Genomic DNA, 60948 nt, shown 5'->3' on the forward strand with positions numbered 1-60948 from the left:
TACGTTAGGTAGTTGTTGGGTTTTTTCCCCCACATGGTGAGCACTGTAGCTTATTAAGTGCTACTCCAAAATGAGAATTACACTGTCATTTGCACTAGCCAACATCAGAGGCAGGCGGTCATTGTTCTCACTTAGCGAGCATGCTTCCATTCCACCAAGGTGTCTGAAGGATGACCTACAGTAAAATGTATCTGTTGGGTCCACAAAACTGTCATCAAGTTAAACGGAAAATAAAGCAGGATAAAGGAAGGAAAAAAACCCTCCAACTTTCAGACTTCAGGTACAATACATGTAAAGAACATAAGATCTTCTCCTTCATCTAAGAGATGGATGGACACAGCACATAGTTCTTAAAAACTGTGGAATGCACTTGGTTTTTCTGCAGACAGAAACAAGGCAAAACAAGGAGCTGGAGATACAGAAACAATGTCAATTTTCTAACCAAGTCAGTCTCAGTAGAAGTGTTCTGAGAAAGCCCAAGCATGTAAGAAGGAAAGCAGACCTTCAGTAATTACTGTCTTAGAGACAGTAAGTCCTCAATTTGAAGATCCGGAACTCGTACAAACCACTTAGTTTCTTCTGAATGGCGGCAGGCCGTCAAACCAGTCTGAAAAATTACTGAATGCACAGAACTCCTTCCTGCAGTTTATTCATAAGTTTCAGACATTTCAACCTGCATGAATAATTACAAAAACCTCAAGAGCTGGCTTTCACAGGCTAAATTTCTTTAACATATTTCACTGTCGAGTCATTAACTATCAATATATGCCCTATGTGCTGTCAGAAAAATGTATGTGCTATTAAACCTTGCTTAGCAAGCCTTGGAAACCAAAACACAGAAACAGAAAATACTATCTCAATGGCTCAGGCAGAAGTGTCATCTTCAAGTCATATATATTATTTAATGTGAGATTTTCAACTCAGATACATGACCATCTGTAGCTGTACCAAACTCTGATGTCAACTGTATTTCCTGCATCTAGACAAACCATGGCCTCGTTTTACCTCTCCACCCCTTCACACCAGCGCAACCATAGCAGCTGGTGGCATCTCTTGCAGCCACAATAGTTCTTTTGGCAATACGAAGTTTTAAACCTTCACTGCAGCATGAAATGACCCATTACTGAAAAATCCAACAGGTATTTTGAGGGTATCAATGCAAAACCCACGTCCCTTTTGAATCCACATTTGAAGGCCACATAAGTGAAAAGAAAAGACAAGGTAAAACTGCACAAAATGGAGAGAAAAAAACCCTGGTATACTGCAGAGGCCATTTGTCTGTATAGTTACCAGGCCCACAGAGTGAATCCCATGGCAGAGCAGTGACAAAGGCCAAGAAAGCATTCTTCTCCTTTATCACAGAGACCATTGCGTCTCTACCGCAAGAGCACAGGATAATTCAGGTTGGAAGGGGCCACAGGAGGTCTCTGGTCCAACCTCTTGCTCCAGGTAAGGTCAACTATGAAGTCAAACCAGGTTAATCAGGTTATCGAGTCTGGACTTAACTTCCAAGGATGGAGGCTGAGCAGCCTCCCAGGGTGATCTCGTCTACTGCTTGACTGTCCTTACAGTGAGAAAAAAACCACCCAAAACCTTTTCCCTCTATCCAGTCTGAACATCTCGTTCCACCTCTCACCTTTTGTGTTTTGTCCTTCCAACACACACCACGGTGATGAGCCTGGCTCTGTCTTTCTAATGACCTCCTCAGACCCCGGAAAGCTCCAAACGTGCCTCTCTGAAGCCGTCTCTTCTCTAGGCTGAACAAGCCCAGTTCCTTCAGCCTCTCCTCCCAGGTCACGCAACCCAGATCACCAACCATCGCAGTGACTTAAACTAATCTTTAGATGTTAGAAGGAACCCAGGCCCCATGTCATGAAAATAACTCTCAAGTCCTCACTGGGCCCGCTGTAGCCAGGTTCTTACAAGGTGAATTTATTTTTAAAGCTAAAAATAAACATTTACACTGTTTCAAACATTTTCTATTTACATTTATTCCAAATTACACTGAAAAGTGCAATAGTGCCTGACTACCTGGAAACCTATGAGAGGCAGAAAAAAAACCACCGAGAAACTTCCAGGCAAGCAAGTCCTTGCTCGGATCTGAAGAAGCAATCTTCAACACTAAAAGCATACAAGTTGAGAAGAACTGCTCTGACTTTAACTCATTATAATACATCACCTGAGAGAAAAAGTAGATCATAACTGTGAACATTGAAGAGTGTTAAAAAGGAGAACAGCAATTAGGTTGTCAACTCACCAAAAATATTCAGAGTGGTAATTTATTGCCTGTGAAAGGCTTATCTGAGGGTCAAGAAAAATTTAAGTTCAAAGTTAAGTTTAATTATGCTTATTTGAACAGCTCAGGCTGCAAAAATGCTTTTTCACTGTAATACTATTTAAGTTACAAAGAGCAGAATAATCATGCTAAAGAAACATATTAAGAGATACATGCAATTTGCAGCATTATAAAATGCTAAAGGTGTTGGTAACAAAATCAGACTCTCTTCTCTTCCAATAGCTAGGAACAGACTGAAAGCAATGAGCAAGCTACCACACCAACAGCTGACCTCTAAAAAAGATCCCACAAGCAAAGTCCAATCACACTTCATGTCAGAAAGAACAAAAAACATGCCTGGATCCTTTATAGCCAGACTTCACAAGTGATGTCACGGTGAATCTAGCTGACATCACAAAAAGAGATACTTCTGCCTCCTTTTCAAAACTTTGAGAAGTTTCTTTTTATGAAGTAAAACATCTGATGTTCTCGTTCACCATCAAGCCCTTTATCTTTGTCTCCTATAGCATGAGTAAGCAGGCTACTTCCAGGCAGTACTTCCACAGCTGGCACGGGAAGGTAGAATGCCTTTTACATATTTAAGATGAAATAAAAATCCCATACACCATATTTAAAGCACAAACCTTTTGTGTTTGCAGAGCACGTGTTATTGCGTTTCCCAAGCCCTTGTGGCATTAATAGAAATAAGGTACCCTCTGCATTAGGTAATTTTACTACTTCAGCTCAGGTACTTCACATAAAGCAAATGTTACAAGTCAGAAATGAAAAAAAAGTAGCATATTTTCACATGACAGGAAGAAGAAAACCATGAGGCAGCCCAACTACTTTGCAATGTAGATAAAATATTTATAAAGAACTCCAAAAAACATTAACAAAAATTATGAAAGTATTTAGACAGTTCTATCATGTAAATTAAACAGTACTTTATGGCACTTGGGGGTGTGAATTATTAGGACATCTCAAAAAAAAAAAAACCAAACCAAATCACTCAGGCTATCTTTGCATCCACTAGTTTATCTGAAGTAAATCACCATGGAGAAAAAGATCTTGTTTATAGGGCCTACAAACATCAGGGACAGTGGTGCACGCCAGCGTTTCCCCTCAAAGGAAGAACAGACCTTCCTCTCTCCAAAAGCTACTGTAAGGCAAGTAGAATGGCAGTGTCAGGGCAAAAAAACCCCAGAAACAGGACAGAAGCAATGTCAGCATCAGACAAGTCTGGCAAAGGAATGATACTTCTCCTCTGAAAGGAACTGCTTTGATTCTCTCATCTTCTGCATGTTTAAGGCAGTTACACACAGTAAACTTGTCACGATCATGAACTGTATGCTTGGCAATTTCGTAAAGCAAAATAAATAGTGTTTGGTGTCCAAGGAGAGAGTTTGCCAACAGAGGTGGTGCAGGCACCTCCCGAAAGGGAACGTGAAGAAAGCCATCAAGTTTTAGCCCTGAGAAAAACTTGTACCTTTTCAATGACTGAAAGGTGATAAAGTAATTCATTCACAAGGAGGTCCTATCACCTAAAGAGCTGCTTCAGCAGCAAGTTACATACAAACAAATTACTAGTTGTGTATTAACAGCAAGTTAATGAGAAAACTGTTTGGGTTTACACGAATACATGCCTGACGGGAAGCTGTCTAGTTCTCCATGATACTTCACTGCCACACGTGTGAAGTGTCAGTTCTAAGACGTGATCCAGCTAGAACACCAACAAAGAACATACCAAAAACTTCAGAGAAAATTTCTAATACCATTCAGTAACTGCTTTATACAATACTAACAATACCAATTGTGCCTACCATTCCAAAATCCTGGTTGTCAACGATCCAACTTCTCACAATGCCAGTCCCCAAAGCCTTTATCACAATGTCACTAAATTTTTGTGACGAAGTCGATCAAACTTCATACGGCCAGGGAGAAGTTACTCTCTCCTCCTCTTCATTAGCACTGCACTTACCAGCTCATCTCCTCTCATGATGAGGGGCAATGCCAAGACCAGGACCCCTTCCTAGGAAACTTCCCAGTACAAACTTCTTTGGAAAGCGGCACTGGGACCACCTCATCCTTCACCCCCCTTCTCTGCAGCAGAGGACCCCCTTAATCCAACAACCTTCTTCTGCCGTGATACACCTTGCCATCAAGCCACTACAGAGAGGCAGGTGTACAGTTTCACCAACTTGCTAGAGAAAAAGGAAAGACAAGTGAATGGAAAAAATTCAAGGAACGATTAGAATGATGAAAAGGAAGTCGTTATGAGAATAGCAGAGGGAATGCTTGTAGCTTTGAAGAAATGCATCACAGAAAGATCATCCATTAAAATAGTTTGAAGGCTTAAAGGACGTTGGCAGAATGGTTACTGGAGGCAGTATTGACATCTCAGTGGTGATTTAAGACAGACAACAGACTAAGAGAGACATCAGAATCTAGATATATACACTGCTGGAAAAGGAAAAAACAATGAATGAATTGAAACAAAGGGGTGCCGTGGTAAAAACGACAAGTTAAAAGAGCTTTCCATTGGTAAGATGAAAGGACAGAAGCAGAACAAACAGCACTTTTCAAGGCCAGAAGGTTTGTTGCGGTAATCAAATGGGTAAGAGTCTAAGCATGTTTGCGTGAACAGACAAGAAAAGCTATTGTTCAAACATGCTAAGCAAAAACAATCTGCAAGAATGACTGAAACCTCTTTCTAGGTACTTGTGTCTACTGTGTGTCAAAGAATAATTAGCTTCACACCTCACAATGAAGTATTTTCGAGACAACACTGTTGTACAGATCAATCAAGATTAAGGAATATTAAGAGCTTTGTTTTAACCACGCTTGGTTTGTGAACATGAACATTTAGCTATCAAATACTTCAAATAAGAGAAGATGAATATGAAGCAGAAGATCAAAGAATTATTAGTACCAAAATAGTCCCTTCATATATTCGAATGAAAATACCTGGGCACAAGGAAATAAAACATTCACCTACAGTACTAGAAAAATAAACCAGATTGATGTGTTTAAGAATGAGGAGAAAACAATCAAAGTCACCTGAGAACACCATTGCCATGTCAGAGACGGCAAACAAGGCAAGGAGAAAGACTACGGAATCCACCGACTTTCAGCAGAAGGATGCCAGTTCCAGAAAGTACGTGTATTTGCACTGGTATACAAAACCCAGAGACCTCAAAAATGGAACCAGAGGAAAGAAAACTACCACCAGGCAGTGCAGCCAACGATATCAGAATGAGCAGAAGCGACAATAATTCAGAAGAAGCTGATCTTGCTTCATCTTACAAAAGATTGTATCATGGTCTTATTGCGAGAACAAAGAGAACAGTAAAGGGTGAGGATGACAAATCTGGAAGGAGATGCGAGCACAAACTAGAGATTAGCAGGTGAGGGAAACCACTGGAGTCAGGAAAGGGTCTGAAGAGAAAAAAAGAGAGAAAAAGGAAGATCAGATGAAAAAGTAAGGATGGCACCACGCTTCTTTTTTCTTTTCTCCCCACAGACAGTCTACACAATTCTGCAGAAATAGAGAGGTAGGGATAGAAACACATCAGCATCAAACAATGTAATAAACAGCGGTAACTTGGACTTCACCATTGAGCTTGATGTTTCCCGCTAGAAGGGGGAAGTGAGGGGCTTGCATGACTTAAGATAGCCATTCCCAAACTTCTGGTTCTAAAAGAACACAATAAACGATCAAAATTTATTATAAGGTCATTATAATGACAGTATGCAAATTAGTTTCTCACAAATAGTCATTATGCATTTGACTATTTACTGCCATTCTTGAGACCACTCACCATGCCTCTCTGGGCACTGACAGCTCATCCTGAGTTTGGGAGCCAACAGCCCAAGACATGCCGCATCACAGGATTTGTCAAATAACTTAACTGTAATTATGTGGTTCGCTGCTTGTAGGCTTCACCTTCAAAAGCTACCCCTACAACAGATATTTGCTTCCCGTTGTTTAGCGTTAACATCAGGACTGTAATTGCCACTGGTACAGAGTTCAAATGTAAGAAGCAATCATTGAAAGACGGGGCCTCACACGCTTTCATTTGCCTCCTCCTGGGCATTTCCCCCTCTCTTTCATTAGCTGAGAAGAATGAAGAGAAAAAACAGAGACAGCAGGGGCAAACTTGGTTTTGCAGAGACTTTGAGGGAAGTCAGTCATTCCCAAAGGCAAACTGTTGATGCCCGCTGTCACCTAAACAACATTGTACACACCTTGGCACAGAATACCCAAATCCTACAGTAGTGCAGCTCACATCTTCCTAACCCTCTTCAGAGAAAAATGAAACCACTATTTCTTTACTTCAGAGGTTTTCGGCTTAAAAAGGTAATATAGATATTATTATACCTCACCTAGTTTTACATAACCGCCTCTATTACTAGGCTGATTAACACGAGTGGGAATTAAGGATTTACAACAGTCCTGAAGTTGTGGACAATGACCCCAGAAAGCAGCCGGACGGGGAGGGACACGGGGCGGCTGGGAACTCCCGGGGGGTCGCACCGCGCTCCGGCAGCGGCGGGGCTCGCCCGGGGCGCGCCGGCAGCAGGGACCCGCCGGCAGCAGGGACCCGCCGCCGCCCCCGGCAGCCGCCGCGCCGCAAGCCCGGTGCCACGGTCCGGCGGGAGCCGCCTGCCAGCGCGGCCCCAGGCCGCTGCCCGCCGCCAGCCCCGGCGGCGGCCCGGCCCGCGGGGCAGAGCGGGGCCGGCGGGGAGCGCGGCGGCCCGGCCGGGCGCTCCCTTTGTCCGGCCGCTCGCCCCGGAGGGGCCGGGGCACGGAGAGGCGGCGCTGCCGAGGGCGGGCCCGCGCCCGGGCGCGCCTCTGAGAGCGGATCGCAGGGCCGGGCTCGGGCCGGGGCGGCGGCGGCGGCGCAGGGCCGGGGCGGCGGCGGGCCCGCGGCCGGCACCGCTGCGCACCGCCAGCGCCCGCCTACCTTCGTTCGCGAGGTCCGCCATTTTACTTCCTCAATCGCGCCCACAATGCATCGCGCAGCCGGACGCCTTCCACTGACCGCGGGCCCCGCCGGGCCGCGCATGCGCCGCTTTACGGCCGCTCCGTGGCGGCGCCGCGCATGCGCGGGCGGCGGGGCCGGGCCGCGGGCGGGGCCGGGGCCGGGGCTCGGCCGCCTGGGGCGGGCGCGGGGCGGCCCTCGGGGGGCGGCCCCGGCTCGGCGGGGCGGGGAGGCTGCGCCCCGGGTCTCCGCCTGGCTGCGGTGCCCCTGAGGCGATGGGGAGCCCCGCCGCCCTGCGGCCCGCGCCCCGCGCAGGCCCCCGGCACCTGCGGCCGGCAGAGTGGGGCCTGGGACAGCGGCCGCCCCTGGGCCTCGCCGTTCCCGGCTTGGCCCTGCCCTCGCCCTGCCGCCGCAGCCTCCCGTGGCTGCAGGGCCCAGAAGTTCACTCCATGCGTTAACCGGCTCCTTGGTTCCCACTTAGGCTTTCGTTAGTGCCTCGCAGTAACAGTCCTGCGGGGTTTACTGCACAGTAATCCTCCATTCAGCTAACTACTCCGTGACTGTATAAGCCTTGACCATATCTTTCCTAGCCTTTTCTCCAGACTGAAGAATTCAAACCCTTTCAGTTTATGGAAGGCTGCTGCTCCATCTCAAAGACCGGTATTTTCCATTCTCTGTGACTTGTAACTCTACCATCTCCGGAACTGCGCACGCTGCTCAATACGTAGGTGCACCAAGGCTTTATATGGCCACGAAATGATACTGGATAGTGTATGCAGTATAGAGACAGTATAGTCCATAGCCACACTGGTGCTCTCGTCATTCTCTTGATGGTGCCCTGTGTTGTGTTGGCTGCTTTGGTCAGTGCCTCTCAGCTCCCCTGGCTGCATCGACTGGGTCTCTACTCATTAGCAAGGGAGCCAACAGCAGCCAGCTCGGAGTGAGACACTGAGAGGTACACGGCTTTAGTCTTAGCCCTAATGATTGCTTCGAGGCGGTGGCACAGTGTAAGAACAGCGTGCATAGTGCCTGATCACGTGAGTACGTCCCTCGCGAGACGTCACACTAACGCAGAGCAGAACCGGAGAGCCAGGCTCCTGATGCCTCTTGCAAGTACCATGGATCTAAACCATCTGGTTTACCTGCTAGGAGAAATTTCCATCAGGAATACAACAGCAGGACTGGCAAAAGTTAGTAAGAATAAATGAATGGCGCTGATTTAGAAAAAATACAGGATACCTATCTTTAAATGAAGGTCCGTTGTCAGCATTTGGTAGAACTTTTCTGTAGATCAAACAATACTGTTTGGAGCTGTATGATTACTAGCACAAGCTGCATTATCTGTTGAATGAGCAACACAGTGGGCACGCGAAATCCAGGTGGTTTCTAAAGGGTGTTAGGGACAAATCCCTACCACACTTGCTGGATGGGCCATCTAGTTCAGCTGGACGCCCTCCTGGGCCTGGTACTCGTGACCAAGGAAGGACTGCTTGGGGATATGATAATCAATGGCAGTGTTGGCTGTAGCAACCATGAAATTGTGGCGTTAAAGATCCTGAGAGGAGTGAGAAAGGCAAATGGCAGACTACAGTCCCTTCAGGAAAATTGGCTTTGGGTTATTCAGGAATAGGTGAGCTGAGATTCTGTGGGAGGCAGCTCTGAAAGACAAGCTCAAGAGAGTTGGCAGCTCCTTAAGGGCATCTTCCTCCAAGCACAAGAGCAGACTGTCCCAGCAATCAGGGAAATAAGTAGATGTTGGGAGACAAACTCAACTAAACACAGAACTTGGGAATGAACAAAAGAATATGTATACAGGAGACGGAAGCAAGGACAGACTACTAAAGACAAATATAGAAATACTTTTTCACCGTGCAGGGATGGTGTTAGGAAAGCCAAAGCTCCACTAGAGTTGAAACTGGGAAGGGACATCGAATGCTGTCTCTGTCTCCACCGAGGAGGTCTCCCAGGCCTCTGTGCTTAGAGGCAGGGTTCAGACAGAGACAGGATCAAGCCAAGAATCTCTTGAGAACTCTCAGCCCACACAAGTCCATGGGACCCAGTGGGCTGTGTCAGAGGGGGCTGAAAGCTGGCTGGTGTCACCGAGCAGACACTCTCCATCATCTTTAAAAGGTTGTGGAGATCAGGGAAGGCCACATGCACATTCAAGGGGGCACTTTAAGCAACAGAAGACTCCTTAACCTCTCACTCAGCAGGCTACCAAGGCAGAAGAAAAATACCATTAAGAACATTGCTTTTCACCCAAGATGGGTCCTGCCATCCTTCCCTGGCTTAAATAAGCTTGCCACTATTCGACGTGCTACACGGTCCTGAGCAAGTCGTCCCCAGGGTCTCTGAGGGCAGGGCTCTGGCCGTGGTATCCTCAGATACCTGGAGGACACATAGCAAGGCTTCAGAAACGTTTGGGTTAGGCCTTGAGCAGCAACCTCTCCCTTCTGGAGCTGAGAATGGGAAGGAGATGTGGAAAATTATTGTTTGTCTAGAAAAAGTCCCAGATCCACAAGGCTGTTGAACTCATTGACTTCCGTGGGGATTAAGCATCTAAATTCTGGAGAGGATCCAAGACTTAAAATAAAAGGGACATGGCAGAGAAAATCGTTCAAGGAAATTAATAATAATTAATATTAATTAATTATTCTGTGTTTGGTGCAGAGTCTGAATACAAAGTATTTGAATGCAAAGCCTGATGCATGATGCCTGTAAGGAGGCTAAAAGGCAGGTTGGACAGTTAACTCTTCAGTGAGCACCGCTGCTCCCTGAAGAGGAAAAAACCAGGAATTTCATCATGATGGGTAAAGCCGCAGCTGCACTCAGAGACTAAATACAACTTTTCAGAGACTAGGTGCAACTTTCGACAACTAACAACAGCCAAGAAAATATCCCGCAAGCACCTAAGAGAACAGGAGGGTGGATGGTCCGAGACCATATACTGACAGTGCAGGTACTGGCATCTGAGATCGGGCGGAGCAAGGAGAAGGCAGCTGGCAGACAGGCCTTTAGGTCAGGTCTCTGAATACCTGTTGTCACAGGGAGCCGGCGAAGAACACCAGCACTGCTAAATCAGAATTAGCCCCGGGCAATGTTACTGAAACTCTGGTCATTGGGCTGCAGCATTTTTTATTTGATCCCAGCTGACTTAAAGCTGATTTTGTCATCTCCTCTGATCATGGGCTTAGACTTTGAAGAGCTTTGTAAGATTTTTTTGTTTCGTGCATGTCCATTGGCAGCTTCCAGGGCTTCGACGCTTGTGCTGGCAGCTGTGTGATGTCCAAATGGCAGCCTGAGGGTATGTGTGGGTCTAGACCTCGTCTGTGCCCCTTCCCTGGAGAACTGGATCACATTTGGTGCAGACAATTTGCAGAGAATTTAGCTGAAAACTAATGTGCCTCTAACCACACGAGAACCATAATTTTCAGGGATATGCAATGTGGCTGACTTAGCTCCAGTTTTTATGGAATTAAGTTCCTGTCCCAAAGCAGACGTGGCCTACAAACTGAGCCAAACACTAACACTGAAAAGGTGTGAGAGTAATTACCCATTATGTGAGTATCTACAAAACAATAATTACATTTAGAATTTAAGCCCTTATTCTGATACAGATATCCATTACGGAAAATTTCACTTCAGAGCATTAAAGCCTGTTAAACCTATAGGAAACTGTGAACATGCTTTTATCATGGAAATGTCGGGCAACTTTAATTATAGGAATTACTGTACAGTGCTTCTCTAATGAATACGTGGTACTAGCATAGTGGGTGGTGTGACCTAGTTAAGGGAAGTGATTTAGCAAGAACGTACCTCAGAAAGTTACACTCGCTAGACCTTAAGAGCCAGCAGGTCACAGTGTGTTCTCTATTCATGTTCTAATTAGAGCCCATACTTTCCCAGCATCATTAACATAAGAGAGGAAAAGAAACAGTTTTATCCTAACAGAGTTTGGAGGCCAGATTCTGATTTAATTTACTTTCAAGTAAGTCTATAATAATACCAGGGTAAATGTGATTCTGGCACTTTATTATTTCAATAAAAAGTAAACTCCACCCACACCAACTTTACAGTTCCTGTGACTTTTAGAAATTAATTACAAGAGTTATCTGTACCCTGTGAGCTTGTCAACTTGCTGATATAACTAGAATCTATTTTGGGTGCATGCCATTAAGATACTATAAATGCCATACTTTCTGATTAGTACTATTGTTAGGTCAGCATTTCTAAAGGGACATGGCCTAAAAGTCACTATGACTTTGACAAATTAAATATTTTTCCATGGCTGAGCTCTCAAAAAAAAAAAAAAAAAAAAACCCACCCTGTTTGAAGGCTTTCTGCTTCTGAGACTTTGTAATTTGGATGAGCTCAGACCCTGAAGGATTTACAGTGTTGTGTTCCATAGCATGACAGTAATACCGTCACTGGGCGTTTTGATCCATAGGTGTAAGCATTCATCAGCAGGGAAAGAAACAGAGGCTCTAGAGTGAAGACAGCACCACAGGTAATCATGATCTCATTTCCAACTCTATCGCTCTACAGGTGCCCTGGACAAGAAGGTAGTCACTAGACGTTCACACCATGTTGGTCAGTGGATATACCACCTTGTCTGCTGGTGGTGGTGGACCTGGCTCAAGCAGAAAGATGTACCAGAGGCTTCCACAGGTCCCCTCTACCAGCACTTCTATGATTTTCAGTGATACAGTGGCCATTATGGATTGGGAAGCGTATCCAGGACTCTGTGTAAGTCAGGTTCTGCTGGAACTGATCCAGTTGAAAACCTCTTTTTTTAACTTGTCTCTGCGCTGATGGGTTATTTCTCAGAGGAGTCATTCCTTACGGCAGAAGGGAGCTGGCAGGGACAAGCAGCCTCAGGAAGGATTGGGCTTCCTTTTTCAACAGCAGCATGGGCTTATGCCAGACTCAGTTGACCAATGTCACAGGCTTTCCCAGCTGCCAGACCATTTCTGTGGGGCTTCCAGACCCACTTCAGAATGATGTTTTTTTAGAATCGTGGTCCTTCTTGTGATTGCTGAGACCTCCTGTGGCATCGTGACCCTCAGCCAGAAACTGCTGTGTTAATGACACTGGGTTATTGAACAGCTGCCAAGCCACAGATTTACAAACATTTGCTTGCTGGAAATTACAACAATAAAGAAAACGCATTTGTTGGCCAGATTTCAAGGCACATACAACTGTGAAGGCAGTGGTTCATCACTGGAAACTGAGAGTTGCGCATAAGCTGTTGTGAGGGTCTTGAACAACATGACAGTGATGTTGGTTACCACCATTAATGTTTTCAGAGGTTCTAACTCAGGCAGGTGATTTCTTATGAAACATTTATTTCCCACTTAGAGGGGACTGAGCTGTACGTTTTTCCCTGAGGAAGGAAAGCCATCAGTCTTTCTCCAGCTGTAAGGAAAGAGGTCATCTCCTGACAGTTTTGAGGAAGCCCGTGTGAGGAACCAACCACCTACACAGCCTACACCTTGTCTTTTCTCTGGCATCTGGTACAGTTTCAGAAGGCTTTCAGGCTGTTACTAAGTTCAGTTCCTTCTAATATCCTCATGTGCAAGGATTCACAATTATTTCAGTGGGAAAATCTGCAAGGTTAAATACTTGCTACGGTGAAAAGATCAATAGGTCCTATCGGTGGATTGATTCACGAGTGAAGCTACTCACATGCTCAACACACTGCAGAACTGAACCTGGCTTATAAAAATAAGGGAATATTATGGGGCTTACTCAGCATTTCCAGGAACCGTATGCAAGTTAAACTGCAGACCCTGTAACAGCATGGGGCAATGCGCCACGGACACGAAGGGGAATGTGTGTTTGAATGTGTCAAGCAGCCCAGCTGAGTGAAACTCTGGAATGTAAATGACTTCCTGCTGGCACACAGCCCTGCTCATCCGGGCATCGCTTTTGGGTCAGCTCAGAAGAGCAGCGTGGTCTCCGTGGGTCATTGCATAGCCCTCTCCCGCGGCTGTGGTGTGATCACCAGCACGCACTAGATGGTGGTCTAGGATAACAAGAAGGAGGCTTCCTAGGCCTTGAGAACAGAGGTCCAAGTGTTGCTTGCCATGAGGGGCTGAAGGGGTGTGCCAAAACACAGGACCTGTGGGCGCAATCCTAAAAACGCCACGGTGGGGATCATTGAAGCCACCTTCTTGGAAAAGCTGATGTTTTCTCTTGGAGGAAGCAAGCTGGGTCACTCCAAGTTGTGGCTCGCTTCCAGCACAGTGCATGCGTGCAAGGGCAACTAAGCCCCCTCACAAACACAAAGAAATGCCTTAGAAGCATTCATAGTCTGTAGTTTACATCTCTAATTCACTTGAAACGTGAATGCTGCTCCCGAGCTTTGACCCTCCAGGCACACTGGTCCAGGCCTCGAGTCAATGCGCTGGTGGTCCTCATAGCTCTGTATGGGTTCTACATGATGATGGAGCCTGAAAGTGTGAGCAAGGCTTTCAGTAATTAGGGCTCTTCAGGGGCTGAACGAAAAGGCTTAGAAATCTCACTCACCTCGCTGCATTGCTGGGAGAGCCAGGCAGTTTGGGCCTGTGTTTGGCACAACCTAAGAGCTGAAGCGCGAACAGCATTCCCTCTGCAGCCAGCACAGTGTGCACGCACAAAGGGAGTTTTACAGCCGTTCTCTGACAGGACTGGAGAGCGTTTTTTTTCTAGGACTTTGTTTTCTTGAAGTGTTTTCCCAAGGCGGTGGAGCAGTACTGACATATGGGCCAGTGGGGTGGTGAATCTCCATCCTTGGAGAGTTTCAAATTCAACTGGACCAAATTCAACTGAGGAACCTGATGTAACTTTGAAGCCAGCCTTGCTTCAAGCAGCAAGGTAAAGTACAAAATCTCCTGCCCTACCTATATCTTTCTATGAATCTGTGATATATTTGATCTCTTCCATTCTTAAAAGACTGTCTGAAATGAGCTGTGCAGGTAGAAGAGGAAGAGGACGTGGACAGCTACAACTGCAACTGCCTGTCCATCTGAATAGGATCAACGTGCAAAAACATGTAAGACCACATTTGTGGTGTTTGAGCCCAGAGTTCACTCCCAAGGGTGCATGCACACAGCCCCAGCCTCCAGAGACCAGCAGCTGATTTTTACCGGAGCATTCTTCCTTCTGAACATAACCACTAGATGGGGAAGCAAGCACTGGATTTTTCACAATTTCTTACTGAAATATTTCACTTCCTCGCTTTTGGCTGTGCTCGCACAATTTGCTGTGCTCTTGCCTCTCTGTTTAGCATCTCTCAATGGCTACCTGCTCTGGTACCCTGTGCTGTAGCGCCAGACCGCAGGATATCAGCCCATCTAAGTGTAGAGGCGTTGCACCAGACCACAAAAGAAAGGCCATAATTCTGGAGGTGTATAGTGCACGGGTTCAGGTCTGCAAAGGCTGTATAGCAGGAGGGTGGCTTTTCCAGGGAAATGATTTAATACACAAGTTTGCAGATGCACCTGCAAACAGTCAATACGTTTGGTCTCTTCTGTCTTCTTTACCTCTATGACATTTTAAAGGTTCTCTAGCAGTCTGGAACACTTTTGCCTGTAACAAAAGCAGTCGAGGCCTGTCTTGGCTTCAAAACTTAGCACTGAAAAGATATCATCAAAAACAATTGGGAAAATTAGAAATATAGACTGTGGACATTCAAAGCTGTAGTGTATATTAAGGAGGAAATGAAAGCTTTGGGGTGTGGTGCCGATGTGTCTCATCATCAGTGTCTGTCCCTAAGGATGTTGCTAGTTGGGGTTATCAGCCACCGTGACTTTTGCCACAATAATTTTGTGATTAGGCAGCTAGAACGCTTTCTTGGGAAATCACTGATTATGCAAATTCCAATTTTTATTCTAAATGGCACCTTCCTAGACTTGAGATGTCAGGGAAGAAGCTGAAGTAAGCAGAGCATGAAGTGCACCGATAAAGGCATCTGGCTAAGGACCTCTCCAGAGGGGCCCTGCGTGTTCAGCTCTGACTCCAGCTGAGGATGGGTATCTGGTCCCCTGGCCGTGCTGAGCAGAGCACTTTACCTTTGTTAACCAGGACACCATACCGATGTTAACCACCAGCTACAGCGACCCTGACCCCTCTCAGGACCCCTCCTGCGCAGCTGCAAGTCAGCACAGGCTTCCCACGTGTTTCTGCCTTCCCAGCGTTAACACACTCCTCCCTGGTTCGCACCCCTATGCAGTTTAGCTCCTGGGAGGCATTAGGTATGGACACAGCAACCTTCTGCTCAGCCAAAGTGGATGTGCTGGGCTCGTGCTCTCAGACCAGAGAGCGTGAAGGGCCAGGGCACTGGAGGTGCTGAGGGCAGGGTGTGGGGAGGATCCCAAGGTACCGGGATGGCAGCACGCCTGCCCTCATTTCTCAAATCGATGTTCTTTATGGCCACAGGAGAGGGCAGGTGCAGAGGGGCCAACTTGTCAGAAGTCTCCCTCGACATTGCTCCTGCCACCGCTTACACCAGCACATCTTACGAGGATTATAGGAGGCACTGCCCAAGAGACATCACACTGGAGAAGTTATGGGAAAACATCAGCGTACCAGAGCTGTGCAGGAAAAGCAGACGGTCAATAATGCTAGATTCCTGCAGTGACACATGATGAGCAACAAACTCCTACCTCACTGACAAGCTGGGACTCCCTCTGTCATCCTACCCCTAAAACTTCACTCTGGGCTCAATAAGGGGCATAGCAGCAACACACCACCTGGGATAATGCAGGCACCTCACATTGACCAGGGTGGATGACGCCAAATATTCCTGGTCAAAACACTCCCTGCGCTCCTGGGCCAGGCAGTGGAAACTTAAGAAACCAGTGACACTGCATTTGCCAGCTCTGTGGTGGCAAAACCACCAAAAACCACCAAAAACCAGTGCTGTTCAGGGAGCTGAACTGGACGGCCCTCTGCAACCTGCCCCTGCGAGATAGTAAGCATAGGGGTCATTGCAGAGAGACCCCGAGCACCAAAGAGGCCCTCAGCTCTACCAGAGCTTTCTAAAAGGCTTTAAAAGATGGAATAGGCTTCCCTAGAGGATGGCAGGGTTAGACCCCAGCAGCTGCTTGCACCTGAGTGCAAGCACACCTTTTTGCACTCCTGTCTGGGACCCAGAGCGAGGAGAGTGTTTGTAACTACAGGGACTGATTCTGGAGCAAAGATGCCCTTATCTCAGCAGCTCAGTAAATATCACAGTTACCCACGTTATTAAAGTGACACGCTTTACATATCAGTGCCCATAGCTGCAGCCCTCCTTCCTCCCAAAGCCGCACGTGCAGATGGGTGTCACTTCACGTGATGGAGATGCTGTCTCGCCTGTTTATCTGAGTCTGTTTTCTTCGGCATCACATCTGCTGGGTGCCATCTCGGATTAAAGGAAGGTCACTCACCCTTTTTCCAAGCTAAGCGCTACCATGCAGACTCTTGCTGATGAAGCGCCAGGGTGGATGACACACGTGCTCAGTTGCAAGGTTTATGTGGGGGAGGCAACTGCCTCTGTACAAGAAAAAGAGTTTCCTGAAAGATGAAAACATGGATTATGATGTAAACGAACCCAAAGAGAACACATTTTTGCTCATCTTTTTTAACTAAAAGCTTTCAGAACTTTTAAAGTTCAGTATAAACATGACCATGTACTATCAGCCTCCTTCCTCAGTCTTGCAAAACAACCTTACACTGAGTTTCACAGCAATATTCTGTACAAATCCAGTATCAGCCTACAGTAGTCAAACTTTTCTTGTTTTAAACCAGTAGAAGTGAGCATCGTTTACAAAGGGTCTTCAGATCATCGCTGCCATTCTGCTGATGAGGATGGTGAGGGACAAATGGGTCCTTCAGGGTCCCAGCAGATCAGAGCCGCACCAAGTGTGTTTACGAACACCGATGCAGAGCTGGTCCATGCTACTGATGCTTGTTTAACTCTAGAGCCAGAAAGGAAACGACTCAAGGAAAATCAGGCGTGTGAGACGCAGGGCAATGGTGGGCCTTGCCCAGTACTGTTCTCTGCGAAGTAGCGTTGCTGACTGCCTTACACCTCACTGGCCTCAAATAATTAGAAGTACAAAGCTGCTGAATAACCGAGCCATCCCTTCCTCACTAATAGTGTGACCCTGATGGAGGTAGGAGGGCTGTAACGAAGGCAGGCTATGAAAAGTGCAGAGTAACAGTGGCAGGTCGCCTTACCAGCTTTCACCCAGCGGAGGTCAGGTCTGTGGAAACTGGTTCCTGCAAATTAGCTGAGAAGCAATTAAGATTGGTGATCTCCCACCACCTCTCTAGAGTTACAACAAATTCATTCCACCTGCCCTTCACAGCCGCCGTTTTCCTGGTGCCTCTGTGATACAAAGTGTAGTAAAGGTCAGCCAAATTAGTGTATAAGGGATACCAAAAATTCCTGGCGTTCTTTACTTGTCCTGCTGAGAGTACTGCAGGAGATTTTGAGAATTAGCGCATTCCTGTGTCTTGCTGGTTTATTACAGGATCGTCACTGTGGTCTGTAAGAGGCACTACTGCAAAAAAAGGATCCTAAGGAGATCGGAAATGCTGCCAGTAAGCAAACTAAAGCAAGATTTCAGTTCTAATCGCCAGTCCTAAGAGGTTTTGCTTTGAGTACTGCATCCCCGTTTGGATGCTACGGACTTCAGAAAAGACATGGAACAACTGGAGAGTCCAGAGAAGGCAAGAGCTGGAAAACATCACCCACGAGGAAAGGCAGAAGAATTTTGAATTGTTCAGTCAAACTGGGATGGTCTCAGTGGCTTCCCCAGTAGTAAGTCCGTAGTGTACAAATCTGTGATTGCATTTCTTCATCTGTGCTTGTTCGGTGTTGCTGAATCAGCGCTGTGTCCTGCAGGCACCTGCCAGCCCTGCCTCAATTTTCTCTTCTGGCTCTTCTTTAACACATAGTGTCTACACAAACTGGATTGGACCCAACAAGGGTCCCAGAGCATTCACCACATGGAATAGCATGTTAGACAGATCACACCTCTAAAACATGGCTTTCAACCCCGCCAAGATGGAGCAGAGATCTGAATCCAGATCTTCTATAGCTCTTGTGAATGCATTCATTGCAGGGTGAGTGGGCACTTCTAAACTTTGCTTTGTATGAAGTAGATTTATAACTGCCTATGAACAAAACAGTAAGATATTCATTATTTTGGCAGGGAAAAACAGAAAAATCATTTCTCTGTAAAGCTGTTTCTCCAAAGCATATTACAATAAAGTTGATTTCTTTCTTGAAACAGTGCTGGCATCTTAGACTATTCTTGCATTTTTCCAAGGCAACCATTCACTGTAGATACAGAAATGATAATTCTTACTCAAGGAGAAAAGAAACATTTGCTGAAAAGCATTTATGCGTGCAGCACCCTTTGATACTGTGCATGGGAGTTTGTGCTGCGGCTGCTGGCTGCAGAGCCCATGTTTGCGGTGCTGTACCGGACACTCAGCTGGAGGCCAGATGTGCTGTCTGTCTCCACTCATGACCTGCTGGACAGCAAGACCTTTCTAGAAGGATCCCACCATAGCCTGCATTGAGGCCCTTGTGGTGCCCAGGCAGCCTGATCTCAGGGAAGTGGTCAATCTCTTGAAAGAAAAATAAGCAACACCTCATACATTGGTATGTGGGAGATATGGACCACGCAATGTAACATCACCCAGGCGGTCCAGGAGTGCATTCCCCGTGAGGCAGTGCGTCTGCAGGATGCCACACAGTACCACGCAAGAGCAACCACATGGTGAGCAGCTCTGCAGCTGGATCAGCCTGGGCCAGCAGACATGGCAGCAAGCACAGCATCAGCACCTCCCCTGTGCTGCAAGTCACAACTGTAGTGTTCAGGGCTCGGGACAGAGCTGGTTTGGCCTTTCCCAGGGACCCCAGTGCACGATTGTCTGCTCTGAGAAGGTCCTCCTGTGTTTTGACTTTGCAAATCATTCATAATTAATAGCAGATAACATTATCAGTTGTAGTCAATTTTATCCCCAGGGCAAGCTCTGCCTCCCTCAGCTCTCAGCATTGTAAGACCTGACTTCAGGCCTCCTGGCTCCTTTCTGCTTCTCCCCTCCAGCAGCTCCTGCTGCCATCAGCCGCCGTTGCCCAGCATCTCCCGGCAGCAAGTGGACGGGGTCTGAGCCCTGCCAACCGCCTGCTCTCGCTGTGCCACTATCTGTGCGTAGCGCTGGGCCAGGAGATATCCGTGCACCACCGCCGCTTCTCCTGGCCCTGGCTCCCAGCCCGGCCCCGGGCAGCGGCCGGGCTCTGCAGGGGTGGCAGCGGGGCCTCGCACACGGGGGCCAGCAGAAGTCACAGGCACAAGAAGAAATAAGGAGCAAGCCGTGGATGTGATGCTTGTGGCTAACTGCTCCTCTCCAAAGGATTTCTTTCCATCTTCAAAAGCTTGGTGCCTGGCTTTACTCTGCAGTTGTGAGTTTGCAGATGCTGTCGTTCAACCGGAGCAGGCAGAGGTTGGTTCCTGAGCAAACCTGGGCTCCTTTCTGCCTCCCGAGCCCTCCACAGGCTTTACTCCAGGTCTACAGCATGAAGGTATGGTGAGAACCCTGTAAAGGTAATACTCAGATTGCTGCTCAATTTTGCATGAAAACTTTGTTATTCATACAGGAGATCCCAAATGTGGGCAGGACTCCTGGTCCGGGGAAGCATTAAAGGTGCTAAAGGACTTGCAAACACCAGGACATACTCTTTCTTATTTCTGGTTTTCAGAGATTTTGTGCCATTTCCCATTGTCACAGGAACAGGTGATGAGGGTATGGGATACCTCTAATATAATTTGTTCTTACAAATGTTATGCAAATCCGGGTTTTGTTAACAGAAGCTCACGCGCTTCTGACCTTCAAGAAGCAGCTTTGCTTTTGGGCTTCATGTAAGTAAAGGCAGGACACGGACTGTGTCACTTCACTCAGTCTAGTCTGTCACATTTTCTACGATGGCTATGCAAGATAGGCATTTCAACCACAACTCCAGAAGTAATTTTTGTGCTAGACCCCTGGAAATGTTGGTTAGACTGAGCAAGCATCACTTCTGTAAATTTCAGTCCCTCTTCTGATACCGTATTTTAAATTAGCTGACCTGGAAAGTGCTAACAGACCTCCCCCTTCAACTCTTTTTTGAGGCAATGTTTTAAACATGTGGATGAAACTTCTATATGCATCTAAAAACCTGTCTAAGGGGAAGCATATCATGGAATTGAAGCCTTATTAAATAACCTTGGTACTGAGTACCTAAGTCAAATCCTTCAGCGAGCGCTCCGTGCCTGTGCCTCGCTCCCCTTCTTTCAGTGCGCGGAGCACGGTACTGCTGCAAGGTGGACGTTCGGCCCCTGGGAGAATTGCGGAGCCGCTTGCTCTGCATTGCCTTGTGCTTCCCGTGATCAGAAGCAGCGGGGTGCCTTGTGGCCATTAGAGAGTGAGACACTCCATATTCAGGAAAAAGCCTGAATAATGTTTATTTCTTGATTTGCTGCTTTAATCCAAAGGTTTCTGTATTATTTCATTGCGTAGCATTGCAAGGAAACCAGTAACTACATTCAAAGCGTGAGGCATAGTGCCCAGGATTTACAGCTGTCTAATTCCCATGGGATTTATTCCCATTGGTGTATACTGGTGACCTGAGTGACATTGTAGCATGAGGCTTTCTGCCCAGACACTCGCAGGCTTTTCTCACCCCCTCACAGGGGCTTAAACAAACCGACAGCGATCACAGCTGCAAACTCAGAAGGTAAGAGCGTGCCCGTGGGTGGGAACGTGCCAAGAAGGGGGAAAAATGTGCGCGAATAAGGCAGAGAGAGAGACGGGAGCTGGGAGCACATGAACGCTTTCAGACCCTCAGCCAGTCGCGATTCCTTCAGTGTCAAAAGGCTAGCATTTATTAGTATTACTTTATTGTTCCTGGTTTGATAGTCTTTAAGTAAGAAGAGACCGTTGTAAGTTGTTTGACCAATTTTACACAAGTTACGAGGCTTTGAGTTAATCTGGGGTGAGGAAAGGTTGTCTAGAGCTGACCGCTTAGCAGAGGTGCAAGGAGTGAAAGCATCAGTGGAACCGGTTTCTTGTGCTCAGCTTGGCCAGAGCTGGAGGAGAGGTCAGTTCTGCTGGCATCCCTGTTCTGGAGCCTCACCCGTCATGTCTCTCTGTATTGACTGTCAGCAGTGCTAAAAAAAAAATATTATAAAGCAGAGCAAAGGAGGGAGGATGCAGTTCCAGAGCTATTTCTTATCGCAGTGCTAAATGAGGGCTGAGCAGATAGTGCAGCTCTCTTGGCAAATGTGGCACAATTCACGGGAGCAAAGCAGAGCAGCAGCCCAGCGCGCAGATAAACACACCGCTGGCAGGGTTTGCTTCCCAAGCGCTTCAGCGTGGTCTGCTGCGATGAAGAGGAGTGGAATTTTCCAGCTGGTTAGTCAGACTGCGTGCGCCACGCTCCCGGCTCCCCACCGTGGCTGCTTGCGGATGCCCGTTTAGCTGCAGGCTATGAACTGTGAGATTTCTCAGGGGCTTCTCCTAGGTCAGGAACAATCACTGGAAAAGTAGATCAGAGCTCACAGCGGAGGTGGCCTGATAAGCTGGGAACGTGCCTTCCCTTTGGCTCAGTTTCTGTAATGAGCTGTGAGAGAGTTTGCGTTGCCTCTGTTGACAGCGTGCAGCCAGCACCACTCCAAGCTTCTCTCTGCAAGGACTTGGGCCCTGCGTGCCTGCCTGAGCTCAGCCTGACACCCACAGGCATGTGGGGCCACTGCTTCGCCCATCTGCTTTATGGTCCGTGGTACGGGATGGGAAGAAAACTCCCTGTCGGGAACACAGCAAGGATGCTGGGTTAGAGGCAGAAGGGATGCCGTACGGTGTGACTGCCCTTACACAGGTGTGCTGCGTGCTGGCAGGGGACAGCCAGCTCGGAGCACCCTCCACGCATGCGGAGACCTGAATCACGGCCCGGTATTGTGCGTGCACGCTGCCTGCGTGTGCCAGGGAGACCCAGGCACCGAATCCGTGCCGTCCTGGTGGGTGAAGGTGCCCAGCAGACCCTTCTGTAGCACCGAACGGGGCAAAACTACGACTGAGACACCAGCTCTGGAGAGCTGTTTGAAGGGAAGGCCATACTTTCCCCTGAAATACTTCAAAGTGATCAAAGATGTGAAAGGAGGGGAAAAGCTTATGAAGCTCAACCTGTTCAGCTGTTAATGTGAAAGCTGGTTTATTGACTTAACCTGCATTAATGTACTTACACCTATAAAGGAGTGATCTGGCAGAGATCTTGCTGACTGGACAAGATCCAAAGATAGGCAGATAGCTAAATGCGACTTTGATACAAGATACTGTTCTCTGCCTACAAAGGCAGACGGGCAAGGAGATGCATTTAATATCACCTGCAGTCCTTCAGAGGAGATTCTGTATCTTTCTGATACAGCTTCCAGGAGATGCTCCACATTGGGAAGATGTGAAGGTTTCCTGCTGGATCCGGGAACCTTTGAGTTCTCCACTTGGGGGGCTTACGGCAAGGCGCTACCCCAAGGTGAACAGATGTTTTGTCAAAATTGGGAGCCTAAGAAACATGACAAAAGGGTGTCATAAAAAGAGTGAAATAAAGTCTCTCAAGAAGGGAATCATAGAATCATAGAATCGTTAAGGTTGGAAAAGACCTCTGAGATCATGAAGTCCAACCGTTAACCTAACTGCCAGGTTCACCTCTAAACTATGTCCCAAAGCACCACATCCACACGTTTTTTGAATACTTCCAGCGACCATGATTGTACCACTTCCCTGGGCAGGCTGTTCCAATGCCTGACCACTCTCTCCATGAAGAAATTTTTCCTAATATCTAATCTAAACCTGCCCTGGCGCAGCTTGAGGCCGTTCCCTCTCGTCCCATCGCTTGTTCCTGGGGAGCAGAGACCGACCCCCCCGGCTCCAGCCTCCTTTCAGGCCGTTGCAGAGAGCGATGAGGGCTCCCCTCAGCCTCCTCTTCTCCAGGCTGAGCCCCCCCAGCTCCCCCAGCCGCTCCTCCCCAGCCTTGTGCTCCAGCCCCTGCCCCAGCCTCGCTGCCCTGCTCTGGCCACGCTCCAGCCCCTCCATGGCCGCCTTGGGGTGCGGGGCCCAGCGCTGAGCACAGCATTCGAGGGGCGGCCTCACCAGTGCCCAGCGCAGGGGGACGATCCCTGCCCTGCTCCTGCTGGCCACGCTGTTCCTGATACAGGCCAGGGTGCCATTGGCCCTCTTGGCCACCTGAGCATACCTGAGAGAGGTAGAGCATGCTTTTCCAAGAGAGAACTTGAGAGAATGAAAGACAAAGTCCATCAGAAGTGGCTGAAAGCAGCTGGTTTTAGGGGATTCTGCAATTCAGTGAAGGAAAGCCAAAGGCATAGATTTCCTCTAGAGCTCTGCTTTCTCTGAAGTTCTGTAGTTTTGAATTCTCCTTCCAGAAAGCCAATGAATAACTGGATAGACTCCCAATGGAAAGCAAATTGCAAAACCAGACCCCAGAAGTCAACACGACACTTGGGTCTGTAGTCTAAGGTCTCCCTTGGGAGGAGAAGAGGAGGAACCACATGAATCTACGCTGAGGGAAGTGATGATTTGAGGGGGCATCTGGAAGAAACTTGGAGGTGCTGCTGTCCCAGTGACTGCTGCAGGATCATCCACCTTGGCTAAGCTTTTCATACATCAGATCTCCTTTGCGTTTTAGCCTCTAAGACTGTGTCTTAGAGCAGGAGCTGTGTGCATGGGTGTTTGCATATCCGCATTGATTAAGCTACAGCCTCTTGGTGTGTCAATGTCCGTATTACCAGTATACATCAGTAAGTTCAGTTCGGCTCCTCTACAGCAGCAGCTGACTGCTTCTTCCTAATTATCATGCATAATTTCCAGGGTCAGGTAGACCCAGGCTTATATAATTTGCCTGGAATTGTGGTGAATTCATCACTGCCAGAAGAGAGTAATGCAGGTTCAGAAATTTTTCTAAATAGTATATTCTACTTAAAAGAAAATTAATTAACACAGGGCTATTCCTGTCCTGAAAAAGGAGGTCAGACTAGATGATCACAATTGCTCCCTTTTGTCCTTGTAATACATATACACATATCCAGCGTTGGGAGCTGTTGGAGAAGAGCACAATGCCAATGGTAATACCACACAGAGAATGCCAAAGAAAATGGGCCAAGTTAAATTTGGACAAATATATCATCAGAACAGCAGAAGTAAAGCATTTCCATCCTGTTTTCCCAGCTCAGAGAAGGCAGACTTAGCCTGTAGTAGTATCAGACGAACCTACTTGAAACAACAGTACGGCTTTTTGACTTTCTCCAGTTTGTACAACTCACTAATACAGGATGCCCAAAAGAAAGTCACATGCTGTTGTTAGAAAACCATGCAAGCCATTCCCCTGAAGGAATTAATTGCCAGTTCAGACATTTCAGGTTATTAATATGGAGGAGGGTGTACATGAAGGTGCTGTATCGCAGTGTCTCATCTGCAGAAACAAACCACGCTCAGAACAAATAATAATTGTGTCCGCTAGTGTTCAGAGGACCGGTACTGCTGCCAAGAAATATTGTTCACTATTTTTGTATTGCTTGGCTACATAAAATTTGCAGTCAAACACGATGGTATACCCTACATGCAGCTCTGCAGCTTCCACAGCTGTCCTACGGGATGCCACCACCCTGCACTGAAGATTAAATTTCCCCCTCCATGGCTTCCCAGGGACCTGCTAACATCACTCAAGCCAGAGGCCGTTCCAAAGTGATTGCTTCCAACCTAATAACCTGTGTTTCCTGAGACCCCAGCTCTTATTCTGAAATTGGGTGGGATTCCCTTCTTCCCAGCCATTCCTGGTTGCCCCATCATCACCCAGCTGGGGCAGCAGGGAGCTGGGGAAGAGCAGCCAGAAAGAGCCACTGGAGAGGGAACAACGCAGAAAAAGGGCAAAGTGAGCAAAACTCCGTAAGGGTGAATATCCCCAGAAAAGACCCTGGACCCTGGAAGAAACCACCTCAGATTTGAGCCTCGCTATTTGAAAAGCATCACTCAGAAGGAATGGAGTGAGATCTGGAGATGAAGAGATAAGAAGAGATCACATTCATTTCACTCTGCCATGGGCACTCAGCTAACCTGCCAGGCTGGGTTGCCTCCCACTGGGCAGATAGCGGTTTTCAGAAATACAGGTGCGGAGAAAGGGGCAGGGAAAGGCCCAGCCATCATATCTGCCCTGGCTTCTCCCTCCTCCCAGGGCAGCTGTGGCAAGGCACATCCATCTTGTGCTGTATGGAACACCACCCTGCTCCACAGCAGGAAATATTCTTGCTGAATGAATTTGCATGTGAGAGTTTCAATAAGAAAGAATAACTTTGTAAGGGCAGTCCCTGGGAGCGGTGCTGTCCCTCATTCCGGCAGGATGCGATTCATGGTGCTTCAGGCGGTGCGTGGGCCCTGGGAAATGCTGTGAATGCACCTGCGAGGTTGCAGTGCACATCTCTCCCCAGAGCAGCCAGAGCAATTGGGCACATCTGGAATTCAGCTGTCAAAACTTATGAGTCAGTGACTGAGAGAGAACTGCCTGGTGCAAAAAGCAGCATCTCATAGTATGTGGGAAGAGTTGGTTAAGAGCTAACATGCCAGTGGAGCACAGAAGAGGCAGCTCTGGTACTTTGCTTTTTATGACTGATCTGCTGCAGAAGCAGAAAGTGATTTTCCAGCCATCTTAACAAAGGCCGCAAACTCCGTGCTAACATACAACCAGGCTGTTAGCCTCCGTGCTGAAGCCCTGCTGCACACAGAAACCGCAACGGTGAAGAGGGAGAGAGCTGCAAAACCTGGGAGGGTGAGAACTGGGGAAGCTGTTTGTGCCGTACAAAACACAGCCAAGCACCGACTGCAGGAGGCAGAGCGGTGGTGGGAAAGAAGGATAGATGCGGTCTGCTCATGGAAGAAAAGAAATGAAAAAATAGTGCCACATGGGCATTAGAACTGTCTCTGTGCCGCACAAACCATGGAAGGAAGCTGTGTTCCCAAGTCACGGGTAAAATATAAAATAGGGTAGAGTTAAATGTGCGAATACAATAAGGAAAGGCAAAAAAAGGTCTTTACAAAGAACTTGTTTATGGCATGAAACCTAAATCAAGCTTCTTTCAAACACATTGGGCAGAACACCTGCTAGGCAGTTTGTGGTGCCAGGAGAAAAGCATGGGGCTGGGGGCAGGTCGGAGGGGGGACAGGGCAGGGAAGAAAAGCTGAAGGCTCCCGGCACCTATCGTTGTGCCGGGGGAATCCGGGTGAGTTTCCAGCAGGCAGCCTTTAGGGAAGGGAGCAGGGGATTCATTCTCCAGTGGAAGTGCCAGTGAAGTTTGTTAAACAGTTGGACAAAATGGTGTTTTTAAGACTTCAGGCATCACCAGAGCAACCCCCTTAGGGATCCGCAGTTCGCGCTGTAGTGTATATAGTGACATATAGCGATTTCTAAAAAAAGGGTAAAAACAAATGGCACAAACTCCCGAAGCAGACCTCCCCCGAGAAGTGTGCGGCACAGGTTCCCGGTGCACCTGGGAGAAGCAGGGAGCGTGAGCTGGGATTCAAAATAGCTGAAACGTCTCAATCACATACACTCTCAGCAGAACCAAGGAGAAAACGAGGGCACTTGTGAATGACAGAAACTTCAGGAGCTCACAAAAGTTTGTCTCGCTCATCAGTTGAAACTACCCAGTCAAAAATTTGGGGTAATAGTTTTTGTCATACCGTTTTTTAACTATCACTTTCTTTGTTTCCTTGTCCCATCAGGGATTCTAACCAAAATGCCCTGGCAGGTGCTGGCAGTGAGAATCGCATCGCTTGCTCTTTCTGTTTTAGCCCTCCTGGCCCCCTTCCCTTTGGCCTTTGCTCAGCCCCGAGGCTGCATCAAGGGTGCTCAGCTACAGGGGGACACTGCAGGGTGTCACGAGAGCTGCGGTCTATCCAACGAGGTAAAAAAATTACCCTGAGAGGCACTCACATGAAGAAATATTACAGCTCAGGTGGGAGCAGATGTACATCAGTCTGATCCAAACCAAACATTTCTTTACATTTCTGAATTTTCCTGAACTTCCATGTGTTGCAAGAGTTGAAATTTTGACTTTTTGTTCCAAAATAGGGCAAAAACAAATGTTGAAATATTGGCATTTCCCATAGGAAGGAAATTCCATTATTTGAGCAGCTCTGTGAAACACAAAGGAGGCTCATTTGCAGAAGCTCTGCTAACTTGGAATGAAGGTCACAGCTGCATAATTGGACTCTGCTCCCTGGGCTAAGTGAGCAGTGCAGGATATAAAATTAATCCCAACCCCCAAATTAAGGTTACTGTAACAAGGAGAACAAGACCACAGAATTGCAAAATCCAGGGAAGGAAGGGCTGAAGGATTGCTTAACATACAAGAAAATCACATCTTTCCCCACGACAATTAGCAGCTGGGAATATCCCAGTGGCTTTCTACGCAGAAAACATCCGTGTTCCTAGGACAGGTCTAGGTAAGGGTGGCTCGCGTACATCCTCGGGTCATCTGCGTGTTCAGGTAACAGGGCTGCGCGCGCTCACGCCCGCGATTCATTACCGCATGCTCCTTAATGGGATTTTTTTCAGCAGTTCAGACAAATTGAGCCCTTTCAAAAGGCTAACGCACTAAGCGCTTGTTGGAAGACAGCGAAACCTCGGGACGGTGGACACAGCCACCTGCAGCCTCAATGCCTCATCTGGGTTGTGTATAGCAAACTGAACTTGCTGTAACTGCGTGCTAGCAGAGATCCACGTGTGGGTTTTTTTCCTTATTGTTACATTATGAATCAACACTTAGCCCATCTTTAGGCGTTTTGCTTTTTAAAGATCCAACAGATAATCCATGTCTTAAAAAACAAAGAAATGATAAAGAAGTAATTGTTCTACTGGAGCCGCAAACCTCTCTTTTAGACACACAAACCCTCTGTAAAAATCTGTCTCAAGAGTCCTTTGCCCAGAACTTCGCTTATTTAGGACCGAGGTCTTTCCAAGTCGGGCATAGATACAGACTGGGGGCATGTTTACAGCGGGCGTGGGTGCAAAACAAGCTGCCCTGTCCCTATGTAACATTTTCAGTCTACTTGTGAGATTAGCGTAAATCATTTCGAAAGGTGCTTTGTGGAGAAAATCACCAGGGAATTCCCCTGATTTGGGAAAGCTGTTCCAGGCTGTTTCCCAACAAGCCCGCCCTTTATCTTCAAACGGCTATGCAAGGGCAGCATCAGAAGACCCTTTATAAGGCGACTAAGTGACGTGAGGCGCGGTTGCCAAGCCTTTTCTCATTGCCTCTCATGAGGGTGACGTTGTGCGGTTCCTTTTCACCCGGTGTTGATAACTTCCAGTATCGCGTGGCCTCTGTGCGATGTGGATGAGCAAGGGTGCCTGGCAGCAGTGGAAAGAGGAGAGGCTTGCTGGGATTAGCTCAGCGTGTGGTTTGGTCCCCAAGGACTGCTCCACCCTGGAAAGGCTCTGCCTGGGCATCAGGCACCTCCATCCCAAGGGAGCAGAGCAATTCACCTCCTCCATAGCTTCAGACCGCTGCTCCGTGTCCTATTTAATAACTCAAAGGTATCTGGAAATTGCCACAGGTGCAAGTTGAAATGAAACATGGAAAAAGTTGCTGAAGGAGAAGGTTTAAGGCATTCGTCACTGTGAGTTTATAGCTAAAAAAGGCTTACAGGTATTAACCTGGGGATTAAAAAAAACTGGGTAGGACAGTACAGATTCTAGGAGCCAAGCTGAACTTCAGGCATAGGAAGTGGAAAAGGACAGTTATTCTCTGCTAGCCAGCCATGTCTCCCTGAGGCAGATTCAGGGAGAAACGCGCAGCGGTTGAGGGATGGCCAAGTGCGCGGCAGCTCTGCCCCTCTCTGGGTAGTGTCAGAAATGCACTTGTCCAGGCAAAGAGCGCTCTCTGCTCCTCACCGGAGCCTCCAGCAGACAGCCAACAGCGAAGCCGGGTACCCTTCTGTAGGAAAAGCTGCTGGCTCAGCCACTGAGAGAAGCAGGAGCACAAGGAATAAGAAAGGTCCTTTCTATGGGACTGCCCCACCAGCAGCTGATGCTGCGGACCCAGCAGAAGGAGCAAAGGAGATCAGCCGTGTACCAGGCTGCGCTGCCCCAATTCGCCTCCTTTTCCTTCTGTGGCTGGGCTGGCTCTCAGCCACATTTCTTCAGGGGTGTTTTGGGTGCGCGGTGCAGGCAGAGCACTGGAGCACGTTCCCCGTAACCACAGACATTCATTTTAATAAAGTTATCTTCTTGTGTAGCCCATTCCAATATGCGCTTTGCTGAGGTGACTGAAGCTCTGCAGGGTACAGGGCTTGGGCTTCCAGTCCCCGGCTGACACTTGCGTGACCTGAGACCTCACTGAACTTGTGCAGCCTTCAATAGGAAGATTATGCCATTTCCTCCATTTACATGTGAGCAACTGAGTCGCATGAAGACCAAGCAATTTGTAGGGTGCATTCAGTGTGTCCTTGTCTCCTGATGCAGCAATGGCCTGTGTCCGTGCTGATTTGGCAGATGGAGCAAGTTAAAACAAGGGAGAATGACAGAGAGAGTCAAGACCCCAGGCTCCAAATGGCCTGTCCAGCAAAGTCCCATCTAATCACCGTCCTGATTTACGGCTGGACTCAATGATCTTAAAGGTCTTTTCCAACCTAAATGATTCTATGATTCTATGATTGATGTCTGCAAAAAGCCAGCTGGTGTTGGGAGCTGCTCCTTGTAACCTGGGCTGACGAGGTCTAGCTCTCCTCCCCCCACAGCCTGATGGGGACACAGGGCTGGGGATGACTTCAGTTCCAGGACACTCTGTCAGATGAGCCTGACACTTTGGCTTTGACTTCGCTGGATGAGTTCAAGCTCTGTGGCAAGTTCTAGCTGCAGGCACAACGCATCGTTGCTGGTATGCTGAAGCTGGAGCACGCAGCAAAGCCCCTGCACCAGTGCCAGCTGAGTTAAGGAGAGGGCTACTGTCGGGAAACAACTGATGTGTCCCCTGTGAGTCACGTATCTGGTAGGAATAGAAACAGAGGTGCTGTTGTAACCTTGGTCCTGGGGCTTGGGTTTTGGACATAATTTTCCACGCTGCCCTACTCAGAGGCCGGCACTGGCTGTGTGGTGCTCACACCTGCAACCTGCCTTGTGTTTTTGGCATAGTGCATTAATGGAAATTTTGAAGTGCGGGACTTCTATCAAGGAAACTGCAGCAGGAATCAATATTTAAGAGATCAGTGAGTAAAGGCAGTGGAAGTTTTGCCCACTTCCTTGAAAGCAGAGCCTGGCTCCCTGCCGGACCGTATTGCTGACATATTGCCTTTGCACGCTCAATGAATTGATTCCCCCGTGTGACTTGCCTAACACTCCGATGGGAAATGACAGCAATTCAGCTGCAGCACAGACACATGTCCACCCCCTCAGGCTGGTCTGGACAAACCGCAGGGGTGTCTGGATCTCTGAGGTCCTGCTTACACAGACGGGACTGGTGAAAGTCCTGCCCGTGCAGGGTATCCAGCTGTTGCTGCTGGATGGATTTCAGCATGTGGCCACCCGCGTGGAAGGAACAGACTGAGGGGCAGGAGTGGGATGGGGATGAGATCTGGTTCTCATTTAACTGCTTGCCCTGCTGCGTTACTGCTAGCTCTCTTTGCAGCTCGTGTGAGGAGGCAGAAGAAAGTGCAAACACACGGGTAGCGTTCAATCCAGTATGGACTGTATGCAACGCCATGGTGACAGGTGCTTTCTGTCCTCTGGTCTCCTGCAATCATCGAAGATTTTTTCAGTCTCCTCCTACATGCCACTCCCCCACCCCCTGCTGCCATGTATCCTGAGCATATTACAGTCTTCCTTTCCTCTCTCAGGAGGTACTGCTCAGAGCTCTCTGCTAACGCTGCACCTTTCTAAGGAGAAAATCCTGCATCCTGCCTTTGAGCTTAAAGAATTAAAGAACGCAACAACTCAGAATAATCCCCCAAGACAAAAAAGACCCGCTGCCCTTCCTGCTTGACGACCGGCACTTGTTCCAGGTGAGTGGTTTTGTCAGCAAATCTGAATGCATGAATAAGAGCGGTGCCAGTTCCAGGGGCTGAAGCAGAACAGGAGGATGGCAGGAGTTTTCCCGGGGCATATGCACGAGAGAGCAGCAGGGATAGCTCTTGTCCTGCTTTAGAACAGGGGAGTGCTTCAAAAGTGGGACTGTGTGTTCTGAGCTGGGGTGAAATGCCTGGTGGGCAGCTAGAGACAACCTTATCACAGGACCTTAGCATGAGTAGGGAGCAACGGGGAGAACGGCACTTGTCCTCCCAGTATTGAACTTAGGCCCCAGCTCATCACTTTGTCACTGTAGAGTGTAGCTGGGCTGAAATTCCTGCCCGTTGCAGGTTCCCCTCCCCTCAGCCGGTGCTCTCTCGCAGAGGCGGGTCAGTGGCTGGACCCTGGGCAGATCCGTCCTCCTCCCGGGTCCATTGGCGTGGTAGGAGTTGGCTGGGAGGGAGCTGGCTGCCAGGTAGCGAGTGGAAAATGGAGATGCCCTGGCACTTCACTGAGCAGAAAGCCCTGCCAGGGGCTGCTATAGCAACACAAAGATGGCTGAGTTCACCCCAGTTGGGCTTGTGAATGGAAATTTTCAGCATAGGCACTTTGGCCGCATTGCTTTCAGCTTGTACTGCCCTTCCCAAGGGCAAGCAATGGGCCAGGCTGCGAAGGATCCAACAGCACGAGGAGTCAGGATGCCTCAGCCAGCGGGTCTGTGAGCTCTCTCTATTCTGGTCCTCAGGACTGAAAAAACCCCAGCTAATAGCACAGTGGCTGGATTCAGTGCTCCTGACCCCAGGCACTGAACTACTGATAGGGGAGAGAGAGGCGGGAGCGGAGACACCCACTCCTCCTTTGCCAGCCTTGCAAAGGCGATCCCTGCAAAGCACCTCTCGTGCTCAGCTGGTGGTGGAGGGACTGCAGCTTCCTACTCTGGAGTGCCAATGATCTGCCCAAAAGCGAGTAGGACTTGATAGCTGCTAACTGCAATTGTCAGGCCACCGAGCAGAGTCCTGAGGGCGAAGCATGGCCCTGCCTGCCTTCCCTTGAACAGCCTGGCACATCCCTTCCTCGCCAGCAGAGCCTCCCCTCCCGCCACACAGGGATGGGCTATTGAACTTCTGCCCTCTCACTGGTGACCCAGCACCAGCAGCTGCCCACCTTGGAAAGCCTAGGCCAGCTTGCTCAGCGACCCCTTGCCTTGCCCCTGCCTGCCTTCTGCAAAGCTCCCAACCCCCTCCTCCTGCAGAGATTCCTCCCTCTTCTCCTCCCCCTGAGGGTGCTTCCCTGGTGCTACCTGTGGAGACTTCCCTCCTTGAAAATCCTGCTGGTTTGGATGTTGAACATAATAGCAGAGTTTCCTTGGAGACAAGAGAAACAGTGGGCTCAAAAGTGCTGATTATTTCACAGTCTCTGGCTGGCTTTCAGCAACGGAAAAAAAGGAGAGTTGCATTCGCAGAGGGAGGAGGGAGCCTGGGGCAGCCCTCGGAGGGGGGACGCCTGACTGACGCGCTTGGCCAGTGTCATCCCTGGAGCAGCAAGGCTTGCCGGAGCACAGCGCTCCGCGCCCCGGGCAGCGGTGTGACAGCACACGCTCTGCTAAACACCGCTGCTTTGGGATTGTATTGCCGCTCTCCCCCCAGTCCCTGGAGGGTGGTAAACCTGGGAGAGGCTTTGCAGCGGGCATTTCTAATTTGGCTGATTGCTGCCAGTCCCAAGAGTAAAACTGAGTAATTAGATTAACCCCTTGTGTGTTCTTCTACTCAGACATTAGCAATAGTGGGACAATGACGTAAAGCACCAGCATTTCAATTGTTGTCTCCCATCCCTTTGTTCTGAGTAGTGGCAACTGGGTTTGTCCCAGCCGAGGGCTTGAACCCTCTGGAGACTGGAGCTCTCCTCTGCTTTGTTGGCCACACAGTTTTTTGCCTTCCTTGGGGTTGGTACGTGGTATTTGGCTGACATCTCTTGGACACGTTAACAGTCAGAAAGCCATGCCAGCGGGTGATATGTAGGCAGAGGGAGCCAGGCATGGGATGACTGCTGATGCTCTGCCTCAGGAGAGAACAAAGTGCGGCGCAAGAAGGCAGATGAAGTCTTTGCTTGAACTTTGCGTTTACTTTCTCCATCCCCACACACCATGGCAAGAGTGCCCTGTGAGGCCAGCACCTTCCTTGTCCAGAGGAGGGTCTCACAGAGGACCCACTTGACTGATAGCTCCCCCTCTGCTGAGCCCCCTGGGGTCCCCGTGATCTGTCCTACAGCCACAAATGGCACTTGGCCATTTCCATGAAGTAGCATTTTCTTGTTTATCTTTCAGTGTGGTGCAAGAGTGCTGTGCAGGGGTTAGAGGGGGAGAGAAGAGTGGGGAACCAGACCGTGGCCCTGTACTAATTATAGATGTAAATCAGCTCCAGGACACTGCCAGGGACGGGGTGCCTCAGTACTGTCTGAAAAGTCCTGTAAAGCTTTGTCTCACAGCACATCAGCAGAAGATGGAGGGATCACCGCATGGCTGAGGTTGGCAGGGACCTCTGGAGGTCATCTAGTCCAACCCCCCCTGCTCAAAGCAGAGTCAACCACAGTCGGTTGCTCGGGACCATGTCCAGTCAGCTTTTGAATATCTCCAAGGATGGAGACCCTACAACCTCTCTGGGCAATCTGCTCCAGTGTTCAGTCTGCCTTACAGTTAAAAAGCCTTTCCTTATGCTTAAGGAGAATTTCCTGTTACTTCATGTCCACCACCTCTCATCTGGTCACTGGGCAACACTGAGAAGGGTCTGGCACTGTCTTCTTTACACCCTCCCTTCAGGTATACATTGATAAGATCCCCCTGAGCCTTCTCTCCTCCAGGCTGAACAGTCCAGCTCTCTCAGCCTTTCCTCATCAGAGATACTCCAGCCCCTTCATCATCTTCGTGGCCCTTCCTTGGACTCTCTCCAGTGTGTCCATGTCTCTCTTCTACCGAGGAGCCCAGAACTGGACACCGCACGCCAGGTGTGGCCTCACCAGTGCTGAGCAGAGGGAAGGATCACCTCCCTTCACCTGCTGGCACAAAGGCAGCAGAGTTTCTGGACCCTGGTGCTCGTCCCACCTGGGACCTCCAGAGAGCTTTGGGGTCCCAGGGGTGATGTATTGGATGGAGGCCCTAAGAAAAGGCTGCACTATTGTTAGTGGTCTGCAAACATTTAGCTTCATCTGGACCATAGAAAGCAGTCAAATGCATTTCCTCTTCACCCAGCACAGCCTAACCCTGGCCGTTGCCTGGACAAAACCAGACCAAAGATCTTCTGCAGGTTCCCCTCGTGCCCAGAAAGCTCACAGCCCCGTGACCCCAGAGGCCGTTGCATGTGACCGGAGCGAGGGTAGAGCCGTGCGCAGGCACGGAGTAGATTTAATTCCCCTAGGCTTAAATGTAGTTTCTGTTCCTGTTCGGAAGGAGCGCTAAGGCATGCCAGGCTCTGCTTGGACACTGAGTTTCCCCCGCTGGTTATAAACCTAACAGTGAAACGGGTTCGCTGCGGGCGGCACAAACTCTGTCTGTTCGCCCTGGCCAGCACCGCGGCCCTGACCTCTTGGGATCTGTTTTCCACATGGAACTGGGCCCTCTCTTAGCTGCGTAGCTCTGCATGTGCAGATGCAGCCCATCTCCTCCAGCTCCCCCCCAAAATCCTGCCCTCAGACGCAGCCCTACGGACACACAGCACTGGGCACTACACTTCACCAAACTCTCCCCAGTTTCAGACACCATCCCCGTCGGGCTCTGCAGGGCTCCCCCACACACCACGGAACGGGGAGACCGAGAGCCTGCGTGCCTGTCCAGCGCACAGAGCAGCCTCCTGGCCCATGCATTCCTGCGGAAAAGCTCCCTCAGCCCCCGCCGACAGTCCCCTGCCTGCGCCGCTCAGGAGCAACTCGCTTGTGGGTGCCCATGGATGCGAACCGCCTCAATACAGAAGTGCAAAATCTTTCGCCACGTGAAAAAAAACTTAAGAAATACTTACAGCCTGCTTCTTGATGCTGCTCTTTGAATGACTGAGTGCAGGAACATTTCAGTGATGGCGGCTTTATAAAAGCCAAACATTGGCTGTTATTTTTTCTGAAGCTCAGCTTGCACCAAAAACAAAGAAAGAAGTTGAAGGCTTTCACAGTTGCTTGCTTAGAATCTGAGTTAAATGCAAAATTCCTTCAGCAAATGACTCAAAATTTGCCCCAACAATTTCATTTTTTTCTGTTGTTGTGGCATAGCAGATGTGCATGTGGATTTGAGTACTTAAAAAAAATCCAATTTTGAGCATTTAATGGTTTTGAGCATCTAATGTTGCAACATAAAAGCTGTATTATTCCCCACAAGCATAATTCCTGCTCTGGCACTTTCAGTTTATCGCAAGACAAAGTCTGAAATGTCAACGCTATACCCTCGGGGACCAACTCCAAGTACCTGGCCTCCAAGAAAGCCTTGGCAGGGAGCCGCGGGGGCTTGGAGCTCCCAAAGGGAGTGGGAGCGGAGAACAGGCAGACGGCCAGCAGGGAGAGGTCTGCACGGCAAGGCCGTAGGCACGTGGTGCCAGAGCAAGTCAAGCAGGGCAGGCCTGGGGATGCCACCCGTCCACTCAGAGACAGTGCGCTCTGTATTTGTAGGTGTCATGGTTTAACCCCAGTCGGCAACCAAGCCCCACCCAGCCGCTCGCTCACCGCCCCTCCCCTGGTGGGATGGGGAAGAGAATCGGAAGGGCAAAAGTAAGAAAACTCATGGGTTGAGATAAGAACAGTTTAATAACAGAAATATAATAATAATAGAAATATAATAATAATAATAATAGTAGTAGTAGTGATAATAATAATAATAATAATAATAAATTGTTGTGAAAAGGAAAACAACAAAAGAGAGAGAGGACCAACACCCAGGAAAAACAAGTGATGCAACTGCTCACCACCTGCCAACCAATGCCCAGCCCGTCCCGGAGCAGCGGTCACTGCCCCCCCGGCCAACTCCCCCAGTTTCCATACTGGGCATGATGCCACAGGGTATGGAATAGCCCTGGGGCCAGGCGGGGGCAGCCCCCCTGGCTGTGCCCCCTCCCAGCTCCTTGGGCACCGGGCAGAGCACGGGAAGCTGAAAAGCCCTTGACCAGTGTGAGCACTGCTCAGCCACAACTGAAACATCAGTGTGGTGTCAACATGATTCTCATCCTAAATCCAAACACAGCACCGTACCAGCTACTAGGAAGAAAATTAACTCTATCCCATCTGAAACCAGGACAGTATCAACCCCTTATTCTATACCATCTATGTGATGCCCAGGTCCTACACTTTCCAATACATTCCAATTAATCACCACCACTTTTCCTGTCTTTTGATATATACACACAGATATTATTCCCTTAGTCCCTGGGCCATCCCTCTAAAGTGTCCACTGAGTTCATTTAGTCCATGACGTTGGGCTCCATCTGTCATAACAGCCCTTCAGAGCAGGAGGGATGGTGTGTGGTGGTGGGCTGTTGCATGCTGAAGCCAGTTCTGGTTCCATTATCGCTGTGCTTGTCTGGTTCGATCATCGCTGCACTTTGCTTGGTTTCATGAAAGTTCGTTCTTCATTAATCTGGGTGATTCTTACTGTAATACCGTTGATAGGGCATATAGCCACCACAGAAGTGATTATATAGCAATTAACATCATACAATTTAATTCCTTGGCTATTCTCACCCAAAATCAAATCCTCTTGAGATACACATTGGACTTCCCCATCCCCCACCAGGTGCACCCAGGTGCTTGAGCAAAAGCAATACCAGGAATGGGTTTGCCTTTGCCCAGGGCAGGAATAACCCAGACTGTCTTCCCCAGCATATTTTTTATGTGCAGTACAGGGACTTTATCCCCTTCTACAGTACGTAAGAGTTTTGACTGGACAGGGCCAGCTCGATTGGCAGATCCCCTAGTGTTGAATAACCAGGTGGCCTTTGCCAAATGTGGATCCCCGTGTTTGAACATCACCACCCGTTGCTCTCAGGGTAGTCTTTAACAGTCCATTGTATCGTTTGATTTTCCCAGAGGCTGGTGCATGGCAGGGGATGGGATATACCCACTCAGTGCCATGCTCTTTGGCCCAGGGGTCTATGAGGTTGTTTCAGAAATGAGTCCCGTTGTCTGACTCAGTTCTTTCTGGGGTGCCGTGTCACCACAGGAGTCGCTTTTCAGGGCCCAGGATAGTGTTCCGGGCAGTGGCATGGAGCACGGGATATGTTTCCAGCCATCTGGTGGTTGCTTCCCTCATTGTAAGCACATGGCACTTGCCTTGGCGGGTTTGTGGGAGCATGATATCATCAATCTGCCAGGCCTCCCCATATTGATATTTCAGCCATCATCCTCCATGCCAGAGAGGCTTGAACCGCTTGGCTTGCTTGATTTTAGCGCATGTTTCACATTCATGGATAATCTGTACAATGGTGTCCATGGTCAAGTCCACCCCTTGGTCATGAGCCCATCTATACAATCTGCCAAAGGGATTGAGAAGAACGCATCAGCGATATCAGTGGTGGCACACCACGTGGCTGCCTTTGACTCCAATTCATATTGAAGTTCTAGCATGTCCAGCACGGCAGCGCTCAGCGGCGGTGTGACTTCATTCAGGCCACAACAGTCTACTGTTAGTCTCCACTCTCCGTTAGACTTTCCCACTGGCCATATGGGACTGTTAAAGGGTGAGCGAGTCTTGCGGATCACTCCTTGGCTCTCCAGTCGATGAATCAGCTTATGGATGGGAATCAGGGAGTCTCTGTTGGTGCGATATTGCCACCGGTGCACCGTTGTGGTGGTGATTGGCACCCGTTGTTCTTTGACCTTCAGCAACCCCACAACAGAAGGGTCCTTTGAGAGATTGGGCAGGGTGGACAGCTGTTTAATTTCCTCCATCTCCAAGGCAGCTATACCAAAAGCCCACCGGTACCCTCTTGAGTCCTTGAAGTACCCTCTCTGGAGGTAATCTACGCCAAGGATGCACGGAGCCTCTGGGCCAGTCACAATGGGGTGCTTCTGCCACTCCTTCCCAGTTAGGCTCACTTCGGCCTCCAATACAGTCAGCTGTTGGGATCCCCCTGTCACTCCAGAAATGCAAATGGGTTCTGCCCCTTCATAGCTTGATGACATGAGGGTACACTGTGCACTGGTGTCCGCTAAAGCCTTATACTCCTGTGGGGCTGATGTGACAGGCCATCGAATCCACACAGTCCAGTAAACCTGGCTGTCCCTTTCCTCCACCTGGCTGGAGACAGGGCCCTTCCAGTCCTGGTCATAATATTTGTTACTCACTTGTAAATGCAAATCAAAAGTCCCTTTATTACGATTGGAAGTAAAAATCAGCCCCTCTACTCTCCCTGGGGAACTGCTCACTGGAAACTGGAGCAGCAATTTTCCTGGAAGAACCGCCTTTTGTGATTGTTTTTCCTTGCAACTCACATCATACCCGTGCCTCTAGGGTCAAGGTGGATTTTCCATCCCACTTCCTCATGTCCTCTCCATGGTCACGCAGGTAAAACCATAGGGTGGCCCATGGTGTGTGTGCACTATAGCCTCTTTTGAGCAGAGGAACGCTTACTCCTAATAGCTGAGATACTGGTCCATATGGGTTGGGAGTAGGACATATCCTCTTCAAGCTGCTGGACCTTCCAGGACAGTTTCTCCACAGCCAAGACAAGGGAGGAAGAGAGACTTTCTTCGTGTTGCTGGAGTTGGCCAGCCAGTTCATCCACCGTTTGTTCCTCTCCATCCTTCCAGGTCATTACTGCCAATGAGGTTGCATGCAACAATGGTGCGCGCCGTACAAACTTCTGCCACATGGGTGCCCACAAGTGGGCCTGACTTCATCTGGATCTTTGGATAATTGCTCGTTGTTCAGGTCATCATAAATCACCTCCAGCACGACTAATTCCCCCAGATACTGGGTACCTCTCTCCATGGTGGTCCACTTGCCTGGGTGACATATAACATCTTCCTTGAAGGGATACCTTTCCTTCACGCCTGACAGGAGTCACCTCCAGAGGCTGAGGGCTCATGCACCTTTACCAATCACTTTGTCAATGCTCCCTCCCCTAGAAAGGGATCCCAGTTGCTTGGTTTCCCTACCCTCTAATTCCAGGCTACTGGCCCTGTTATCCCAGCATCGGAGCAGCCAGGTGACGATGTGCTCGCGTGGACGATGACTCAAATCTTCTCGCATACCTTGCAGCTCACTCAGGGATAGGGATCGGGTGATTACCATCTCATTTATGGGTTCTGCCTCTTCCTCCTCCTGTTCTCGTGATGGCCCTGGTTCATCTTCATCCCTTACTAAATGAACTGATTTTCTTGTGTATTTCTTCTTGTGTATAGGGGTGACTGGTACCGGCATGGGTTGGTTCTCTGGTTCAGCCACAGTGCCGGTTGCGGGGGTTGGAGTAGCCGCAGTGCCTGTCATTTTGTCGTCAGATCCAGAGACCTTCTCTTCCTCTTGCAGGTTCCGAATAGTGTTGAACAGGGCTCAGTAGGCGTGGGCCAGGCCCCAGCACATTGCAGTGATTTGTGTCTCTCTGGAATTGCCAGGGTGACAACATATACTTTTTCCAAATACTTTACTGGTTTTTCAGGATTCTGCACTTGTTCAGGGGTGAAGTACCAAAACACTGGAGGTGCCCACTGTCCTAGGCACTTGCCCATACTGTCCCACATACCCTGCCACTCTTAACTATCCAGCCTTGGGGATGATGTTCTTAAACTGGTTATTAACCTTAGAGAAAACTGAATCAATATTCCCAAGAAATATCAATAGAAGTATCTTAACGACCCAAGGATGTTCAAGATACCAAAAAGTTGTTGTAATGAAGGAGGAAACATCAGAGAAGAAGGTGGCGAAGGTGCCATTCTGTATTTCCTCCATAAAAAACCTCTCAGAGGAAGAGATATAATAGCTAATTGTGTCCATGAGGTGGTACCCGAAGTACAGTAATGGCTTCACTACAGAACCCAAATACCAGATAACGCCCAAGGCCAGTGTTTTAATAACAAATCTCCCAGGCAAAACATCACTAATCACTGCAGAGCACAGCAAACTGCAGAAACCAACACCAATCTTTAACATGTACAGCAAAAAAAGGAGCGTGGTGCAGATCAGATCAACTAATATCAAGAACAGATTAATCAATATTCTGACTGGCAACTGTTAACAGATATAAATTCCTTAATACACTCTGGTTAATCTGTTATTATCTCAGATGCTCAGTGCCCCACATTGGGCGCCAGAAAGGACTCGTGGTTTAACCCCAGCCAGCAACTGAGCCCCACCCAGCCGCTTGCTCACTGCCCCTCCCGGTGGGATGGGGGCAGAATCGCAAGAGTAAAAGTAAGAAAACTCATGGGTTGAGATAAGAACAGTTTAATAATTGAAATAAAATAAAGTAAAAAAAAAAAAAGTGAAAGAATACACAAAGCAAGTGATGCACAATGCAATTGCTCACCACCCACTGACTGATGCCCAGCCAGTCCCCGAGCAGCGGTCACTGCCCCCCAGCCAGCTCCCCCCAGTTTCCATACTGGGCATGACGCCACAGGGTATGGAATAGCCCTGGGGCCAGGCGGGGGCAGCCCCCCTGGCTGTGCCCCCTCCCAGTTCCTTGGGCACCGGGCAGAGCACGGGAAGCTGAAAAGCCCTTGACCAGTGTGAGCACTGCTCAGCCACAACTGAAACATCAGTGTGGTGTCAACATGATTCTCACCCTAAATCCAAACCACAGCACCGTACCAGCTACTAGGAAGAAAATTAACTCTATCCCAGCTGAAACCAGGGCAGATGGCTAGCTCCTCTTTCCCTTCAGCCAGGAAACCTTCTGTCTTTAAAACGTGCTCATGGGAAGGTGCTGCACACTGGATGGTTCCAGCTTTTCTGCTGTTGGCTGCTTTAGCAGAGACAAGGCATAAAGAGGAGGGGTGTTCTTCAATGTACAGTACAAGTTGGAAACGATGCATCTCAGTTGATTCAGAGATTTCCTGTTTTCTAGCTCTTTATAGCTCCTTAAGCACTATTGCCCTCCTCCCCCCATGTTGGAAATCTTCTCCCTGGGTAGATGGGAAGATAACCACACAAAAATCTGCAAGGAGCAGGACAAAAAAATGTAGTGCAAAAGTCTTCCTTCCCCATTTTTTACTTTCACCATCTTCTGACTGATGTCCCTAAAATAGCCACAATTCCACTGTTTATGCGAAACCTCATTGCCAGGAACTAGGCATTAGTTTTGCAACACTGAACTTTCTTGCAAAATACCCTGTGCTTCCTGGTTCTGGCCTTGAAGTTACCTCCAAAAATGCTCTCTCAAATATCGCAGTGCTTCTGGCAGAGTGGAGCCTGAAGAAGCAGCCGTGAATAGGAGAACCTCCACCAAGACGGCAAAGCCACCTTCTTCCTCACAAGAAGGAAAATCCAAGCCGTTGACAGACCGTTAATCTGCAAGAGTATTTTGATGACTTACTGCAGCAGTCTGAGAACTTCCATCTGATGCAATAGGGAATATTTACACAATTTCAGGCCAGTGATGCAGAAGGAATGTGCTGTGGAGGGGGCCGCTGTATTGCAAAATATGCAGATGGAGAAAGGGAGCAAGTCAGCAAGAGGGTGGGGACATCAGAGGAGCAAGTTCTTCTGGTGAGTTCCTTCTGTGCGCTAAGTTCTGCTCTGAGAAGGCTGCTGAGCATATGGTGGAACGGGGATCAAATGATTAATCCTGAACTTTCCCATATCCAAGTAGAAATTTCATTTTGTTTGCACAAAAATACGTTTTCCAGTGCATGTGGATGGGGAGACATCTGGAGAAAAGAGCAGGTTAGTCCCTTTATATGCGTGGGTTCTGCTCCCACCTTCCCTGTACGGGAATTTGTGCCGTTGCTGTGGTATGGTCCAACTCTAAGAAAAGCAAGGTTTGGAGGAGAGGTGAGTCTGTGTTTCTGTACTCCCGGTTCAGCGTGGGTCTCCTCAGGTCACCATGGCGAACGGGAAGCCTGGTTTGCGTGTAGCAAGCCTATGATGGGTGATTTCAGAGCCGTCAGCGTGACTGTTTTCACTTCACTAAGGAGATGGGAGCTTTGCACGTCAAAGTAAGGTAGCCCTTCACCTTACCAAGGTGTGCTGGGTTGTCTGATGATGTGGGAGTAAGAAAGAGAGTTTTGGGGGTTTGAAACTTTCTTTGGTGGTTCTGCTTTTGGAAGTGATTGCCTTAGGTGGTAATCCATTCTGCTGTAGGCAGTTGCGCTGCATCCCTGCTGACTGGAAGCTAGCCAACGTTATTCCAATCTACAAAAAGCGTGTGAGGGAAGACCCAGTAAACAACAGACCTGTGAGTCTAACCTCAGCACCTGGAAAAATTATGGAGAAGATTATACTGAATGCTACTGAAAGGCAGTTAAAGAATAATGCAATCATCAGGCACAGTCAACATGGGTTCACAAAGGGAAAGTCCTGTAACTAATTTGATATCCTTCTATGATAACATCACCTGTCTTGTGGATCAAGGGAAGGTGGTGGATGTAGTTCTTCTGGATTTTAGTAAGGCTTTTGATACTGTCCCTCACAGCATCCTTCTGGACAAGTTGTCCAGCTGTGGGATGAGTGGGTTCATGGTGTGCTGGGTGAAGAACTGGCTAAAGGGCAGAGCTCGAAGGGTTGTAGTGAGTGGGGCTACATCTGGCTGGCAGCTGGTCACCAGCGGTGTTCCTCAGGGTTCAAGCCTAGGGCCAGTCCTGTTCAATGTATTTATCAACGATCTGGATGCAGGAGTTGAATGCCTCATTAGCAAGTTTGCTGATGACACCAAACTGGGAGGTGCTGTTGACCCTCTTGAGGGACAAGAGGACTTGCAGAGGGATCTAGATAGATTGGAGCATTGGGCAATCATCAGTGGCATGAAATTGAGCCAGTCCAAGTGCTGGATTCTGCACCTGGGATGGCGTATCGCTGGGCACAAGTCTAAACTGGGAGAGGAGTGACTGGAGAGCAGCCCTGAAGAAGGGGATCTGAGGGTGCTGGTTGGCAGCAGGCTCAACAGGAGCCAGCAGTGTGCCCTGGCAGCCGAGAGGGCAAACCGCATCCTGGGGTGCATCAAACACAGCAAAACCAGCTGGTCAGGAGAGGGGATTATCCCGCCATATTCAGCATTCCAGTAGCCTCATCCGGAGTACTGTGTGCAGTGCTGGGCCTCAGCATTTGAGAAGGATGTGAAGGTTGTTGAATGCGCCCAGAGGAGGGCAACAAAGCTGGTGCCAGGGCTGGAAGGCATGGCCTCTGAGGAGCGGCTGAGCGCTCCGAGTTTGTGTTGTTTGGAAAAAAGGAGGCTGAGGGGCGACCTCATGGCTCTCTGCAGCTTCCCAAGGAGGGGACGTGGAGAGGGAGGTGCTGCTATCTTCTTCCTGGGATCCAGGGACAGGACGTGTGGGAATGGTTCAAAGCTGCACCAGGGGAGGTTCAGACTTGACATCAGGAAGCATTTCTTTACTGAGAGGGTGTTCAAACACTGCAACAGGCTTCCTAGGGAGGTGGTTGATCCCCAAGCCTGTCAGTGTTTAAGAAGCATTTGGACAATGCCCTTAATAACATGCTTTAACTTTTGGTCAGCCCTGAAGCAGTCAGGCAGTTGAACTAGATGATCGTTGTAGGTCCTTGCCACCTGAAAGAGTCCATTCTATTCTATTCTATCCCTCCAGCCGCTGACAGTGCAGGCAATTACTTTTCTCACCATAAGGGCAGTAAGCTCTGGGACAGACTTCTGGAAATTCTGCAGACAAAAGATGATAGATGGATCACAAAAGGGATTATTCAGTGAGTCTGTGGTGGCAAAGGGTGAGATCTGACAGGTGTCCTCTTCCTTGGAAGGCCAGTGATGCCAGTAACTGGCAAGACAGGAGGATACAAGATGTGTGAAAGTCCTGGCTTATTGGAACCTGGCAGCTAATAATTTTGTTTCTCCAACCCTATATCTGGGAGGCTACTAAATAAATACTACAGGTCTATTCTAGGGCACAGGGGACTGAATCCATAGTTTCTTAACCTCCTGTGGAGTTCAGGAGGCACAAACTCAATGAACTGAGGTAACATGTACTTCACAGTTTCTTTCTCTCATGCGTGGCTATGAGAAGTAGGAGGACTGGCAGTGAAAAGGAGGAAGACAGGCAAAGTTTTCATCCAGTCTGATGTATATTGGCTCCATCAACCGATAAAAGCAGAGTGGTGTAATAAGGAAGTGAATGCATGATCAAGCTGGAATCAGTGGACCAAAATCCGCAGAATGCTGTTTGCTAAGCCAAAAGCTTGGGTGACCACAGCAGCACTGCAAGGTTCCTGCAGCAAAAGCCCAGAATCTTTGCCAGTGGCCTTCACACAGCTTACCCTTGGGAGGGCTTAGAGTGACTTGGCTGGGCCACCTCAGGTGTCTCTCCACTGCTCTGAACCTCATGAAGGCATTAGCATCTGTGGAAACAAATCTTCTGTCAGAACGGGGGTTTTCCTCCATCTGTCTGTGGGAAATGACCTTGCAATGTGGTACTATGAACCAATTGCTCCTTAAGGCAATGTCTTCAATTCATGATAGGCATTTATCTGGGTCCAAATGGCAGACACTAGATGTGTATTTTATAGAGAATGTAATCCCAGTTGTGATGGTTTCTTTGGCTTAAATTTAGGATTGCAAATGGAGTAGCTCTTATTTGACTAGCAACACCAACAAAAGGTCTTTCAGCACCTGCTGATGTCCTAAGGTGACTTTGTTCTTCTTTGGTTTCATCTAGTCTTGTATTTTCTTCACAAACTCCTGGGAACAAGAATCATTTTCAGACCTTGTATCTGTCAAGGCACAGTGACAGTAGGAAAATGGCACCTGCACAGTCAGGCAGTGATCCTCCTGATGGTAAGAACTGTTGGACTGCTGGTGCCTTCTAGCACTCCAGAGTGGACTGGTATGGCTGTGTAGCCCCCTTGTTCTTTTGTTCTGAGGAATATGTGAATAAGAGTAAAAATAAACGGTTAAAGAACCATAGACTGCTCCAGGCCTTGCAGCCAGTAGGTAATGGAGCAGAACTGGTCCTTTATTTACCTCTTAGGAGTAGGTTTGATTGCGATCTTAGTATTTGTGAAGACAGGACAACAGGTTAACCCCACCAGTGGAGTTTGACAAGAGATACTACTTGAAAGTCCTGTTGTGCTTCAAAGGAAAGTCAGTAAAGCATTATCCTCAGGCTCCACAGAAGGCAAAGGGATTATGTTCCCTTCTGCAGAAACAGCCAGTGCCGCTCGCTGTCATGGGAAAAGCTGTTCTGGTAGGGACCTGTCCATCTAGCAGGTATGTCAGAAATGTTTTTTGCTGCTTGGTCTTCTTTGGAAAAGTTTGTGTACAGGAACTGGTTTTATTGCCAGGTGATAAAAATTCATTCCTGTCCAAACTGATGAAACTCCTAAGAACAAGCCGAGGTGGCTGTGGAGGCCTTTCAGGCTGCCCTGGCCACCGCTAGCCGCTCCTCAGTGCAGGCTGGGTGCTACAGAGGCCAGAGCTTCTCCAGAGACACCAGAGCAGTTGTGACAAGACCCTGGCAGCCCTTTAGATGCCTTTCCCTGGGGTCTGCTCCTTGCAGAGGAGCTCATTAATCAGCTCTAAATAAACCTGCTCAGGGTCCCAGGGAAATGACAAAAATGAAGGGCAGGTGTCGGGTGCTGCAGCTTATGCTTTCCCTCCTCTGCTTCTCCCTGCCCAGCGTAGGCAGAGCCGTGCCCTGGGGACTGAGCAGCCGTGCTGACCATGAGTGAGCAGAGTCACGTCAACAGCCTGTTCCTCAACGAGGACGCGGCCAAGCGGCTCAATGCCGAGGGCCGGGTGCAGCGCTTCCGGCAGGCGGTGCAGAAGCGGGCGGCGCGCGCCAAGAAGCGGATGCACAGCATCACTGCTGACAGTGCTAAAAGCTTCTTCAGGAGAAATGCCTTCGTCCTCTTCACCATCGCTGCAGTCTTACTAGGTATGGAGCTGGTGGCAACACTGGGCACCATTTATAATGTGGCAAAAAGTTTATTCTACAAAGATTTATATTTTATCATAACGATTTGTCTGGGGAGGTGAAGCTGATGAGCTGACAGCTCAAAATGCTGTCCAAGTCAGAAGCACCTTTGTGTGCAAGGACAACGGACCTTGCAGAGGGCGTGTGTGAGGGAGTCCTAGGAACAGTCTACAAGAGAAAGAGTTTGATGATCCATCTACCAATCCTCATAAAAAATCATCCAGGTTTGTTCAGAGGCTTCTTGTGAGTGCAGCTACAGGCACAGGGGCTCTTCAGATTCATCCCACAGCTTTAGCCTGGCAGTACCAGAAGGGGGAACTGATGCCAAGGGCTGTGATACAATGCAAACTAAATCTGCCCAGCAGACAGTGGATTGTCCCTAGCTTTTGATCCAGGCTATATGTCTGTAACTCACTAGCTGAACTCAGCTTTAAGAGGTGGGTGGACAAAGTCTCTGAACTGTGAGGTCGCACTTAGGTTAGGCTGGGAGGTCATATCTCTGGTCACGGCATTTTTATGTTCATGAGCTTCCTGGGAACAGACGCCAGAGGAGCAGCAGACAGAGCAACAAGGAGACCTGTGGTTTAGCACGAGGCTCCTGTGCATATAAATATGTCAGAGGGAGAGAGAGAGCATACAGGAAAAACTGGATCGTAGCCTTTTAGAAAAAGAAAGAGCATTTGCTCCTTTGGGGACAAGAGGAGCTGAAAGGAGATGAGAAAGAGAAAAGCCACGCTGTAGAACTGAGGGACAGACCGCTGGATCACACTGTCCCATTTCCATTCTCATCCCTTGCTAATCCACAGGGATCATCCTGGCATTTTCCCTCCGGCCCTACCAGCTGACCTATCGCCAGATCAAGTATTTCTCCTTCCCCGGCGAGCTGCTGATGCGTATGCTCCAGATGTTGGTTCTTCCTCTCATTGTCTCCAGCTTGATTACAGGTGAGAAGTGCTTTCTGCTGCTTTCAGCCAAAGCAATAATCAGCAAAGAAAGACGGATGCTAGCTGTTGTTGGAGTACGCCTCTGTGCCCCAGCTGGAGCTGCTTGGATTAGCTTGGCTAACAGTGACAAGCCTGAACCTACAGCTGTAGTAAACGTGATTCACACTCATACCCCTGCTGGCTCAGTAGTGGGGAAGAGAAGCAGGTGGCCTTGTGCTTTCTCAGAAGACAAGGGAGGACACAATGTGGTGTTTCCGATGCCCAACACTTGAGCACTAACAAGGATTTCATCCTACGTAACCTCAAATGTCAAGAAGTTTGTTGCCCAAGTCAGCTTCAGGTTTCCTCCAGCCTAGGGAAGGTTAATTGGTGCCAGTACAAAAGAGCTGGAGTTGGTCACTGGCTGGAGAGCTTGTTTCATCCAGGTCCTCATAGAAGTGTACTGGTTTAACCTCAGATGGCAACTAAGCCCTACCCAGCCGCTTGCTCACTCCCCCTGCCCCCGGTGGGATGGGGGAGAGAATCAGAAGAGTCAAAGTGAGAAAATTCATGGGTTGAGATAAAGACAGTTTAACAGGTAAAGCAAAAGCCATGCACACAAGCAAAGCAAAACAAGGAATTCATTCACTACATCCCATTGGCAGGCAGGTGTTCAGCCATCTCTGGGAAAGCAGGGCTCCATCACGTGCAATGGTTACTTGGGAAGACAAATGCCATCACTCCGAACATCCTCCCCCTTCCTTTTTCTTCCCCCAGCTTTATATGCTGAGCATGATGTCATATGGTGTGGAATATCCCTTTGGTCATTTGGGGTCAGCTGTCCCAGCCACGTCTCCTCCCAGCTTCTTGTGCACCCCCAGCCTCCTCGCTGGTGGGGTGAGGAGCAGAAAAGGCGTTGGCTCTGTGTAAAGCGCTGCTCAGCAATAACTAAAACATCCCCTTATTATCAACACTGTTTGCAGCACAAATCCAAAACATAGCCTCATAATAGTTACTATGGAGAAAATTAACCCTATCCCAGCCAAAACCAGCACATTCTCCACTCCTTATTCCATACCATTTACATCACGCTCAGGTACCACATTATCCAATACAACCTCATTAACCATCACCCCCCTTCCCATCCTTTGATATAATACACAGCTATCATTCCCTTAGTCTATGGACCACCCCTGTAAAATGTCCATAAAATGCCCATAACATGTCCACAAATGTCCACAAAATGTCCATTGAGTTCATTTAGTCCATGACTTTGGGCTCCATCTCTGATGGTGGTCACTCAGGACAGGAGCAGTGGTGTGTTGTGTGGAGTTATTGGGCACCAAAGCCAGCTCCGGTCAGGTCACTGCTGTGCTTGCAAGGCTTATACTCCACTGGTTTGGGTGGTTCCTGCTACAGTAATTCCTGTAACATGCAACTCAGATCATGGGTTACAACAATTTAAAGGTATTTCCATTACAATCCCCACCCCTGGTCCCTTTGGACCAGACCATAGGGTTTAACATTGCAATGAACTCCTCTTGCAGCTGCCAAGCTTTCAGACAGCAGAAGGGACTGCAAGACATTCCACCTGCTGAAACATCCCACCATTAGGGACTTAAAGGCCCAGTATACTGGGAGGGGAGTATTTCCCTTCTGAGAGCTTTAGGAGGACATTGCTACATTCCCAAATGGAGCCTAAGACCCACCAGTGCTATGCTTCTTCATAAGCACAAGCCACATTCTCCCATATCAACATCACTTTGGAGCTCCAAAGTCTGCCCCCTGTATGCTGTGCTTCCTAGAGACTCCCGCTTCCCGTCCAGCTCACGCATGTGCCCTGCACACTTTGAATCTTCCTCAGGCTTCCCCCTTGCCTCTAAGACAATAGACCTTCCCACCTTGTCTCTCTGTGTGACTCCCCAGGAATGGCCTCGCTGGATGGCAGAGCCTCAGGGAAGATGGGGATGCGGGCTGTCGTCTACTACATGGTGACCACGATCATAGCAGTCTTCATTGGCATCCTCATGGTGATCATCATCCACCCAGGAAAAGGATCTAAGGACAAGCTTCACCGAGAGGGCAGAATTGAGCAGGTGCAGACCACAGATGCCTTCATGGACTTGGTGAGGTAGGTGAACAAGTTGGTCTCATGTTGAGACCATATCAGTGAGATTACATTCCTCCACGGAATGTCCTCTTGAAGTGTCACAGCTTTAGGCACACACTCTTAGGGAAAGAGGTTTATGGCTGAGTCTTGCCCAGCCTACTACTTCTAGCTCAGTCCAGCTAGCTGACTTTGCCACTCCGAGATTGAATGCTTGGCCTGGAGCTCTGGCGTCCAGCCCTTCTGTTAGAGGTATTAATGCAAGAGGCCAAAGTGTGCTCAGCAAAACAAGTAATGAAAACTATCAATGACTGCATACCCTTCAGAAATTCACCCAGCAAAGGCTACTCTGAATATCCATCTTCACAGACCCAAGGAAACCGAGGCCGTGGTCCCTGAGACATTGTCTCTCCCTCCCTTGCTGTGACCTTCCACAGTGAATTGCAAAGCTGTACCATCTCAAGTGGTATGAAGCTACGTTTCTGAGGTACAAGATAACAGAGAGCTCAAATGACAGCTGTAGAGATGAGGCTGAAAGCAAGGCCGTATATTAAAAATTGTAATATGGTGTTGTTTCAAGGTTCACCTGGGTGTGATGATGCTTTTACAATGGACCCATATCCCAGTGCTGTATGTGTGTAGTCTCTTTCCACATACCTGAAATACAACCTTCTGGAGGGTGCCTGGCTCCAGGTCAGCATATTCCCATCTTCTGTCAGTCAGACAGAAAGGGCCCGTCTGCTCTGTAGCCCGAGCTGGCATTGTGAGAGTTGTGACCCGAGACACTGCTCCAGGACAGAGGTGTTGGCCAGGAAGCCCATGTTTTGTTGCTAGTCAAACAGGGCAATAACTCTTTCCTTGTTTTATCTACTGCAGGAATATGTTCCCGCCCAACCTGGTAGAAGCCTGCTTCAAACAGGTATGACATCCCACCTGGCCTATCACTTCCCTTGGCACCCTGTGCCCTAGACCCTGGTCCAACCTACTTCGCTGAGGGATGGAATAGCAATTGCTCTATCCTGCCTTCACGCTTCCCCACGTCTGACTGCTCCAGGAGGCACTGCTGTTGTTAGTCTGTATTACAGCAGCCCCGACACAAGCTTTTCAAGCTGTCTGTAGATGCGGGCTTCAACCTCCATCCCGTCCCACACTCAGAGTCAGGAAGGGTTTGTGTGATCTCAGGTAGCGGGCTTGGACGTGCAGTGAAATGGGAGCAGATTCTCCAAGGATTTGTCTCTTCTGTAGTGCTAGTGCCCTTGGAAGCAGTATAAAGGGTTATCAGAGAAACCAGAATATCTCGGTCCTAGGGATATGAGATGTTCCAATGGTCTCTTTAACCTTCAACGCTGTGAACTTTTTGGTGAAAGTACTAAGCTAGGGAGCTTGAGAACAGGCAAGGCAAGTTTCCCACACAGGTCAGCAGTGAACTTGCAGTTCTCTCCTTTCTTTAGGAAGGGATGCAAGAGCCTAGCATGTTGTCCTGAGCTCCTGAACCAGGGCCTGTGAGTGCATCTGATAATCTGTGTCTTTTCAGTACAAGACGCAGTACAGCACCAGGGTCTTCACCAGAACCGTCCTCCACAGCAGCAATGTCACAGCAGGTGTGGCAGCCACTCAGATCCCTGTGCCTGAGAACTTCACCGGCATCCTGGAGAACGTCACTCATGCCCTGGGGACCGTCTCCGAGGTGCTGACCTTTGAAGAAGTCATTCCCATCCCGGGCTCAGCCAATGGGGTGAACGCGCTGGGGCTGGTAGTGTTCTCCATGTGCTTCGGTTTGGTGATCGGCAGCATGAAGCAGAAGGGACGGGCCCTGCGGGAGTTCTTTAACTGCCTCAACGAAGCCATCATGAGGCTGGTGGCCATTATCATCTGGTGAGGAGCACGGCTGGTTGGAGCAGGAGGTCTGCAGGTGCAGTTTCCGCTGACCTGATGAGAAGTGGGATAGCTTTAAGGATGACATGCACAGGAAAAGCAGATGGGCACAGCTCTCCTTTGGCTCCATCAGGCTGGAGGGAAAAGTCTGGATGGGATATTTGTTCACATTTCATTTCCTGTTTTTTGTTTTTACCTTAGAAATATCAGGTACACCAGGACTTGCTTTCCTTGAGGCTGCTGGAAACATCCTTGGAAGACCAGAGAGCTGGAGTGGAAGATCTCTTAGCCTTACCAACAGGGGTAGGGTGTGAGGCTTTCCCACCAAAAGCTTTCCTTCCAGCTATGTTCCAGGAGTCTGAGCTACGAATCACAATAACCTGTTGCCACTTTCCTGCTACTCAGGGTGGCATCTGTATGCATTAGGTCTGAGAGCTGAGCTGGGTTGACAAGGTCAACTCAAAGTTTCTGCCTTTCAATTTGAGGTCTCCCAGATCCCAACTCCTCTAAAGCTCAGCTGCTTGTTGCTTTCTGTGTAAGGCTGCCTGTGCTACATGGTCCAGGTAAGCGAGGCATTGCTGAGACGAGTCTTCTCTAGAAGGCAGCATTTTTACCAAATCTTGTTATTTTAAGCTCTTTACCCATCTGGGGCTCAATGTCTAACTAGGAGTTTGTGGTAGATATCATGAGACAGGAGAGATGCGGGGCTGGCAGAATACATGGAAATGTCTGACGGGAAGGGGATCTGTCAGTCCCACGCCCTCTCCCGTTTTCGATCACTCCATCTTTCATTCCCTGGTCTAGTTACCGTCTTTCATCTCAGAGCAACACCCTGGGCCCAGGGGGACAGGCCTTACACAGAAAGACACAAAGGGGAAGAACAACCCTGAGCTCATAGCAGAGCATTGGGGAGCCCCAGCCCCTCCGGCATCTTTTCCTCCCCAGATGAGCCAGAACTTGAGGCCCCGCTTCCCTAAGAAGAGATAAGAGTTGCCCGCGGGCACAGAAGGGAGAGCACAAGCACAGTGGAACAAATATACGTGCGCACTGCTCCCAGAGACAATTTCAAGGTGCCTTCAACACCCCCTCCTTCAGCTCCCCCTCACAGTGAAGGAAGGCAGGGTGTTGAGGTATAGCACATTGGTTACACTCAGAAACTGCCTGTGTGCGTACAGTAGGTAGTGTCTGGAGAGGCCTCCTGACTTAAAAAGTCCTGCTGGCATAGGAGGCAGGGCTGTCAGCTGCAGCCCAGCACTCCTTCCTGAAGCCACAGTCTGCAGAGCATCTCCCAGGAGCTGGGGAGATCTGGTCACTAGCCGCAGCCAAGAATGTCTTCTAAGAGGAAGGTCAGAGGAAATGAAATATTTGTGAAATCCTTTCCTGAAACTTTTCCAAACCTCCCAGGCTAAGTTGGAGTTTGGCATGTGGAGCTCTGAGCCTTGTGCATGAATTGCATGTGAGCTCTTGAGCTGTAGAGGCCAAGCCCAGAGAGGTGTGGCCGTGGAGCTGAGATTTTCTTTGGTCCAGTTATTTGTCCATGTTTAGTTTAGTGCCCATGATATTCTCCATGTCTGTGTTATGGCTTCCTTTCTGTGGAGCCTCACTGCTGCTCATGAGAGGCATTGTTATGGAGGGGGAAAAAAGCCATAAGGAATGGAAAGGGTAGCAGTGTACCTCAAAATGGGTTTTTATATAAGCTATGGCTTTCACAGGTGGTGGTGTTCCCAGTCCTTGCTACACCAGATATGGATTCCTTGTATGTTCCTCTTCCCTAACTGTGAACATCTGAAGAGAGCAAGGCTGATGTCTCAGCGCCTATGGGACACTATTGCTTTTACTCCCCAATTCCCTGTTTCTCCTGTACTTCCCTGTGCCTCTCAGTAAAAAAAACCACTCTCCGCCTAAGCTCTGTTAGGAAAGGAAGGGACTCTGAAGACTCCTCTAGATAATCTCCCCTATCAATTCTACAAGGAGTGTTATGGAAACATGTAGGGAACCCAGAAGGAGGAGGAAACCTCCACCAGTGCCCAAGCTGTGCGCACAACAGAGCGCTGGGGTCCCCGACAGTGCAACAAGTGCTGGTTTTTGACCATATGGTGAACAAGTACCAGCTCTCTCCAGGTTTCCGGAAAAGAAACCTGCAGTATTATCCAACAATTAGGCTCAGTGAGCACTTCTGGTGTGCTGGCTTTTTGGGGATTTGTCCAGACAGCATGCATTAAAGCTGGTGTGAAAGTGTGGGTGCCAGTTCTGAGCATCGGCCTTGTGTTTCTGCCACAGGTATGCTCCAGTTGGGATCATGTTTTTAATTGCTGGCAAAATCCTGGAGATGGATGACCTAGCAGTGATGGGAGGCCAGCTGGGGATGTACACGCTCACCGTCATCGTTGGACTCCTCATTCATGCCCTCTGCATCCTACCACTGCTCTACTTCATCGTCACTCACAGAAACCCCTGGGTATTCATTGCAGGGCTTCTGCAGGCCCTCATCACAGCCCTGGGCACCTCCTCAAGGTACGATGGCTACGCAGGCGTAGGGTTGGGGCTGGTGTGGATACTCTGGGGCTGCTTCTCAGCGCTCCATTGCCCTCAGTGCAGTACTGTGGTCTCACAAGTTCTAGCACTAGCAGCTTTTTGCACTGGTCCAGCCAAGCTCATTTGAGAGTGGAAAGATTCCCACTCCCCTGCTCAGGACCCCTAATCGTGGCCATCTCTAACCATCAGTGCATGACCCATATTCCTCCGTAGCAAACACGGTGGTGACTCTGCTTGCAGCACTGAAATGCTGAGCTCAGGACAAATATTAAATCCCACTGAATTGCAGCATTATTCCCCACGCACATACCTCTCGCACACATGTACTCGCGCACATTTGCACCTTTCTCTCTCCCAGGCACACATACTGTATGCAGCTGGCATTAAGCTCACAGGAGGCCTGGGCGAAGGCATAAACACCCGTACGTTCAATGACTCCCACTGCCATGCAACACAGCCAAAGCAAGGGATTGTAGGTAGCTGTTGTTTCACTAAGTGCCGTGTTTCTTGCTATGCTCATTTCCTGGCAAGCACGCAACGGTGTCTCCCACATGCATTCTCACACTGAAACACACTGCATTTTTCCTGCTCATGTTCTCTTTCAGAAACAATTCTCTGCTTTCTTGGCAAGATATATTCTCATACATGGGTCATTCTTGTCTTATGCACTGAGGGGGGTGAGAAAGGGCTCAAGTATTTGTAATAGCTGGAAAAGGAGTTCTGGACTTGAGGCTCTGTCCTATGTACACTGAATCCTCCAGCATCACCTTCTTTTGGTGTTATACCAGCATCATCAGCCTCAGGGCTACACAGCCCCTGTCCCAGCCCCCTGAGGAAAGCCATGTCCGAATGTGCAACTGCAGCGTGCACCATATCTGAGGAAGCCTTGCTTAGACTGTTCTTTCTCCTAGCAGCTTCTGGCCTCTGGCTCACATGGCAGGGTGAAAAAGCAGGTGGGTAAGGTCATAAACCAGGCAGAGGCTTAGTCCCTCTTCCAAAGTCAGCATATACCCAATTCATGTTGTTTTGTGAATTCCTTTCAGCTCAGCGACTCTGCCCATCACCTTCAGGTGCCTGGAAGAAAACAACGGTGTGGACAGGCGCATCACGAGGTTTGTTCTGCCTGTGGGAGCTACAATTAACATGGATGGCACTGCTCTGTACGAGGCCCTTGCAGCCATCTTCATTGCACAAGTCAACAACTATGAACTTGACTTCGGGCAGATCATCACAATAAGGTGACTTTTGAAAGAGTAACAGCAGTACAGGAAGGGCTTCAGTTTTGTCAGTTTATCTGAGGTGTGGTCTGGTTCCTCTTTTGCTCAGAAGATACAATGAGAAAAAAAAGTATGGAAAAGAAGGGTGTGCTACACCTCCAGCTGTAGAAGCACATATGATTTGGGCACCACGTCTTTGAGGCTCCACTTGAGCCCTTACTGCATTTCCAGGTCTGGGCCATCCCTTAGCTAGAGCTGCAGTGTGCAGTCTGTTGTGGACGGGGCTCTGGCAGGGGGGAGCCTGGCTGCTATGTTGATGTCCCATGTGTCACCATCCTGCTCGGTGACCAGGGCAGAAAGGCTGCCAAGATGTTTTGTAGATGATGAGTTTGAGCTGCTTCCTGACATTTTTGCAAATGCGACTACCTCTTTTCTTCCCTTTGCTGATAGCTGTGCTTTCCTGTTCCCTCCAGCATCACTGCCACAGCAGCCAGCATTGGAGCCGCAGGTATTCCCCAGGCAGGACTGGTGACAATGGTTATAGTGTTGACATCAGTGGGGCTGCCTACTGAAGACATTACGCTGATCATCGCTGTGGACTGGTTTCTGTAAGTCCTCTGCTCAGCAGCATGCACTGCTCTGTGCTCCCTGCCAGTGCTTACAGAGTTCGTCTGTACTCCCAACGTCTCTGCTACGAGCAGTCTCAGTAACCTGTATCATTAAGCTTAAAACACACCTGTATCCATGAGACCTTTGCACAGTAGCCCTCTCTGCCCATGCTGGAGTCTTCACCGTGTACTTCAGTGACCCAAGGCATCAGAGGTCACTTGCAGATCAGCCTGGTCGCCAAGCAGAATGTCCTTAGTTTGCTTTATCTTAAAAGGCACCCAGAAACTATCTCCAGACCGATAGGGACAGGTTGTGCCAATAATAAGCAAATTCCCACTGCAGAGTGATGGTTCTGTGCTACCAAACACGGAAAGTGGGATGAGTCTGGGCTGTACAAAGTTGAGGAGTGTTTAGATGGGTGCAGCTAGTCAGCTATATTGCTCCATTTCACCTTTCTTTTCCTTTTAAACCTTGGGACAAGTGATTTCCCAGGAGTGCTCTTAGGAACTAGATTGAAGAATGCATTTGTGCACAGTCCTCGCTCTCTCAGTCTTCTCAAACACAAGAAAATCCTGACTCAGGGATACACTGTTAGTGTTTCCTCTGTTCTTCTGTATCTTGTATTGCTGGTTTGTAGCCAAAGCAGCCAAAGTCTGCTCCCAGCCATGGCTGAGCAGTTGGAAACAGAGCCTTGCCCAACACCTCCACTTCTCCTGTGAACTGTGCATAAGAACAGACTTGGCTGGAAAAGGCCCTGCCTCCTAAGACACCAGGTTACCTCTTGTACTTACCCAGAAAGGTTGGTTTCAATCAGGTACCAAAAGTCTTATCTGTTGTTACCACTGAAGGATGGGTTGCTGGGCTGGTGGTAGCTTCAGCTCTTGCACACAGTTGTGGTTATGGAGAGTATCTCCTTGCAAAGGGTGTTTCAGATTTGCCATTTTGCACGAAGAATCTGGGGCCTTGCCTTAGTGTATGCTGTCCTTGCTGAGGAAATCTGGCTCCACCGCAGCACTAAGTCATAGGTTTGCACCAGAATTTCTGCACTTCTTGTAAAACAAAATGTAACGGATTTGGCGAGTGTAACAGATGTGGCCAGGCTCACCTGAGTCTGCAGAAAGGCCTTAGGAGGCCTTTGGAAAGGAAACTGTCCACGTGGAACCACAACAAAGTTTCCCTGGTTCTGTGGTGAGTCCAAAACTTTTCAGTGAGAAACTGGGAGTGCAATAGAGCAGCAATGAATGTGGAGCCTGTGCTCAGGGCTGTCAATCCAGGAAGGCTCTCTGGGAGTAATCTGCCGTCAGTGTTGAAGGGTCAATTATTGGAGTGACTTGAAAAGTAGAAAAAGTTTCATTGAAGATGTTTCTTGAAAGAGTCTTCATCCCCTTAGCTGTTACTAGGAAGCTATATTTTATTTTTCTCTCTGATTTTTCAGGGACCGCCTTCGAACGACCACCAATGTCCTGGGGGATTCTCTGGGGGCTGGCATTGTGGAGCATCTCTCCCGGCATGAGCTGGATGCGCAGGACTGCGAACTTGGTAATCCTGTGATAGAGGAGAAAGAGCAGCTCTCCCACCTGGTTTGCCCACAGAATGACACCCACAGGCAGCCCAGGAGTGAGACAGTGCTGTGAACTCGGGCAGCAGAGTGCAGATTAATGCTTTAAAGAGACAAGACTTGACACAGAAGTCCATAGTGGAGGACAGAGAAAGATCCACTCTCCAGGATGCACCCTCTTCTCCCCCCTCTGCCACACGCAGTCTTCCCTGATCCCGTTTCTCCCCCGTGTCTTTCTGACTGGCATCAAAAACGAGAAAATTAAACTGCAAAGAAAGTTTTATTCCCCAAAAGCCTGATTTAGTCATTCTTATGGGGTCCAAGAGTTAGACCTGACTAAAGAAGACTCAGTGGATGAGCTGGCCTAGAAGCTCCTTCGTTTCTAAGCTAAAGTATGTGCACAGCTAAGTGGCAAGGTGGGTCGGGGACACCACCACCTCTGGACTGGCACCAAAATGTTGCCATGATGACTCCACCCTGCAGGATACAACTGCAAAGCCTTCACTTGGTCAGTGTCTTCCCCCAGGCACGTAAAGCTTTTAGCATTGGCCATTTGGAGATCTCTGGAGACCCCCAGCACTCCTGTTCAGCTCTTCACTGGCAAGAGTGTTTATGATAAACAGAGTGTCCTCTTTGCTCGCAGTCCTGGTGTTCGCACAGATACGCAGATGATGCTTCCTGAGAGCTGCTCACTCCTCCGGCAGCCCTTCTGGCTGCAGATACGAGAGTCACCCAGCTCCTGAAGGAATGTGGGACCATACAGCAGGGACAGGGCTTACAGTGCTGGCTGGTAGCACAAATAGGGGTCAATAGGCTTCTCATTAGTGGAAGCTGCTAAAGGATTGTGGAAGCAGCAAACAGTTAAAGAATTTATTATTATCCATTATTTAGCCTCTGAAACAGCTCTCCCCTCTACCAAGCTCCGCCAAACACCAGTTAACCTCATTTCTCTTAGCAAGCTGTTCTCCTCTTGGTGAAACCAGAACGGGAAACGCAAAGTTTAAGAACAGTTTGTCCCCCTGAGCAGCTGGGTGGTATCTCCATGCCAGGAATGACTCCCTGCCACCCCAGATTTGCTCAGAAAAGAGTTTCACTCCTCATCATAAGACTCCTAAGGCAACTGTTCCTTTGCTCATCTTTGGCTATTTTCAGAAGTTACCTCCCTTCAGTCACATTGCTCCAGAATGTCCTTCAAAATATCTCTGTCTTTCTACAGCACCTTATCTTTCAAAGGCAGTACTCAATCACTTCCCAGCACTTGTACAAGTTTGCCAGACCCCAAAGTTATAAATTCAGGATAAATTTCTCAGTTCCTACCAAATGGAGCTCAGCTTCTGTTTAACACGCTTGGACATAAGCCCACATGACATCCAAAAGATCTCAGAGGCTCAAGCAAGAAGTAGGGACCTGCTTCATCCATACTCTATCCCCCTTCCCCGGCGTGGCCAGGAACAGAGCCTGTATCTCAGTCCAGTGAACAGGACCAGCAGGGCTTGCTCCATAATATCCAGGTCCATGAACATCCAAAAAATGAATGTCTAGACACAACCAGGAAGATGGAAAGGATCCACAGTTTGGGGGCTACTACAGTGTAGCTGTTCTGCTTTAGAAATGGCTAAGCCCAGAAACAGCAGCAAACGGCCTTCTCTTGCAGAGCTGAAATATCTAACCTGGGCAGCTTCTGCTTGATGTCTTTTCAGTATTCCAAACCCAGTACATCACTTAAACCCCTCTGCCCTGCCTTTCCACACTGATCCTTGTCATCCAGAAGCCCTGGCCTTACACTCAGAGGTGCACCTACGTGGACCTCGGGAAGACCTCCGAGGCATCAGCTGGAGTCAACTTTGCCACCCACACCCACACAACTGCCCATGCTTAGCTCCCCAGCTCTAACAAAGCTTCCTAAAACACATTTCCTGAGATGTCCAAAGCCAGATCCTGAGGCTCTTTTTGGTCCTTCAGGAACTGCAGGATTATATATTGGTGCTGCCACATTCCACATCCAGAGTATTCTATTTTTATGGGCTGGATGATTGTTGGGAATCTGAGATAAATGGACAAATGCATCTCTTTCACCTAAAAGTGGATAACAGAACAGGGTAAATAGAAGTGTACTGGAGCTCCATTTAGTAGTGGCTGGCCCCAGACCTAAGGCAGCAGGCTGCTTCCTGACTGTGGGAGGCAGGTTGCTTATTCTGACAAGAGATCTGCTCTAGCAGGGGGCAAGTGAGCAGGATAACAAATTATTATCCTCCTCTTTGCAGCATTTTTTTATCTTGTATGAATACTATTATAATGTCTGCTCTTCTCCTTTCTAGACTAAACAGACCCAGTATACCCTCACAGGTAATAATCATTCACGTTCCTCTCCTCTGGACTTTTTCCTCGCTGTTCCACATCTTTCTTAAAGCGGAGTAACTAAAATTTGACGCAACAATCCAACTAAAGATTTATTAGTGCTGAGCACTGAGGAAAGAATATTTCGTGTACATTACGATTTCGATCTTAGACTCAAGTTACTGTAGTTTAACAGCATGCTATGCATCAGCTGGTCAGGATAACTGTCCGTGATGCATACAGAGAGCAAATTCGAGTCTGTTCATCTTATCTTAAATCTTAGTGAGGTTAGACTCTTACTTTGATGAGATGGCTGTTTCTAAAGACTGGACCTTAATCAAAGAGTTTTAAGATACACTGCATTAGCTTGTATCTACAGTGGGCTAAGACAGCACTAGCTTATCATTAACACAGCTCAGCTGACATGAGTCTAAACCTTCATAAAGAACAGACCTGCTTATAAAACACAGTAAAGCGCTTTATTTTTTCACAACAGCATGATAGCATTGACTGCACTCCAGTGGTAATACATGACAATTCCTACATCATTTTAAGCAGAACTGCTGCCTCGCTAGTAATTTCCCAGCCTGTGTTTGTGCAGTTGATTATCGTTACCTTAGTAATTTATATTTGTCCATATTGAACTGCATCTTGGTTTTCTTTTCTTTTTCAGACTACTTGTCCAACTTTTCAAGAAAGCATTGAATTCTAATCCTGAAGAGACTTCCTGTATGTAAAGGACAAACTGACAGATGAATTGGAAGAAAAGATCGTTGGATGGGACTCTAGTTCAAATGGGAATTAATTGTGGGAAGTCCTATGGCTTGGGTTATAGAGTCAAACTTGATGATCATAAGGGTCCCTTCTGGCTTTATAATATATGCACGTGCTTTCTGGTTTAGAGATATTGCAAAGGGTCCTTCCAGCCCCATCATTTTTAAAAGCTGTCTGGAAGGATCCTAATGATACTTCAATAAAACTCAGCAGGAGTCTAACCTGTTTTCAGTTGCTGTTAGCAGACATGTAAACATATCACAAAAGGGGCTCTCCATACCACATTGCATCAACGTGACCTCAGATGTTCCCACAAAGCAGCACGCTCACAGCCTTGCCATTTGTGATTTCCTGCTTTCAACACAAGATTAACGGAGCACAAACAAGTAGAGGCCTCATTTTCAAATACTGCAAACCAGTCTCCCACGGGAATTTCAGAATTCAGCTGGTAGTTTTTAGCTCTGGTGTTTACCCATGTTGTTAACCAGTTTATGATCGGGATTATCTATCTGTTTACAGTACCCAAACAGTAAAGTATTGTCAGGAATTTGCACATATATATATACGCACACCTCTATATATATATGAAAGGGGTGCACATGCACAAACATACA

General features: G+C 48.6%; 2 protein-coding genes across 8 annotated transcripts in view; one reads left to right on the forward strand and one right to left on the reverse strand.

The window, feature by feature from the left end:
• Nucleotides 1–7329, reverse strand: part of RANBP3 (RAN binding protein 3) — a 58507-nt gene extending 51178 nt beyond the window's left edge. For all 4 annotated transcript variants that reach the window (XM_082331374.1, XM_082331373.1, XM_082331376.1 and 1 more), the window contains exon 1: nucleotides 7240–7329. In XM_082331374.1, coding sequence (XP_082187500.1) covers nucleotides 7240–7261 — 22 coding nt within the window. In that variant the 5' untranslated portion in view covers nucleotides 7262–7329. The remainder of the gene's footprint in view (nucleotides 1–7239) is intronic.
• Nucleotides 7330–41908: 34579 nt separating this feature from the next.
• Nucleotides 41909–60663, forward strand: SLC1A6 (solute carrier family 1 member 6; the record flags this gene model as incomplete). 4 transcript variants are annotated; one of them, XM_082331381.1, is made up of 12 exons in its annotated part: nucleotides 41909–42011; nucleotides 46103–46360; nucleotides 47206–47343; nucleotides 49249–49453; nucleotides 50306–50348; nucleotides 50964–51304; nucleotides 53585–53818; nucleotides 54883–55077; nucleotides 55530–55664; nucleotides 57101–57204; nucleotides 59542–59569; nucleotides 60234–60663. In XM_082331381.1, the coding sequence occupies exons 2-11, from the start codon at nucleotides 46147–46149 to the stop codon at nucleotides 59544–59546; spliced, it is 1614 nt and encodes a 537-aa protein (XP_082187507.1). In that variant the 5' UTR covers nucleotides 41909–42011; nucleotides 46103–46146. The 4 variants fall into 4 exon arrangements, with proteins under 4 accessions (XP_082187507.1, XP_082187506.1, XP_082187504.1 ...); XM_082331380.1 differs by lacking the exon at nucleotides 59542–59569; XM_082331378.1 differs by lacking the exons at nucleotides 59542–59569; nucleotides 60234–60663 and having other exon boundaries at nucleotides 57101–57299.
• Between the last annotated feature and the right edge of the window lie 285 nt (nucleotides 60664–60948).

The sequence above is a fragment of the Platalea leucorodia genome, assembly GCF_965183815.1.
Source record: "Platalea leucorodia genome assembly, chromosome: 21".
NCBI lineage: Eukaryota > Metazoa > Chordata > Aves > Pelecaniformes > Threskiornithidae > Platalea > Platalea leucorodia.